This window comes from Lissotriton vulgaris, chromosome 1_1 (assembly GCF_964263255.1).
Source record: "Lissotriton vulgaris chromosome 1_1, aLisVul1.2, whole genome shotgun sequence".
In the NCBI taxonomy this organism is placed as follows: Eukaryota; Metazoa; Chordata; class Amphibia; order Caudata; family Salamandridae; genus Lissotriton; species Lissotriton vulgaris.
Genome location: NC_141685.1, coordinates 957,522,777 through 957,594,865, shown reverse-complemented (window position 1 = coordinate 957,594,865; position 72,089 = coordinate 957,522,777). Strand labels below are relative to the sequence as shown.

General features: G+C 43.4%; 1 protein-coding gene across 2 annotated transcripts; it reads left to right on the top strand.

Moving 5' to 3' along the window:
* Positions 1–52,020: 52,020 nt before the first annotated feature.
* Positions 52,021–70,400, top strand: LOC147748277 (ORM1-like protein 2). Of its 2 annotated transcripts, none has more exons than XM_086959711.1 (4): positions 52,021–52,127; positions 66,816–66,990; positions 67,610–67,761; positions 68,091–70,400. In XM_086959711.1, the coding sequence occupies exons 2-4, from the start codon at positions 66,817–66,819 to the stop codon at positions 68,224–68,226; spliced, it is 462 nt and encodes a 153-aa protein (XP_086815837.1). In that variant the 5' UTR covers positions 52,021–52,127; position 66,816; the 3' UTR covers positions 68,227–70,400. The 2 variants fall into 2 exon arrangements, with proteins under 2 accessions (XP_086815837.1, XP_086815826.1); XM_086959700.1 differs by lacking the exon at positions 52,021–52,127 and adding an exon at positions 52,132–52,232.
* Positions 70,401–72,089: the final 1,689 nt, after the last annotated feature.

The window sequence follows — 72,089 nt, the reverse complement described above, 5'->3', positions numbered from 1 at the left end:
TAAGACCCATCCTAGCGGATACTGAACGCCACGCCTCTCGGCCATGCACCTGACGCCTGCCCCACGCGGCGCAACTACCGCCACCCGCGCCTCGGCCTACCTAGGCACATGCTAACTGCCCTCCCCTCACCCCCAATTTTTCTAGTAATACGGAACACTCTGCTGCACCCGCCTCGTACCAGCTGACTCCCCCCAAAGGAACCCATACTGATCTCCGCCCCCCCCCCCTGACCTCACCTGCCTTCCCACTTACAGAGGTTTTTCTTTCCCACCGTTACATAGACATAGGGGATAGTTAGTTCACTGGTCATGTTCCCCGACCAGACCCCCTCTCTTCTTGCAGAGGAAGATAACCGATGCAACATACAGCTAGCAAGGAACGACCCCCTCACAGAACGCATGATGCTTGCCGACAGCTGAGCTGCGACAGCACCCAAGGACTGCAGTAAGATGCGGGCTCGCACCGACACCCCACCCACATTAGGCTACGACCAGGATACGCCGTACACCTACCGTCATCCCCCGCCTTTTACTTTGTGACCTCCTACTCACAACACTGGAGAGACGCATATACACTATACTACCGGATATCCTGGTCTCCATACACAATGGCTGTAAACAAGCCACGCCAAGCTTAACCGTTTGCTCCTATGCCTCAGTGAGCTATACCACTACACGCTTTGCCACACCAGTGTCGGCATTATACCCACACGTCTGAACCACCACCTATCGACAGCTCCCCCACTATTGCTTAATCACAGCGGATTCCCAGATCCTCAGTGGGGACTTGAGCGCTGAGCACAACAGTGCTAATGCTTGACTAAACCTGCAATGTTTATGTTAATAATAAAAGATAAAATGCAGACCTATCATTCATATAACTGACTACCAGAATGTTGTATATACATGTCTTTGGATATCGCCGCCGGACCCCTGGGTTACCGGCTAAATGGCTGTGTCATACAATTAAGGATCCACTTGACTGTATAAGGCCTGACCGGCCCTTGCATGCCACGAAATGTACGCTGTATGACAACAATGTTATGCACGATAAAGGTCTTCCAAAAACAAAAAAAACAAAAAAAAATAATTAACAAAATGTGAGATGGACTCCAATGGTAGGAGCGTAGGTAACCTACAAAACAAAAATGAAAATAAGTCTTTAAAATTAGATTGATGTGATTGAATGAGGTGGGAGATTACATCTTTACGTAAGGCAAGATAATATTTTCTCACATGCACACTCAGGGTAGTGCACCCTACCTCTCCCACAGAATCACCCTCAACAGGAGTCTGTAGGGCAGTGCTGCTTGTAGGCTTAGGCCTATCTTATGATATAGATGGTATTTAAAATGAGACAGAGATATGACTGAATGAGGTCAAAGATCACAAATTAACATAACTCTTGGCAAAATTGCTTATTCGCACGTGTGCCATGTGCCTCATACTTCCCACCCCTCTCATAGGCCCGCGTTGAAGAGGTGTCTGTAGGTAAGTACCTGCTGGGCCAGATCTACAGTATGGTCCAGCAGGTCTTTAAAATGATTCAGAGATGAGACAGAATTAGGTGAGAGATCATGTCATTATGAAGGACAATATTGTTTATTCGCAGCACGTTTAATTGAAGGCATTGTGTATCTAGGCCGCTCTGCTTACATTTTGGAAAGACTGTTTTCAGCAGAGCTCACAACTTGAAGTCTGCTTTGGTTCTATACTGCAGACTGTATTAAATTCAGCCTTGATTTATTAGTGTGCAGAGTGGACAGCAGCATCCATAACTTGAAAAGAGAAAGAGAAACAATGTGAGAGAGAGGGAGAGAGAGAATGAGAGAAAAAACTACATTGAAAGTGTGAGAGGCAAAAAGTAATAGATGGAGCAGGAAAGGTAGTGTTGATACTGGAGAAAATCTCCATAGCTCACCTTTTTGCCTCCGGTGTGTGTCCAAGCACGTGCCCGTTCATAGTGCACCCTCAAATTTAGTGATCTGAAAGATATTAAAGAGTACGTAATAGCAGAGTACCTACAACTGCACACGTATATTTCTGTGCTTTGCCTTTGGACACTCCCGATACTGTATTACATCAACTTCCACTGCAACGAGGTGTCTGTGCGCTCTTTTTCTCCCAGAGTACCCATGCACTCCCACAGCATAGCGGTGCGTTCTCATTACTGCGTACCCAGAATGTTGCACCCCTTTGACTCCCAGTGTCCGGAGGCGAGTGCCCTTTCTTGCACACCCAGACTGTTGCAACCTATCCACTCCCACTGCTCTGAGGTAATTGTACATTCTTACGCAGTCAACTTGCTGCACACTATCCAGTCTCTCCGCCCACAGGTGACTTCTTGTTGCTTCGGAAACAAGCTTCTTTGCCCACCTTGTGCCATAGGCGTGATTCAAACAGGGTCCACCACGTGTCGAAGCAGCCTTCTTATCCGTTGTTGAGATGGCCACGCATCATCGCAGAATCCTCAAACGTTGAGCTTTGGAGGTGTTGGGGGGACGCCAATTTGTGAAACACAACCTGTTAGATAAAAAGGAAGATAAGATTGTGCGTCATTTCTTTATCAAAGGAGAGAGAAAGTGAGAGACTGACTGAAAAGAATATTCGCAGCTCACCTTTCTGTCATCGGTGTGTCTTCCACCACGTGCAGGGACATAGTGACCCTTGAAGCTCTACATCTACAAGATAGTAAAAGAAAGATGTTATGATTGGTAATTTTTACTATCTTAATATGGAGTAGAATAACATTGCCCTTTCACACACCTTCCCTCCCGCATTAAAAATACAACTATTTGTACAGTTCCAACTTGTTTAATGGGCTTTGATTTATGAAGAATTAGTAGAGTAGTAATGTTTTCCATCTGGTTATAGAAAACAAGTGGTGCGCAGTGATCCACGTGGTTTCAATCATCATGAGCGACTGACTTTTGACCGACTATAAAAACGTTCCTGCTATAGGAAAAAAAAATACAAATGCAAGAAGATACGGTATATAGGACTGCGTACGCCTAAATCGCTGTGTCGCCTTTTTGTATCCAGTCTGCTATACCCCATCTACTCTCCCTCCGCGGCGCACCCAAGCCTCACTGCTAACCTTTTCGCAGACAGGGTACGTTCTACATCATGCAGTACCGCTCTGCCACCAAGAAGTCTCACATTTGGTGCTGAATCTTGACTATGGCAAAGGACATACTCGTGCACCTATCTTCATCGCAGGTTCCTCACCCGTTCAGTCCTTGCGGTACCCCTAACTCAGTGACCAAAGAGGCCACGCACGTGGTGGTGCGCCCCTTGTTTGATAGTCCGGGCCTACATGTGGCATCCGAACCACCAGGACGGGCCATCACAACGCTTGCGATGGGAACATCTCTAAAATGTCGTAGAGCACGTGCGCCCCATCTTTTTTATTGGTAGGGTCATGTGTGTTGTGACACATGTGCTGGATTGGTGTGGGTGTATACCAGCCATGAGGGAGTGTGTGTGTGCCATTCTGACAACTAGACCTGGAACTAAGAAATCACTACAATGGAAATCTAGGCCATGTAGCGTTGTTGTGTTTTCCTGGAAGCGTAAGCGGAGTGGGCTGGACTGACGTATGGCAGTACTGCGCGAGGCTGTGAATGATGACTCTGGAGCTATGGGCGTGGTTCCGTCGTGAGCTATATGAGAAATTAACTGATTCAGGTGTCTGTGTTGTAGTGCTGCCGTCATCGGGGTCTTACACGTAAATGTGTCATTATATCTGTAAAGTCCCACATCATAGCCAACATAGAAGGTACGGGGAATCACTAATCCTGCATTCATCTATAGTTGCACACATAAAAGATGATGGACATGACGCATTTCTGCGAATATGAATGTTTGTTGTACATTCAGTGGAATGTTGTAGCTGTAGTAATACAAGGCTATGAAAGCTTTAGGTTGCAGTTTTTGGCATATAAAGGGCAGCTAATATATATGTATGTGGTAATTCGGGTATACTGTCGAACTTGGTGCTGGGAATCTGTGTTCGAAGCTCGGAGTCGCGTCTACATCCAGTTATTGTAGAGAAATGACGTAATATATGCGTGCCTGAAAATGTATTGTAAATACGGTGCTCATGTACATTGATGATATAGTTTTGGGTCGAGTTTACACTGTATAAATATGCTAAAAAAACAGAAATCGTGCAATACAACAATCTTATAAATTTACTATCTATTTGTTTGCAGTATTGTAATGATCCAGTTTGTACGTTTGTATTTGTAGAATGAGCGAGAGAAAGTTATATAATCGAAGTTTCTGTTACTGGCAGAGGTAAGATGGTTGCATACGCTATTTACAGCACAATATAATGTGGTAGGGCGCAGGAGCAGTATTTTACAAACATAATAAATACACAGACACATATAGATAGTTGAAGTGGGTACGGGCATGTGTGCTCGACTCCATTTTATTAAGTTGCTGTTGGTAACAAGTAGAATAGTAATCATGATATCATACACAGATATTCAATCGTAAACGGTTTATGACTTCTGCTGTACAAAGGTAGGAGCACTATATTTGAAATAATACACAGAAGATTCTATCGTAAAGGGTTCATGAGTTGTGGTGCACTGAGGTAGGGGCGGTTTGTGTTGAGCCTGCGATGTTGCGTGGTTCAGGCAGACCGCACTGGTAAGAATGTCTTTTGACTACAGATCTTTGCCTTAATAAGGCCACGTGGCAATTATTTATGGTGTACTGGGTTAGTGGTACGTCTGGTGTTTAGCGTGTGCTCACCCTGCCATGATGCGTGGTCTCAACGGGCTGCACTAAAGCATTGACTGTTGCATACTGGACTGCATGAACTTTGAGGGGAAAGAAAAAAACTACCATTGATGGTTATCAATTGCTCTGCAAAATAGGTCTACTGATTGCTCCCCATAACAAAATAAACTATTGCACTTCACGCAGCGCATTCTAACTTTCTCAAAATGGAGACCTATGTCTAGTAGCGATGTTGAAGTTGATGCCCCAGAGGTACTTGGTATTGCCGGTGGTGGAGGTACATTTTGGCACAGTCTTCTACATTCTTTGTGAGCATAGTTCACAGGATGCAGGGATTGAAGGTGCTTGTACATACTAACAGTGCCACAGGAGTATTTTTTGTCTCTGCCTTAAATAAATTGAGGCTGAATGTAATGCTGTATGTAGTATAGATCCAAAGCTGAATTCAAGTTGTGAACCCTACTGTCCGCAGTGTACATGGAAGATAGTAGTTAGCAGAGTTATAGAAGAATGCTTTTTTTCACCTATTTTAACAAAATCTGAATACATACAGTATAATTGTCTCTGCATTAAGAAAATCAAGGCTGAACTCCCTACTGTCTGTAGTGTAGATGTAAAGCTGAATTCAAGTTGTAAACCCTGCTGTCCGCAGTGTAGATATTAGGCTGGACTGCATCATGTGTAATCACGATTGAAATAACAGATGAAACAAGTATGGAATACATTGTTGAAATATGTATGTTTCAGGGGCATTATAGTTCAAATTGTGAACTGTGCTGTCCGCAGTGTAGACTGTCATTAAGTGTGCCTTTGCACAGCATGAATTTTATTATTAAACTAAATCTATAAGTGATATAAAAGAAGTTTTTGAATGAAGCATACTAAAGGGATATTGTATAGGTTCGATAGGTGTTGTACTTAGTTTGGTATTGTACTCTGCAAATAACGAATCAACAGTCTATTTAATTGTGAGCTCTGATGACCACAGTGTAGGCAGGAGGCAGCGGTTAGCAAGAGCCCACGGCCACGTGGGGTTGAGTAGAGCTGCACAGTATTGGTAATTTAGCATGTGTGCAGCCAGTGATGATAAGTGGTGCACTGAGTTAGTGGCACCTGACACAACAAGGTTCTGTGGAGCCTGCAATGATGCGTGGTCCGGGCTGGCCATTCTGATAGTAATGTTTTTTGTCTTGTGAATTCTGCCTTAGTAAGGCCACGTGGCGATGATTTTTGGTGCACTGAGTTAGGAGTACCTTTGACGCTTAGCGTGTACGTACCCTGCTGTGATGCGTAGTTGGGGGAGGCACAGTAATTGGACTAATGTCTTTTGTCGATTGAATTCTGCTTGAATTCCATTTAAAAGTGATAGTATGCCTCATTGCTGACATAAAACTGATCACTTTTCTTTGCGATGATTTATGGTGAGTTAAGTTGGTAGTATCTTTGGCGCTGAGCTTGTACGTACCCTGTGATAATGCGCGGTACAGGGGGGCATCATTTGGACCAATGTCTCTTGTCTGTTGAATTCTGCATGAATACAGCCAAGTGGCGATGAATTATGGTGCACTGAGTTAGTAGTACATTTGGTACTGAGCGTGTACGTAACCTGCGATGATGCGTGGTCCGGGCAGGCCGCACTGGGAGCAATGTTTTTGCCTAGTGAATTCTGCCTTAATAAGGCCCCGGGGAGATGACTTGTGGAGCAGTGAGTTAGTGGTACCTGAAGAACTCAGCGTGAGCGCACCCTGCGATGATTCGTAGTTCGGGCGGGTCGCACTGGTACAATGTCTCTTGCCTACTGGAATGCGTCATGTGCAATCGCCATTCCACCAGAACCGTGAGCCCTCACAATGTAGATTGAAGGCAGTAGTCGGCACAGACATTGAGGAATGTTTTTTGTTGCATCCTTTAACAAAATCTGAGGACATAGAGTACAATTGTTTCTGCCTTAATTAAATCGAGACTGAATTCAATGTTGTCTGTAGTGCTGATGCGAAACTGGTATCAAGTTGTAAACTCTACTGACCACAGTGTAGATTGAAGGCAGTAGTCAGTACAGACATTGAGGAATGCTTTTTGTCGCATCCCGAGCACTTCTTTCCACGATCACTACTGTTTTTAACCAAGGGTAAATCCTCCAGGCGGAGGTTGCATAAACACTGACCCAAGGATTATGCACACACGTGTATGAAAGCGGGGAGACAACATATACCGCTACGACCATCTAAGATACATGTGTATGAGGGTCTTTTAATTTGTGAGACACCACGTACCAACCTGCATACCCTGGTTATGCAGGACAAGTGATCCTTTCCCCATGATTTACTGTTAAACAAAGGAGACTGAACGGATCAGAATTCATAAGTGAACCAGCTCACTAGAACTCCTTCCCTCCCGTGGTAGATCACCATGGCGGAAAACTTCAGACTCAGTCACACAACTGAAGAGATCAACGCAATACTTGCAGAGCCACCACTGCTCCTTGAGGGTGACCTCAATCAGACTCTGTCTGCAACAACGGAATGGGACGAACTCACTAAAGCCAAGAGGGAACAAGTCAGGACAGCCGTACACGGCATCATCATGACGGAGTACCTCAGGGTAAACGCTGCACCCAGAGGACTCTGGGTTACCAATGCTCCACGAATCTTTCTTAAAGACCTGGCCTTCAGGAAAGACTGGTCAGCGATCATTTGGAAGTGTACCTGAGACTATCTAGTCCTAATTATCAAAACAGCAACCAGACTGACAGACGAACTAACCATCAAAATCGAGATCCTAGAGACTAAACTTAATAATACTGTGAACATCACCATCTACAAAACAAGACTAGATGAAATCAACAAAGAAATAAAAGACAACCAAGAATACTTAACACAAACAAAACTACAAAAACTAGCGAAAGAATTAAAAAGGTTCTCATTAGAACGTATACATCCCTACAGCAGCAAAGATTTCAAACCTAATGACAATGCGTCAAACTATGACTCAAACAGCGCCTCATCCAATGACAGCTCTGACCAGAGTGGAGATGCATTTCTGAACCGAGGCAGAGGCAAATTCCAAAACAGGAGAGGCAATCGAAGAGGCCACAATTTCTGGCACCCCGCCTATTACCAGCATAACACACAAGGAATGCAGTTTCAACCCGTCAATCCACATTTCCAAGGCTGGCCTAACCCTTACTTCTAGATGCCCCCACAGATGACCCACCAGATGCAACAACAAGCAGGCCAAAATTACCAACAAGGGATTCTTTTTTAGGGAATGGCCAATCGCGACAACGAACGGGGAAAAGAGGAGTAACCTGGTCCGACCAGACCAGACAGGTCCAGACAAGGAGCATAACCAGAGCCAAAACAGGACCGGGACCAACAACCTCATCATAAACCTTACCGACAAAATCCTAACGGACGAGCAAGAAAAGGTACTCTTCAAAAGCCTTGGATATGTACAGACTCCAAAATTGGACATTTTCAAAACAAAGTGCGAACTTGCGGAATTCTGCAGGACACTGAAATTGAAGGCATTTTTCAAAAATCAACCTGCCCTTACAACTGAAGGTGACAACTTTGAGGAACAAATCAACCTTCTGCCCCTTAAACTCTCAAGTTCCAATTGAAATTGCCACTTTCGAACAAGCAATAATGAAGGAAGTGGATGCATTAAGTCAGCAACCACAAAAAATGTTCCACAACATAACCAGAGCAGAACAACAAGCACTATCAGATTTGAAGAACGATGGGAAAATCGTCATAAAACCGGCCGACAAAGGCGGAGGAATCGTAATCCTGACATCAACTGGTTATGATAAACAGTGCATGGACCTCCTAGCAGACACCAAATTCTACAAAATCCTCCCCACTGACCTCACAGCACGGCTACAAAGAACAATTTCAATGATGATCGAGGAAGCGGAAACCAACAGGTGGGTGTCCAAAAAGGAAGCAGAGTACTTGGCAATAAAATCACCGAGAATTCCATACTTTTATTCACTCCCTAAAACTCACAAAGAGAAAAATCCACCTCCTGGGAGACCGATAGTCTCAGGGATAGACTCGGTCCTGGAACCACTCTCCGAATTTGCGGACCAATATCTAAGACCTTTAGTCCAACAGACACCCACCTACCTGAAAGACACACGTGATCTCCTCAACAAACGACAGCACTTTGAATACTCAAAGGAAACCATGCTTCTAGTGGGCCTGGACGTCGAGAGTCTGTACACTAGTCTACCACAACAGAAGACTCTTGACACCCTCGAGACCATACTCTTCAATACTGATTGGCCACACAATACACCCAGACATTTTGTCCTGGAATGTTGTAGACTTTCTCTCACTGAAAATTACTTCCAATACAAAGACATGCTCTACCTCCAATGCCACGGTACTTCGAAGGGAAGTACGTTTGCGCCCAGCATGGCAGGGCTTTATGTCAGTACCTTTGAGAGCAGCTACATCCAAAGCGAAAACAATCCCTACCTCAGTCGAATCCTTTTTTGGAAAAGGTATATCAACGACATTCTGTTGATATGGGAAGGTGATGCTACCAGCCTAAAAGATTTTCATTTGTGGATAAATTCCTTAGATGACTGCCTAAAATTCACCTACACGGCCAACAACAAAAGTCTTGACTTCCTTGACATCAATCTATATGCAGAAAACAATACCCTACAAACCCGCACCTTCTTCAAACCCACAGCCAAGAACAGCCTACTCTCCTTCAAATGTTTTCAACCACGTCCCCTCTGTGAAAACCTCCCATACAGTCAATTTCTCAGACTAAGGAGGAATTGTAGCAAAACTTCAGCTTACAAAAAACAAGCGAATGACCTGTGTGAGAAATTGAAAGTACGAGACTACCCACAATCGGTCATCAACAAATGTAAAAAGAGAGCACGCAACCAACCAAGAGAAACCCTACTAGAAACAATACCTAAACAACCACAAGAGGATATCATCACCTGCGTAACGACATACAGCATGGTGACGAACAAATTCAAAAAAATCATCAACAAAAATTGGAGGATATTGACATCCAACACACTAACCTGGCAGAAACCAAGGTTTGCGAACAAAAGGAGTCGCAACCTAAAAGATCTTTTGGTCCACATAAGACCTCCACCGAAGAAACTGGAGGAGAGAATGGGCCTATGGGATAACCCTCCCATAACAGGTCACTTCCCCTGCGGCACATGTTCGGTATGTCACCTTACTCACCCAACCAAGGAGATACAACTACTGCCCAACTTCAAATGGACAATAAGGAGACATACTAATTGCCAAACTAGCCATGTGATCTATATGATCACATGCCCGTGCCAAATGAGATACATTGGGATGACCTGCAGGAAAGCAAAGCAAAGACTTTGCGAGCACAGGAGCAATATCCACTGCAAAAGAAGTACTACAAAAATGTCCACCCACTATCTTGAAGCAGGACATACTGTTACTGATCTACAGTGGGTTATCTTGGAAACTCTCGACACAAGAGACAGCAACGCGGCCAAAACCCTGTTCGAAAAAGAACAACGTTGGGTACACAGATTAAAAACTGACACTGAAGGGCTGAATGATAACATCCCCTGGCTCAGCCTCAATAAATAATCTGAGGTCCCACACAATCGAGACATTGAGTGCCGTTCTTCTGATTTCCTGACTTTCTATTAAGATGAGTTCTGTATATTAAGCATGCCTTCTGAATACAAAGGCGCAAACAATTGGCCCCCAAATAACTAACCATTTTCTGGGAGCTTTATATCCATTAACTATTACCACCCACGATTAATTAATCATAAGTCACGACTTTGTGAATCTGTAGTCTTTCCTCTAAACACTTGCATAGTATCTCTACCCTTTCCAAACGATAGCCTTATCTGGAACCGGGAACTTCTCACCAGCATATCCAGGTGAGGAGAGGCAGAGATAGCACAAGCTACGCAGGAGAAGTCACGCCACAGGTATTGGGAGGTATTCCATTGTTAGCTAGCGGGAATTACCAACCCCTTTCTAAGTATCAGGATTTTAATCCTTTCTCATCCTTCCTCATCTCCTGGCAGAAAGGCACCTTCTCCCATGCCCCCAACCCGAAGAAGTGCACATTCGCATTTCACCAGGTACGTGAACTTAACAACTACCGCCTTGTGCAACATCCGGGTCGTTATGAGCCCAGTTGTGCCCAAACAATCCCGCCACTCCTGATCATTAAGCGCATTTGTAATCTTAGCCTCCCGCAACCATTTAATGCTCCACTTATATATCTCAGTCATCTATCACATGAGGCCAACAATACTAATAACAACTCTCCGCCGGCATGCTACCACCTTCAACAGGCATGAGAATGAATGAGTCAACACCATCTTGGAGTGTGAACCTTCGCTAAAGTATTGCCATTTTAAAGCGGTTTAGAATCTATACAGTTTTTAACTTGTTCATTGTTTGTACGCACGTGTTGTGTCTCCCCCTTACCCTTTACCCCCGTCTTTTTTGTATGTTAATATTTTTCATTTCAGGTACAATGCGACCAAGGACTGACTGAAATCAGGTCATTCTTCCAACTTATTTTTCCCTTTCCCTATTGTTTTGCACTGGTCCTGAAGAAAGCCCACCGACCTATACAGGCAACTAGGCTGAAACATGTTGACCGTTTTAAAACACACCATAGAGTGCGCTTGAATTCCTTATTATTCCAAAGCGGCACAATATCCAATTACCCACCCTCACTTGGGCTACCCGAATCCAGACCCAATAAAGTTCTACTTCTGGCTGTCCGGGTATTTTAACTCACTTCCCGAGCATTTCTTTCCACAATCACTACTGTTTTTAACCAAGGGTAAATCCTCCAGGCGGATGTTGCATAAACACTGACCCAAGGATTATGCACACACGTGTATGAAAGCGGGGAGACAACATATACCGCTATGACCATCTAAGATACATGTGTATGAGGGTCTTTTAATTTGTGAGACACCACGTACCAACCTGCATACCCTGGTTATGCAGGACAAGTGATCCTTCCCCCATGATTTACTGTTTCTATGCGGTGCCCAGTGCTATAGAAAATAATCCATGCTATAATTCTGATCATATTTATATAACTCTGAGTATTTTAAGAAACAGCCCATGTGGGTTTTGCTTGGTATATTTCATGTAATGGATTGCGTCCCAGTTCATAATCTTCTTGAAATTTCACAAACTGGTGATGCCTGGGCTGTGGACCTCGAAATTTAATGCAAAATATAAGATATCACTAATTGCTGTAGTTGTATAGAATTACATACTTAGAATGCAATTTTTCCACTTTCACAGATAATTTGAAATACATCTATCTAGACAATGGAGGACTCACTGGAATGAGACTGGAGGAGGAAACATTACAGTACTTAATTTATTCTGCTTGCAATAAATCATCTGTAACTGTGCTTGTTGGCATAAATGTGTAAATAAGATATGTCTGGACAAATAACTTAATATTTATTTGGCAATATAATCAGTAGCCAAGGCCTAATATAACAAAGAGCATATATCCAGGATGTTTTTATGTAGTGAGTCAATGGCTAAGATTAAATAAATCCATAACTCCATAGGTAGAATTTATGAGGAAAATTGTCAAGATGAAAGACTGTAATGCAAGTGAAGCATTATTCTGGAATACTGGATTGCCTTGTTCTGCAGTTGGAGGGGTATCACAACACTGAATCTAATATTCACATTAAAGGAAATTGGTCCTGGAGAAGGGAGTAGTTGCTGTAGGACTACGATGTTTCCTGAGTAGCCATCGCGGTCTCCAGGTCAAATTTGCAGTTGATGTTCTGGGGCAAAAACATCAGGGATCTGCTCTATTAGTTTGTTTTGTCTCTCAAGACCAAATTTCTTTAAATTTTGGTATATCTCAGTGCTCTAAACTAGTGTGTCCATATTAGCAGGGTGTATGCACGGGGTGTCAGACAGGGACGCATCCTTGCTCCTTTTTTGATATCCCATATATTGGAGCATTGCCTCTTCCCATGCTCCTCTATGCAGGTGATGCAGTGCTCATTGCCAGGACTGGTAGAGCACTGCAGAGTCTCGTAGAAGTTGGATCTTCAGGTGTATGACTCGCACAAAGACCTCCGCACTCATTTCTGGTTTGTGTCCACTGTTCAACATTGAGAACTGAAAGATTGAGGGTGACAGAGACCTTTTCATACTTAGGTTTGCTTTTTTATGCCAAATTCTCTTGGCAACCGTCTGTTTCCAATAGGCCGTTATGTTTGGAAAGAAGTATGTTGACTATTTCGAACTTTATAAAAAAGAAATTGGGGTTGAAACCCATCCCTTTAGCTAAAGCTATTTCTATGGTGGATGTAGAGTTGAAGATGCTATTAGCTCTATCTGACAGTTGTTCTAATTTTATATCCCACAGTGATTTGAGCTTACCTCACATCACAGATACAAATAGGTTAGTACCAATTCTACTTTATTAATAGGTAGGACGTCATGCTTAACCAGAAATTATTACTGGATTGTTTAAACCTAGATTCTGCATTAAAGATCCCTTGGTTGCATTATGTGACGAGTACATTTCAGGCTCTGGGGTTATCCGAACTTTTTGATTCCACGTTTGTTGTTTTCCAAGGCAATTCTGTAGGAGTTATATTTTAACAATAGCATCAGCCACCAAATGTGATGTGAATAAATCCACAGATATTCCTTACTGTCTGTCTCCATCTTTTGGTTTACAGTCTTAGTTAATTTTATTCAGCATTTGCAGGACCTTTTTATCCTAACCAGATTTCATATACATTATAATTTGCTGGGCTTCCGGCAAACTATTTTTCTCTGAGGGAGCTCAGCTTATATCCATGTGATGGCTAGTCAACTCAATCAGATCTATATCATATATATATATATATATATATATATATACACACATACATACATACATATAAAAGATTGATTAGGTCTCACAATTATTATTTTATTTATTTTTTTCAGGGAAGCTCCGCAAAACAGTAAAAATGTCAGTGAGCACGCAAAAGTTCAGCGAACACGCAGAATTGCTTGTTCCGCTCATTCGCATTGCTTTTGTCCTGTGTGCGAATGCTGTTTGCGTGCTCGGGTAGAAATATCTCGCGAATATGCATTTTGAATGCGCGAACAAGCAGAAAATTCCGCAAAGCGGCAGATCGCGGAATTTTGGGCAATTGCTTGTTTTCTGTGGAACGCAAAATTACCCAAATTCCACAAGCGGAACGGAATTTACCGCCCAGGCCTAATGATTAGTAGAAAAAGTGTGTCATATTTTTCATACAGAATAGAGACATACTTTTTTTTAAAAAGAACAAACTATATGAACATTTTTAAGAAACAAAGTGGTGTTTCCTAGTAACAAAAATATTGTGTAAAGTATGTAGAAAAATGTCTTTTTGCTTTTTTATTTTACTTTCTTGAGAGAAGTTTGTTTTAAACTAATTTAAGGGTAGATTAAGTAGTATTTTAATTATAATGCTCAGAGTTTTTGGAAGTGTATTAGATTGTTAATGGTTTCAATAAATCATATAATTTTGTTTCAGTTTTCTTGGAGCATTTCTTTCCTTTAAACTATTTTTCAGGTTTTAAAGGGTTGGATCGACTTTGTTTAGTTGCAGTAGATTGTCCTCAAACAAAGTTATTTTTGTGATTCGTTCAAAGTAATAGTATTGGATTGCTGTAGTAGGTGGTGCTTGGATATACCCTGGTTTAGGGCCTGCTTTAGTAACAGATTGGTCTAGTCTGGGTAGCTTTGTTGTAATAGAGTCTAATTGTTTGTGTTCTTCCTAATGTGGAAGGCATTATTCCATTCTTCCACTACATTTTTGGGCTAGAGTCAGGGCCGGACTGACTACCGGGTAGTTTGGAATGCTGCCGAGCTGGGAACTGATTTCACTGCGGTGGAACTGATTTTGTTCATGGAGACCTGCGTGTGCTTCGAAATAATTAAAGTAAAACGAATTTCCTTCAGCACACGCAGGTCTCCATGAACGAAATCAGCCCCCTGCTCAGCAGCATTCCAAACTGCCCGGTAGCCAGTCCGGCCCTGGCTAGAGTACTGTCGTACACATTCCACCAGGGAATATGGACTGCCTTCTATGTCCTGATCTGTGTAGTCTCCCTACCTGTGTGTCTTCAAAATTCTCTAGTAAGGGAGTTAATTTTGTTTTGGTAGAAGGTACTTTCCATAAGTAGGTTGTAGTAGTTTGCTACTTTACTTGCGGGGACATAGGTTAGGGCATTTTTATTTATTTGATATGTAAGGGTGGGCGTAGTTCGCGAAGTAGCGCTACGCGAAGCTACGCGAAGTGCACTTCGCACTACGTGAACTTCACGTAGCACTACGCGAGCTGCGGAGTAGCATGTTCGCACTGTGCAAGATGTGTTTTCAATGATTGCACAGTGCGCACATGCATCCGGCACTGTGCAATCATTGAAAACGGCATCTTGCACAGTGCGAGCTGTAGTTTTCTGCTGCTCGAGTAGATTATTACTCGAGTTGCAGCTTTCTCAACGCGAACTGGTAGTTTCTCATTGAGAGCGGTCGCGAGCATGCGCAACCACTCAAAATGAGAAACCTTACCTCCTCGCGTTGAGAATCTCGCCGGGATGTCTTTTTGCTTGCTCGCGGTCGCGAACATGACGTTCAGGACCACGAACAAACAAAAAATTTGCGCTGCACTACGCTACGCTGCACTACGTGTGTTCGCACTGTGCTACGTGCAGCTCGCATAGTGCGAAGTTGCGCAAACTTCACAAACACCGCGAGCGTCGCGTAGTGCTTCGCCCAGGGTTATTGATATGCAAAGTTGCAGATTTTTGTGGGTGCCTTCATATACTCTGATTGAAGTGGTAATAGCATCCTTGTATTGCTGCATGTGGGTAAAGATTATGTTTGGGGAGAAGTAATTATGTAGTACCGTGGTTCCCAAACTGTGCGCCGCGGCACCCCAGTGCGCCGTTATGAGTAGCCAGGGGCGCCGCGCACGATTTGGGAAAGATAGCGTCAGGCCAGGCGTAAATGCAGCATGAAGTTTTTTCCAGCCGCAGCACAACATACGGGGCGTTAAAAACACCACCTGCATAATCCGGGAAAATGGTTCGGCCCAAGAGCGCACTGCCACCATACATGTGCATGTACATGCTTTCACAGACGTAGCCTCCTTATTACTGGCATACGCAGCTCTGACCATGGCTTTGAGCGTTATTGCTGCCCCAGATGTTCTGCCGTGCCTCGTGGGACCCTCTTCAGAAGTTACAAATAGGTAAGTAAGACAAGGGCTGGGAGTGTTTGTTTGTTGAACTGGCTTGGGAGGGATTCCTGTGTGGTGAGCAGTAGAATGTTGATGCCCCGGCATAAAACCAAAGGCCTTAATTATGATTTATTAACGAGCTCAGTGGAGCCCGCCTTTTTAGTGTACTGTAAATGCTGGTGATACTACTATTAATGACATGCCGATCTTCTGCCCAACTTCAGTTTTTACTAGAACTAGATTTTACACAATCTTGTCAGTATTTATGTATCAGGACTAAACCTCTCTCTGTCATACCTTTTTCTCTGAACTTTCTAACCCAGCACACCGATCGCTATTAGTAAAATTAAACTACTGGACTCACAGCACTAACTTCAAATACACCACAGAAAATTACTTCGAGTTGGAAGGCTGAGAAACCCTTTCATTCTCTTTGTGGTTCAATATGCTTACTCCCCAAAATTGAAAGCAAAGCCACTAACAGTCACAACCGCAGAACAAGAGGAAGGACTCCGCATTGAAGAACTTGTTCTTCAGCCAAACAAATAAAGAAAACTTACCCATCGACTGCCGACATGAAATCTGTTCTTTATATGTAACCAAACACTAGATTTAGTTATACAAAAAAGAGGAGCATTTTTATGAAGTAGTAGGAATATTAGATGTAGTGGTGTGGATACAAGTAATAAAATGTTCCTAAATATATATAATGACAACACACTTGTACATTCACAGAACGCCAGAAACTTCTGGAGCTACATATTCAACACATTTGCAGCTTTTGGCCACCTTTTCCAAGATACCTGCTGCAATGGAGCTGGCAGAAGCAGCAGAGACCAGGTATGGCTGGTGCAAACCCCTGCGAGCTGGTACACAAACGCGCTGCTGACCCCCATAAGAAACATGGCTCCTTCAGCCAGCAGGCCAGAACTGACCCCTGGCTGTGTGGCACATGGAGGATCAATATACCAATGAAACAAATTTATCTCCCCCTTTTTTGTTGGTAAGGTAAAGAGCGAGTGCATGAGGATATCACCATATTAGATACTACGAGAACAGCAGACAAGTGTGGTTGCGTGTGAAAGATAAGAAGGAGGCAGCTGAGGAAAGGCCACAGAATAGCACAACTCAGAGGTCAAGAAACAAACCAAAATGAAACCAGCATACACTGTAGCCCTACAGGTGATAGAATACCTCCAACAACAATGGAGAGGGACAATGCCCCAACAGCAAAAAGATAGATCAATATGGTGCCAGAGTGCAGTATGACCCACAACTTGCAGCAGCTCCTTAAGCAACCGATGCCCAGAGGCTGGCAGCCATTGAAAGCAAGATCAATTCAATCTTGGTTGAGGCAAACATCTTCAGGGTGGGCATGCACATGTGTTAACAGTACACTCCCTCTCCAAGTTGACACACCTCATGGACAATGCATTTCAAGATTCACAGGGAAGGTCATGCCAAAATATTGTGCCCTTTATTGAATTCCCTGAGCAGTCACAGGAGGAAAACGCTGAAACCACACAGACTCTCCCTGCACTACCAAGAGCCCCAACAAATGCATTTTAGATCATTATTTCATCCTAGAACAAATTAGAAAAATTGAAATCCAAAATGTTAACACAAAGACATAAAATATTTCTTACACCCGGATGGTGAAACGGAAGCAAACATGATTCAATTCCATTACACACAAAGCTGCAAGTAACACATGAAGGACTATCCTACTTCTTAAAAATTATTCCAGAGAGTATGAGACTGATTGTAGGTCACTGACAGAATTAAATCTAGAACAATGCTTAGAAAGAGCAGAGGAGTAAGAACAGAGAATTGATTATTGGGCAAGCAAGTGCCAAAGAGATACCAGCAAGTAAGAAAATCCTGAACACGTCAAGGGTATTAGTACAAGCAAGTGATAAACCCAATCTGGAACAACAAATGGACATGGGGAATGGGAGGCCTGCACAACTGCATGTAGCCCTGAGGCGGGGCGGGGGGGGGGGTGGGGGGGAGAGTGACAACGTAATGGATCAGGAGAAAAAAACAGGAACTCATGAAATTAGAGGATAGCTCAAGAGGGGAACTCATCTAGAAGTCAGATAATGACTCATGTGAGACAAGTAATGCAGCAGATGAAGAATTCTCAATGGTGGTATAACTGCCAATAAGTAGGGGCACAGAGTATAAGTATAGTCCGAGGCTATGGATTACCTGGTGAGGAACCTTTCTTTGTTGACCATTGGGGGTTCCAGCTTCAGTCTACGACAATGTGGGTCATTTAGAGGCCAGAAATTGGTAGGCCACTTGACCACATGAAGCTGAGCTAAGCTATTAAAATATGCAGTGCTTAGATTGAGCTGGTGGACGCCACTTGCACTTATTTTTCCCCATCTGATATCTACCAAGCTCAGGAGAGGAGAAAAACACACAGATCAGGAACCTGCAAAAGTAAGTTGAAGAAGCAGGGAGTGTCTGGTACTGGATTAGAGAGGTATGAGGTGAATTTGAGACTACCCGCCTTAGGTAGGCAACACTTAGTTGCACCAGCCCCTTCTCAAAGATTTCTAACAGCAACCTACTTGGTATATGGGATTGTGATTGGGCAAATGTTGTGCCTGCCAGCAGTCGGTCAGACACCAGTATATTAGTTTTCCACAATGCTTACAAGGGTGAGAGGACAGTTACACAACAAGACTGATATTGTACATAGGTGTGCATGCGCACACATACACGCACACACACATCTCCACACAATTAAATTATGTGAAAGGGTAGGGAAATCATGCTCAGTGCTGCTTCATCTCATGCCACAGCACACTAATAAACATCACAACGCTAAGTCATGTGATGCAAACAGGATGTGATCCTACTCTTGTGGCACTGGAGATCTCGAAAGCATTTAACACACTACTCTGTGATTGCAGGTTTGCGGAGTTCGAGAGTATAGAATTTGCCCCTAACTTTCAAAGTTGAATCAAACTTCTGTGCACCACACCCACAGCTGGGGTTAAATCATCAGACAGGAGTCACTAGACAAAGGTGTCTACCTTCCCTGTTGCCTTTCGCCCTGGCAACAGAGCCCTAGGTAAATCTAATACAAAAGTTGATGCATGAACAGAAAGGACATTAGGGTAAGAAAATGTGCACACTGGGTCGATGTACATGATGACACATTAACATATCTGTCACAGCCTCACTATTAGGCTCCACTCTTCCTGAAAAGGCTGGGTTTCTGACCTGCTTATTAATAGAGAAACCAGCATTACTGTTTGGGCAGGGACCTAGAGGGACTTTCAGAGATGGGCCTGAAGAGGGAGGCAGATTTTTAGATACCTCGGAGTCCAAGTGGCTCTTAAGTCTGAAGAATAATTTCATATAGAATATGGGGGACTCCAACAAATCCTCCATTCCATTCTGGAATACACTACCATTGTTGTCAGAGTAGAATTAATAAAAAATGCTGCTGCTGGAATGTTGCTTCGATGCTTTACAAAACACTCTGTGCAATTCCAAAATCTTAGTCTCCTTAGTCTGGGGAGGTAAAATAGTGTCAGACTTGACAAGAAGAACAAAAGAGGAGGCCTTCGGTTGCCATACCTACAACTTGAATAGGTGATGCACAGAAGGGAACAACCGGCAGCAGAGACTTATCAGGCGAGGGTTGATTCTGGGATCGGATTAATTGCTGGTGTGCCCGATGAGGGGGGAGGGAGTCAACTACATAAGGAATAGGGAGTCGTTTATTAAGGGGGTCGTGTTGTCCCCATTCTCATTGGTGCATACAGGCTTTCAATCAAATCATCCACTGGAGGGAGGGAGCCAAGTCACGGAGGACCTGTATCTAGGAGAAACACTCATCTGATTTGCAGACACACTGTAGACATTTGGGGTGAGGGCAGGTCATTACATCCTGTTTTAGTTGCTAAGCACATATACAGCATTCAAAAGACATGGACTCACTTTTCAGTCACAATGGAGGGCTCCAGAATGGGAGATGCATGTAGGTGACTGTAAAGAGCGGAGGGAGGCAGAATATAGGTTAAACTTGTTTATTAAGTAAGTAGCAAAAGACCCACTGGTGCTAGAGTAAAGGCATCTATTCAGTTCATCTCCAACCGCTTCTCTGACATAGAATCTAGACTCACAAACCAAAGCATTCTAAATTACATACACAGAAATCTAAGTGATGTACAAGAACTACAGAACCAAAGAATAATAGAAGGAAAACTACAATAGAAATAGAAGACATATACCACATGTACCTTTTCCAATAAAATAAAGCAGGAAAATAAAACTTAGTCTAAAACATAATCACAACATTTGTTAGGTAATTTCACATTTCTTTTAAATGAGACCGGATCAGGAACATCCTGAGCAGAAGAGCTCATAGAGCCATCATCCCCACGAACTGTGTCAGCCAAAACAGGAGAGGGCAAACATGCATTGTCAGGAACAGGATCAAAACCTTTCCCAGCATTGTCATTGTCATTAGAGTGAATAGATTCAGAAACAAAATCATAACACTTCCCAGCATTGTCATTGTCATCAGAATAAACGAAATCATTAAATGAGACACCATCTCCCATTTTCCCAAAAAAACGCTCCTGACCAGGTTTAAGAAGAATCACTGAACGTTTGCTCCACCAACCCTTGTCCTTAAGCAAAACAGTGGAGTTGGTGACCTCTTCAACCAGAAATGGTTCTGAGAACTTTGACAAACCCTTAGGTGTAAAGGATGGTTTGACAATTCTCACCCAATCACCAATTGCTATTTTTTTGTTCTTACAATGGTGAGACAAATCATGATAAGCCTTACCAGACAAACAAGCTGAAACCATTTTGTTCCTAGCTTCATTAATTGAATCCGCCAAACTGACTTTTTAGGTTTTGCCTCGCCGAAGATGCGCTCTGCGCATCTTTTCGGCGCAGGCGAAATCCTGTTGAGAACTGTAGGGTGGCTTTGTTCGGCCCTCGTCCTTGATTGGCTGGCTCCGTAAACGGAGCCTTGCCATTGGACGAGGGGCCTGTCCGTCAATGCCGGACCAGACACGGGGGCGTTCCCGACATTCTTTGGCTTTTGCCGACGTCACGGGACGCCGGGAACGCCCCCGTGTCTGGTCCGGCATTGCCGGCACTACTGCATCCTACCACTTTGCCCTCTTGCGCACTAATGAGGATTTATGGCGAGTCCACTAGTCCTTAGTATTGGGAAACCCTTTCCCCATTCTTTCAATCGCTGAAACCGCCGCCGTGGCTTCGACAGCGCGACCAGAGCCAGTGGGCTCGTCAGGAGGGCCGCGCTGCCATTGGGTGGCCCAGGGAGAGTTGCCGCGCAGCCATTGGCTGTTCCCCGGAAGCAGAGGTCCGGCCCGCCGCCTGGTTGTGGGCGGGGCCGGGAGGACGTGTTGTTCCGCTTCCCCCTGCCTGGGGGAAGCCTTTGCGGGAGTTGCCGGTCTCCCGTGCCCAGAGGGAGACCGGGGAAGAGGAGAGGTCGCGTCGCCGCTGCTGGGGGCTCCCGGCGCCCCGGAGGAGAAGTGGATCGGGAGCCTGGCGGCTCCACTCGGGAGGACGACGGCGGAAGGAGAAGGCGGTGCTTCATTATGAGGAGGAGACCCGCCGCCGAGCCGCCGCCCAGCAGAGAGGCCGCCGCCCGGAGGAGCCCGCCCAAGAGAGCCCGGTGAGTCTGAAGGGCTGGGGAGGGCTCCGTGCGGCTGCTGTTGGTCATGCCAGCGTGCATTGCGGATTTCCTGTTCTCGTGAAATAGGATACATCAAGATGGGGCTTAAGGTAAATGTAGGAAGTTATCCATTATTTAGCAGATATCATGAATTCCCTCAGTGACGCCTGCTCACCTGCGGCTCACGCGCTCCAGGAAGCGGTTGACGAGCTGCTCGTGCCGGCTGCAGATGTTGCGCTGGAAGGCGCTCTTCATGCAGTCCTCCACGTTGCACACCTTGACCCGGCTCGAGTGCCAGCGGATGTTCAGGTGCCTCAGAGCCGGCCCCAGCACGAAATTGTTCCTCTGCAGCTCCGCCGGGGAGTTGAAATTCAGCAGCGGCCACAGGGCAGGGTTCGAGAAGACGTCCAGGAGGTCCCGGCAGGTGCGCGCCAGGCTCCGCCGGCTGTCCTTGTCCAGGAAGGAGAACACGTGCAGGAGGCACTCCCGGTTCAGCTGAGTGACAAGCATGGCCCGGGAGAAGGGCCCGGAGCGGGGCCGGGCCGGGCCGAGAGAAGATGCCGGGACGAGGATGGGGCCGAGTCTCTCTCTCGAGACGGACCAGGCCTGGGTGTGAGGCGGGAATTATGAGGAGACCCGGCCTGTGGAGAACCCCCACGATGGGGAAGACCTATAATGAGATGGTTGTTGCATGATTCACATGCCACATACTCCGCCTGCTGGGCTCGTGCCCGGGAGCTCGGAGCGGGCTCGTGCCTCGGCTCTCCTGGTTCATATGTCGGCTCGTCCACCTCCTTGATGCGTCACTAGTTTGTGGCAAGCACTAGCTGGACTACAAATGGGGCGAGCCAAAACCGGGCCCACCCAGGCGCTACATTTCCACTTTTCTATTTTAGGCAGCCGGAAGGGATTACAGTTTTAATATCAAAAGTACTAGACGTATAAAGTTAAGCGCATAACATCTATAAAACATTTTGTCTGCAGCAGAGCTGAGCTTCAATGCATAATTTATGGCTGTCCTACTGATTGCAATTGCCGCTGATTGGGGTGCTGATCCGCTCACCCCATACTGCTTAGGTCGGAGTTCGGCAGTCTTATTAACATACGTGTAGTTCATGCCTTAACGTCCAAGGAAGGTTTCACATGTTATGCATCGATGGGCTCTGACTGAATACAAATGCAGTACTTAAACTGAGTAAACATAATGCACAAATGAAGGACATGAAATATGAACTCCAAGCAATGTCCTTTCACAATATGGGATGGAAGAGAAATGAATCTAGTCGCTGAAAAACAGTGTAACCCGAAACGCATTTGAAATCCCCACTTTAACACTTGACCGCGTTGTGTGATCCTAGGCAAATCGCTTCACTTTAATAAACTGAGACCACCTTAAATTCAATTATATGTAAAAACATTCTTTGTTAATTTTTTTAAAAATTATGGGCAAGAATATTGGCCACTCAGGTACTTTTGTCAGGACATTTAAAGGCAGGGAATTGAAACTGTTTTAAACCATTCCTATTGGATCATGGCCACACCAGGTACCCAGGATGGCCGAAGAGCACCTGACTATCGAGCGCTAACCGACCCAGCGCTAACGGGCTCAAGATCATGCCCACCCAGCACAGCTAGCCGGCCGGCCATGCCAGGTAAGAGTGCTACCAGGGGTCTGCATCATGTTGCTGATTTGTGTGTCTAGTGTGCATCTCGTTGTGTTGTGTCTGTATATGCTACCTCTAAATCGGATGGGTTGTCTGTGTGTGTTTTGTGCTGTTTTTTGTCTATGTCCTGTTTCCTACGTGTCACCAGGTGGTGTAATATATTGATGGTCCTGTATGTGGGTCTGTGGGGTGTGCTGTTTTTTGTGGTGTCTGTCTATGTTCTGCGAGTGTTGCACTGTCTGTGTGTTTGAGAGTCGTGTGGCCCTGTAAGTGTTGTGTATGCCTGTGCCCTGCTTGTGCTGTACGTGGGTTGTCTGAGAGACTCGTCTGTTCACGTGAGTTGTGGGTGTTTTACTCTTTAAAATATGATGCCTTTTTTATTTTATGTTGGTAGCTACTACTTTATACAGTATATTATTAAGCTATATGCCCGTGTGTGCTTGGGGATCTGCTAATTTGAGGAAAGTCTCTGTGTTGTAGGTGTATTTTGTGGTGAGAAGCTTTCAAATAGTCACTTGTTCACTGTGTATGCTGGACGTCATTGCGGGCTTTGTGGGTGTCCAGTCTTCCAGAACATGAATAAAACTACTGTGGCTTACACGCTTCCTTTTGCCTTGAGCTTTAAGCCGAGCGCGTCGAAATACATTATGTATTCGCTTTCCGTGGCCCTCAAAAGGTATGCTAGTCAAATTTAGACTGTAAGCACCACCCTCGTGCATCTTAATTTGTGTTTACTTGCTGGCTTTTTTTGGGCTTTAAAGGTTTTCTTTTTCAAACTGCTGGTGTTTTACCTGTATTTTTTTCAAACCTTTGTACCAGGCAAATTAAAAAAAAAAAATTACCCATACCCAAGTCATTCCATAGTGCGCTTCAAAGCGCTATGTGCACTCCAGTCTCATGGAAGTTGGCCCGTGGCACTTTCCGTTGCCCGAGCATTCTGGCAGTTACTTCTATTCTGACTTAATCGGTGTAGAAGTGCGCACACATGCATTTTGTTTTGCAGCAAATGCTACAAAAATCCCCAGCAACGTTCAGTTCTTCTGGGCTTCTGGGATCCTGAGCTGTGTGGCGGTTGTAAAGTAGACTGGGCCTCGCATCCAGGAGGCTGTAGTGATGAGGATAATGATTCCAGGGACTTGATGGTTGGGTAGGAGAGTGGAGAAGAGGAGGGAGGGAGAGAGACAGAGGATTGGAGAAGGAGAGAGCAGCGAGGTGGTAGGTGTTGTAGTCTGTGAGCTGTCGCAGATAATGGCTTGTAGTTGGTGGTTTCAAGCTGTATATAGACATCTCTCACAAAGCTCTTTCAAGGTTAAGTTTATATCAGGGAGGAGACGGAGCAGAGGCTGCTATAGAGAGAGGAGTTGAGTCTGGACTTGTCAGGGCGGACGTGTGTTACAAGACCATTTTTCTGGCATGGGAGATGGTGTGCCAAATGTGTGTCGGTCCGCTGCCCACACTGTGAAATACCCGCAAGCTCTTCTATATACAATGGCAAGTACCTGGAAACTGCGGCACAGATGGACAAAGGCTAGTAGCTCCTCTGTACACATGGCAAAATAACCGCAAACTCCGCTATATAGACTTATGCATACAAGCTAAGTTAGACATACAAACCTCTCCAAGCTCTGCTGCACATAACTGACCAATAACTAGAAGTTCCAGAAATCACTTGCCTCTGTTGCATATGGGGCCAAATTCACACAACCTTTGCTACATGAATGGGTAAATACCGGGGCCCCCACTATGTACAAACAAAAGTATGCTATAATGCACACGACAAATAACCACAAGCTATACTACAGACCCCAGAAACTGCTGCACTGACGGACAAATACATGCATCTCTACACGTACGGAAATGCTAAACATACAGTCAATACTTGCAAGGTCGCTGTGCACACAGATTTTCTGCCCTTCACCCCCACCCTGTGACTCCTAAGACTTTTTCCTTTATACGTGATTGTTTTTCCACCAACACAATGGATACATTGAACAACTCCTAGTGTCCTTGATTTAGGGGTGAATGAGCTTTGTCAAGAGAAGGTTAACTGCTTCTGCAGTACATGAATAACAAGCATTGGAAATGCAATAGGTCTCGGATTTATTTGAGTAAGAGCTAATGGCATTGTAAATTGCAATGTCTTTTAGCATTGTGTTATGGAGTGTATGCATGTGGTGTGTACTGGAATTATGTGGGTTGGATTGGAATTGTAGCAATCTGCGCTTTGATGAATATGTTTAAAAAGTTTTTTTTTTTTTTGGTCCTTGTCTCTGACCCTGCCTCCACAGCGCTCTGAAGCGTAGTAACCGTACTCGTGGTCGCTTTGACTGCATATACAACAACAGTTTGGTTGTGTTTGTTGTAAAATTATATATTTCTGTCAAATGGCTTCAGATTTATTAGCAAAACAAAATTTTTCGGCCAATAAATAGCGATCATAAATATAGACGCACTTTCCCCGGTTTTGTAAAGCAAGTCCAAAATCAAACTCTCGAGCAGTAAAACTGATCAGGCGTTTACTTATTTCATCTACATTAAAAATAATGAGTGAGTCAGGCCTTGGGCCTGGAATTTTTCGCATGCCGGTTGCGCCAACCTCTTTTAAGTCGGCGCATTGACCCGCTGAGCTGCCTCGCTAGCCTGCAAGCCAGGAGGTTATTATGGGTCACCAGAGCTGCAATGCTGCATTGTTTTACGCCACATCAGCCTCTTGCGGAGGCTAGCGCAGCGTACGAAGGGGGTGTTGAACGGCTCCTGTCAGGATTGGGAGGTGGGGGCTGCGTCATGCGCGCGCAGTTTATTTTTCCGGGTATCTCGCGCTCTCCAGTGACGCCGAGATTGATGGATTGAATACAGACTGCGCAGAATGATAACTAATGCACACCAGAAGGGTCTGGTATCCTCTGTGGATGAGATCTAAAGCCCTGTGACTCGCATTAAATGTAGCATACTTCTGCTCTGTGTGGGGGGGGCTCTGTGTGGGTGTATGTGTGGAGGGCGCTGTGTGGTTGTGTGGGGGGGCGCTGTGTGTGTTTGTGGGGGGGCTCTCTGTGGGTGTTTGTGTGTGGCATTTGCGAGAGATTAAGCTATTGGCATTGTAAATGACAATGCCATTTATTTATGTTAAAAAAAACATAAATAAAAATAATGTCAAGAGCAATGCCAATAGCTCTAACTTTAACAAAGGCAAAACCATTGCATTGTAAATGCTTGTTTACTCTTCTCATTGGAAATTAAAGGCATAAAGACACATCTTGGTTTCCTGCCTCTCATTAAAAAATAAGGAGAAACTCCAGTGGAAGAATTAGGAGTCAAGTGATCACTCCAAATCTTCTCCTTTAAAAACTCAAAAACATCAAGTTTGCTTTCCAAAGCGGCTTGAATGCCCTCTTTAAAAAATCTGTTTGCCCTCTCAACCTGACCATTGGAACGAGGACTGTAAAGAGGAGCTCTAACTGCAGTGACACCAAACCTATTCAGAAAAGCTTGCATCTTATTAGAGACAAATTTAACACCATTATCAGACATCAAAGAGACAGGTGCCCCCTCAATCCTAAAAATGTTGTCTAAAAAACACAAAACCTCATCGGTAGTGGGATGTTCTACAAAAGAAAAATAAATCCATTTAGAAAAATCATCGACCAAAACAATTAAAAACCTCATCTCCCTACCAAGACACTCAAAAGGTCCAGAAAAATCAATAGAAAGTCTTTGCCAAGGACCTGTAGGGCTATTACCTAAAGACAGCGGTTCAGAAGCAACTCTCCAGTGCTTATCAGAATTAATGCACACCGAACAGTTGTCAATAAAACTCTCAACAGAAGCATCTAAACCAGGCCACCAGTAATGGCACTTGTAACAATTTCTTCGTTCCAGACACACCAGGATGCCCAGAATGTGCTAAACCAATGATCCTATCTCTAAGACTAGCTGGTGGAACAAACAAATCTTGTCTTAACAAAATGTCATTCTCAATGGACAATTCCTCAGACACCTGTGCAAAGCTCCTCAATGGTAATTCCAAACTCTTCACAGAAGGCCAACCATTGGTAACATAAAATTTAACCTTCTCCAAAACACTGTCTTTGGCTAAATGATGATTCCATTCCTTCTCATCAATACCAAAACAACAAGACTCTACAGCATCAATAAAAGCTACCACACATTCGTGTAAGTCCACAACTTCATCACTGGAATCATCAACTGGGGGTAACCTGGACAAACAGTCTGCAGTGACATTTTTCCCTCCAGGAATGTGCTGAATCACAAAATTGAATTCCTGTAGTCTCGCAATTAGCCTAACCAATCTTGATGAAGCATTGCCACTTCTCACACCATCCATCATATAGACAAGTGGTTTATGATCAGTCACTAAAGTAAAAGGTCTTCCCCACAAAAAATTCTTAAACTTTTCAACAGCCCACACACAGGCTAGAGCCTCCTTCTCTATGGTACTATAGTGGATTTCCGCACCCCTAATACTTCTAGAGATGAAAGAAATAACTCGTTCTCTACCTTCAACAATCTGAGTGAACGCCGCACCCAAACCAATTGTACTAGCATCAACAGTCACAAATGAATCACCTTCCGGGTCAAAGGTATTTAAGCCCAGGTGCCTTAGCAATAAGGTTAACGACCTTTACAAAAGCAGAATCATGCACATCAGTCCAAACAAACTTTGCTCCTTTCTTTAGCAATTGTCTAAGTGGCTCCACAACCAAAGCATAACCCTTCACAAACTTAGCATAATACTCACTTAAACCAAGAAATGAGCGCAAAGTATCCTTGTCTTTAGGTTTACTACAATTCTCCAAGCTTGTAATGATGTCTTTTTTGGGGAAAATGCCTTCCGGAGTGATTTTGTGACCCAAATAGTTGATTTCACTGACCAAAAATTTACATTTATCTTTACTAACGGTCATACCCTTGTTGTTTAAGGTGCTTAAAACTTTCTCCAAAAAAGAATTATGATCCCTAATGGTCTTAGCAAATATTAGAATATCGTCCTGAAAGGACTGTACCTCTTTAAGACCATGAAATAAGCTCTCAATCAACTTTTGAAACACGCTGGCAGCTGATGCCAGGCCAAAAGGCATCCTTAGAAACCTATATAGGCCAAACGGAGAGATAAAGGCTTTCAGATCTTTTGAATCCTCTACAAGAGTTACCTGATGATAAGCGGGTTTAAGATCAATGATTGAGAAGAACTTTGCACCATTCACAGCCGCCAACATCTCTTGTATTCTAGGCAGGGGATAGATTTCAATTACAATATTTTTATTTAGTGAACGAAGGTCCACACATAGCCTGATATCCTGATTTTTTTTCAGAGCGATCACTATCGCAGAAACCCACTTAGAACTGTCAGTAGGTTCTATGATACCTTGAGCACACAGGTCATCTAAATGTAATTTGAGTTTATCTCTCACTCCCAAAGGTACCATACGAACCTTATGTTGAACAGGCAAAGCACCCTTTTTGAGCTTAATCTTGTGAGAAAATCCTTTTACCTGTCCCACAACATCCTCAAAAACTTTTTCATGCTTGTGAAGAATGGATGACAAAGAATCTTCTTCTAAAATAACGTTGTTAATAGGCATATCTCTTAACTGGATTGGGTGATCAGAACCTGGATATAAATTTACACCAAGCTTACCAAGGTCAAACCAACCCACAATATTCTTCCCATCAAATGCCACATACATTTTTGTGAAAATTTTGCGAGTTTCAAAGTTCAAATAGTCTTCGAAGAAACCCAACATTTTTATTTGAAAATTACCAAATTCTTTAGGATTTATGTCAGAAACTTTAAGCTTCACACCATTCCAATTTTCATTAAAAAATACATCTGATTAAATGGTTACTGGCGAACCAGAATCCGCCATGGCCTCAAACTCAACTTTTCCGACATAAACAGTTCCCAAAGGAGCCTTAAAGGGAAGAGTGACACTGCTAAAATAACCATTAAATGCGTCATCATAAATAGTAATGATTAAGTTTTCCATATCATTTTTAAAATTAGATACATAACTGACAGTAGTATTAGTATTCACATTTCTTTTAAGAGTCTTACAAAACGGAGTAAGATGACCATTTTTTCCACATTTACTACATTTCTTTTTGAGTGCAGGGCAATCAGAAGAATTCGCTAAATGTGATTTAGAACCACATCTAAAACAACTTAAACCAGAATCCCTGTTTGTCTTAAAATAATTCTTTCCTCGAGTTTGAACTGAACAAATCGAAGAAACATTTGCACTTTTAACAGATTCAGCTTCAATAATTTTGGAATATTCTATAGATCTTTCAATGCCTTTGGCTAGATCAATTACTTCCCCCAAAGTAGGATTGCGGCATGCCAAAAGTCTTTCTTGTACTTTTTTAGAAAAGCAATTAAATACAAATTGATCTCTGATAGAGAGATCAACAAAAGCTCCAAACTCACAATTAGCAGCCAATACCCTCAAGGCCGCTATGTAGTCTTCAACAGACTCATCACTCAATTGCTTCCTCTTGTGAAAAGCATGTCTCTCAATCATGACGTTAGGTTCATCTTCAAACTGTTTTTCAAGTCTAGCTACAGCTTCTAAAAAAACATTCCAAACATCTCCTTCTCCTCCTGGTGCCGCAATAGGTTCAAGATTCTTAAAGATTTCAATTGCAGCTGTTCCCAAATAGCTAAAGAGAATAGCTTTTTTCCTTTCCGCAGAAAACTTTGTTCCATCAATTGCAACAATATAGTTTTCGAAAGTCTCTAACCATTTCTTCCAGCGTAACTTTGGTTTACCAGGAATTTCCAGAAAAACTGAAGGTTGATTACAAATTTGAGAAGAAGCCATGGTAAACAGAAAAGAGGGTTTTAAAATTAGAATAAAAATGTAAATATGAATGACAAAAAAAACTGTAATGAAAAGAAACTGTATTAAAATGAAACGTAACTTGCACTTTAAATAATAGTGTGCAAATCACTGAGAAAGATGAAACATAACTTGCACTTTAAATAATAGTGTGCAAATCACTGAATAGAATGAAACGTAACTTGCAGTTTAACTGGGAGTGTGCAAGTCACTGTGTTTGAAGAGATAATAAGTAGAATAATATCAACTTGCTTTAAAGTGAGCGAATCACTGTGTTCGCTGTAAATGGTTAGCGCTTTAAATTGAAATAAAGTAAGCACTCTCGAAGTGATATTAAATTTGAGGATAACAATAATATGTTATAAAGTGAGCGAATCCCTGTGTTTGCTGCCGCTGGTTAGTGCTTTAAAATGATCAGTGTGTTTGCTGCCGCTGGTTAGCGCTTTAAATTGAAGAATAACGAGCGCCTCCTTCGTGAAGACCAGAAACAATACACATAAAATGGCCGCGACGTTGCGTCTCAACGTGAAGCGAAGCGTTTCAGCAGAGATAGTGCGTTCCAGCAAGGAATCAATTACGTGACAGCGTGCAGCGTCACAAAGGAACAGCTCGAGAGAAGAGACGATCAAGCTTCAAGCGCGTGAACTCAGCGCGAGCAAAGTCCAACGGCCTAGGAAGTCGGTAAGGACCGCTTTAAATCCAAAAAAAGTATTAAAATCGTAACAGTACCTTAAAATATCAGAAAGTTTCAGGGATTTGACTAAAGATGCCCAAATCTTCATCAAAAGGACTGTGGTAGCCGACACAACCACGCAGAAGGTCCGTATCGATAAACTTCTTGCAGGACGAAGTTTTTCTTTTTTAATTTTGAAGAAAAGCTACACAGTGGGTCGATAAATAATTAAATAAACCTTGTCGCCATTTGTAGAACATCCCACCCTCGTCGCCATTGTAAAGAGCGGAGGGAGGCAGCATATAGGTTAAACTTGTTTATTAAATAAGTAGCAAAAGACCCACTGGTGCTACAGTAAAGGCATCTATTCAGTTCAGGTCCAACCGCTTCTCTGACATAGAACCTAGACTCACAAACCAAAGCATTCTAAATTACATACACAGAAATCTAAGTGATGTACAAGAACTACAGAACCAAAGAATAATAGAAGGAAAACTACAATAGAAATAGAAGACATATACCACAGTGACCAAGGCTGATCTCACAGCTCTAGGGAACATTACAGACTAACCAGTAGACCTCACCCCTGAATGTTCAACCACAATGGGAAGATCATCTGGAGGAGAAAGAATAGGAGAGAGCATGTGTAGATGCAAGAGATGGCAAGTAAATCATGATTCACAGCACCAAGGCACAATGTATCCACACAACTCCTCTGCCTGCCCAGGTGTGGAAACCTGGAGTCACCTTTTTACATAGGATCTTTAGTTGTTGGACACCAGTAGGCTATTGGAGCGAGCCAGTGACGATTTTGAAAACAGTATCCAATATTAACATAGAAAACACCCTCAAACACTGCCTACTGGGAATAATAACCATACCCAAAAAGCAAACAATCTAGCAGATTCACCACTCAAACTTGGACAAGCAAAATTACATTGACTATCCCCCAGATCGCCCACGATGGAGGTATAACAAGAAGATATGATGCAGTGGACTTTGGCAGAGGAGCTGCTCACAAGGGCATTCAGGATGCAAGAGGCAGCCTTCAGGAACTGGGATGAAATTATCAATTAACTGGAGTCACCACTTAAGAGAACTCGATAAAAGTGTAAATATTCTCAAGTGGGAGGGGGGTCCAGACGAGTCATAACAACCCAGGAGTCAGGGTTAAAGACTCATCCTATATAACAAGCATACTGTCATACACATGAATGGGGAACTGTAACCACCAAATTAACCAAAAAATCTGTAGGCAGGCACAGAATGTCAGCCTAAAATTCAGATTGTTGTGACGGTGGTGATCTACTGAACACTTAAGATGCAGAAGTGCTTCAAACAGGAGCTGTAATTAACATGGGGGGGGGGTTATGCCGAAATGCCTTGCATGACTATGTTACCTTTGGGAGCATGTCAGAAAACTGATACAGTTTCTCACCTGATAGATCTTTCTGGTTGATTGAGAGGCAAAACGGAGATGACATTCGGATCAACAATTTAAAGTTTGTGTAACCCATTTGGCAACACAATAACGACTAGGAATCGGTAACTAAAGTTTTGTGAGTTTATTACAATTTAATCATTCCAGTAAATGCAAAATTCAAGAGCAGGTTATAAACGTAACGAATGACAACAAGCAAATTAAAGCTTTTAAACAAATTCCTGCTCAATAGCATAAAACATGTAATAACATTCACAACGCAATGAGTATGAGGCTGTTTCTGCTCAAAAATCTTGCATAAAGGGGAAGACACCGATCAGTATGGAAGCTAGGCATGTCCCGAGTTCCTGGAGAATTCTGGATTGATATAAGGGACAAGATGATCGAGGTAAAAATGGTCCTCAACCTGTGACAAATGAAGTGAGGAATCCAGCAGTGGTCGAAAACAGATCTGAACACAAAAGTGAGCACCATGATTCAGAGCCAGTAAAGCAGAGTGTATTGTGAAGAAAGTTGGCCAAATGCTGCAGGAAAAAGAAAACAAATGCTGAAAGGAGTGCCAAGACTTGAGGGAATTGAAGTAGTAGAAATAGAGCAAGGTGGCGGTGATGATGAGCAACCAAAAGTCAAAAGACCAAAGAGACTTAAAGTGCCTAACATAAGGTATGCAGATCCTGAATGGTCATATCTAGTTGATATCCAGCAATATAAGTAATTAGATTCAAAAGTTGTTCATCTGGCAAATTGCAAATTCGTTTTTTGAAGAGCCTTTATGTACATGAACTGATTAAAGCTGAGATTATCATTTCAGAATAATTCCTGATCAAATAATGAACTGAGATGCAAACTGAAATCTTAAAGTTAAAGTCAGTTTTGTGTGTACCTTAGGTATCCATTCGAAGATATTAGGTCTCCTTACACATCCAGCTAAAGATTTAAGGATTTCCCTTTAAAGTTTCCAGTTGAAGATAGTAGGTTTTCTTTTCTGAACTAACATTAAATATATGAATTGAAATTGTTATTTGGGCTGCGATTTTTACATGATTTTTATCTTTGGATTGTAAACTTTACTGGTTAGATTTTTGAAATTTCTGAGTATTTTTGTAGAAGAAACATTACAAACAGTAAATTTGCTTCAAAACCTTAAATTAATTTTGGTGATTATGGTATTAACACACACACAGGATTTAATAGTGGCACATAGCACTTCGGTTTGACATGCTTCGCCTAAAATAAAAACTAACTTGACTTTAGAAGATGATATAATGGAAATAGATATTAAGTTACAGCAGAGAGCCAACTGTATGGTGAAAATGTGTATTATAGTTTATTAGATGAATATTAAAAACTTGTTGAAGCACGAGATTGATATATTAGCATCTTTTTTCTGCTTCTGCCACTGAGGGGCTGACGTATTATCACAGTCCCCTCACCTACACTTTGTCATGTAATGTGTTTATACATTTTTTTCTCAACAGGATTTTCTTGAACTGTATCTGTTGAATTTTATATTCCACTGGAAACTATTTGTTTAGTTATGTATTTCTCTACTTACTGTTGAAGCAAAACGTTAGGAACTATGTATAAATACATTCCATACAGTTTGTAAATTAGCCAAACTCAACAATGGTGTTAATAAATATACATTTTATTTATGAAAAGGTGTGATGGAGTTTGCAGAAGAGCTAAATGAGCGGAAGGTGAGATATGGTGAAAAGGTTGAGGAAGAGAAAAGAGTTAAGTTAGAAAAGGAGGAAGCGGAGAATGGAAATTCGAAGGTGCATCCCAGACTTACTGTTGCTAAGACTAAGTAGAGAAAATGTATATGGTACAGGAAAGGAGACAAAATTAAACTCCAGAAGTAGTAGGTCGGAGAAAATATAAGGGAAGTCATTATGTGGCAAACAAAATGATTCTGACTGGACGAGAGCCCATTATTAAGGGGATCTATTATGTTTGTGGGAGAGCTGTCTATTTTAACCTCCCCGTGACTGGGTGGATAGCTGCTATTTAGGCTTAGTGTTTCCTCTGGTTAATCAAGCAGACTACATATATGAAAATAATAATACAATTTTGAGGAGAGAGAGAGGTAGTGCTGGCCAACTGAGTGAGGGGTATTTGGTGACATTATCCTTCATTTGTAATAACTTTTAATGATATGAAGTTTAGAAAATTGTATACATTGGTGAAAAGGTTGGCTATTAACAGAGCGGGTGCTTTAACAAGCATAGATAAGGAGCTCATGGATGTACGTACGAGCTATGGTTATTCAAAACATGTTAGCTTTAGATATATTATTAGCAAAATAGGGCAAAGACTGTCACATGGTAAAGTTAAAGGTTCAGCAGTGCTGCATGTATTTGCCTGATAATAATCAGATTAACAAATATGTTGTTGACATCAAGCGCGAGATAAACGCTCTTGGAGAAACCGGTGCTTGGAAGCAGTTGGTATAGGGTTTGGTGGAATTGGAAACATATTTTCTATTTTTTTGAATAGTTGGTAACGCAGGCTAGGACATACTAAGATGGATACAACCCCATATAATATTCATTTTACTGTGCATATTGGGTGTTAAAAGTCTTATGATGAAAGGATGGGTGAGCTGTAGATATACTAATAAGCTGTCAGCAATTAGCGGAATTAAAAAGAAAAGGGGCAACCTTGAAATGGATGGAGTTCAATCTAAGCTTTTTGATGAGATAAAAGAATTGGAAGACGCCAAATGCAAGAAGCTGAAATCAGAGAAACCTGTCATGAAAAGGAACATAAAGGATGAAGTGGCGTTGCAACGATTTTTTAAATATCAATAAAGGATGTATTGGTGCAGCTTTTTTAATGAAAAACCATACATTTATTAACAAAGTATGATTAATCTAGTGAATTCGAGCTATTTTACTGAGAGTGTTGCTCTCTTTACCCTGATGTTTTGCATGCATCACTCTCTATGATTTATGACCTGTTTACTGAACTTTATTAGACTCTAATCTGCCATTTCATGATTTGCACTTTATTCTGAGCTTCAGGCTTTTTTTGAAAGGATTAACTGACTAGATCTTTGCCATTGATTTTCCTTTACGTAATGCCTTTAAACTTTTAATAAACCTTCATGATTTCAATTTTAATTTGTGTCTGTCTTTATTGAGAAGCCTAATGTGCTTTACATTTAATTCTGTAATTTTATTTGATATTGAATTTACATGTTGACTAAGTCCAGTTGTCGAGCAACAAAATCCTAACCGTAATAACACCGCTTCATCAGTAGCACTTAAATTGGAGACCAGGGTAATAGCCCTACATTATGGGCTTGCTGGATAAGGAAATGGAGATGGCTAGGGTTATTAAATAGGAACAATGGTTTGACCCAGAGATTATTTCAGGAACCACATGCTTCCTGGGAAATGCACAATGCTCTTTATATACTGAAGGTATACACTGAATCTTGCTACAGCTTGACCAAAAACTTGTGGAACTTGCCTCTTTAGAGCATGCACAGAAGCTATGGGCAACCTGTTTGTGACGCATTATTCCAAGTTCATCCATGTAATGTTCCCTGAACCCCCAAGGAAAACGCTGCAGCCACTGTATAGTTACTTCTTCTTTATTAACTATATTCTCCCTGAAGAGCGCCGAGCCTCTGCTGCTCGTACCGGCTCTTCGCACCAATGCCTAGCGCGATGCGCGCGCAGACCAACATGGGCGCCGGCACGTCACGTCGCCGACGTGACGTGCAACTGATGGAGCAAGGACTTGCACGTGAAGCGCCTTGCCCCGTGCAAGAACCTCGCCAAATGTATAACATTACTAAAATTCATTATTGTCGTTTATTACACGTTTTTCCAAAACACACGGGTGTCCCCGGATGCTTGCCTGTATGTCTTTTCCATATTAACGAAGCTTGCGCTAAGAAAAATGGCTGCTTCGCTGAAATTCAGTCTGCGCATGCGTCGGTCATACCCATGTGATGTGACGCACTCGCATTCTGGAGGGAGTTCTGTGCACATGCGCATTGTTGCTAATATGGCCGCTTGACTCTCACCACGCTCTCTGCTATTGCTGCTGCTTCAGCCTATCTATCTTTTCGCACTAAAACCTTAACGCTATAGTCATTATAAAATAAGGGATGTTTAGAATTTCATCATGGTGTACAGTGTGATCATTTTATGTGTGATATTAATTTGTTCTCGCTTACCTTTCATGTACCGCGTCTTTGTGGGCTGGGGCATACATGAGCAACGCCATGCTGAGGCTCCTCTGAACCCCGTCACGTGACTGGGGAAATTCCTAACTGCGCAGAAGCTGAAACCAGCCAGCTGGCTCCTGAAGCCCGATGCGCCTGGGAACCCGTCCCGAAGATGCAGTCTTGCACCTTGAACTATCATACACTGTTGCTATATGCTGTACACGTGTATTGTATTATGTATTCCTATGCCTGGGAACGTGAACCCAAGGGGCGGGTGTGCAAAATTGAATATTTATGATGAGAAAGCCGAACTCTAGGAGGTGGTAATGACCGCACCACCTCTCCTGACCAATCATAATATGGGAAACTGTCACTTGCAACATTAGTGGGTGGTCTGAGGGACCCCAAAATGGTATAATTACCCTAGTTTAGCTTAGGAAAATTGTCCGACTTGTCCGAGTAGCAGACCTGTCACTGACCCTACGATCTCAATAGGTGTCCAATCTGAAAGTGCTGCGGAGCACTTTGTCCATATTTTCCACAAGCTCCTAAGGGGTGGAAATTCCTAAGTGCTGGCGAAGCACTTTGCTGGGAGATTCGAAAATCCAATCGGGGTTTCTGGCGGATTACTTGCAGAAAGGGGTAACGCAGGCGTTGCTGTCCGAAGCTGTGGGTGTTGGTCGTTTCCCTGGGAGGCCCAGTCCTTTGACCCGAACCTGAGGGGTATCCTGTCCTGATCTGTCCGTGGGTTGTACCTGTTCGCACTCTGGTGTGCCTTTCTGAGGGTCCTTGTCCCTGTCTTCCCAACTGACCCGTGGCCAGGGTTGGTCTCAAATCTGAATTAGGTAAATATTGTATGTGGGTTTGCGTATTCTTTGTATCTTGTTTTCTCTCTCTCTCTCTCTCTTTTCTCTTTCGTATGATCTATTAAAGCACTATTGCCTGTGATATTGTTCTATTGCCATTGCTGATATAGTTTGTTCCTTCTCTCTCCCCCCTTCCTTTAGGAACTCATTGACGTTATCATAAATAATAGTATGTTCCCGTTTTTCCCTTTCCTTTAGTTGATTGCAGTGAACTTAGAAAGAATAGTTTAAGGATTAAGTACATGTTTAGGTCCCAACCTTATACCTCGTGCCTTAGTTTAACGTTGCAGTGATTAGTTCTGTTCCAAATCCTACCTCTAGTTTTTCCCATATATCTTAATGGTCGTAATTTTCTTTGTGCAAAGTTACCTTTTGATGTTGATATTAATGTTTTGACATAGTGTTCTGCATATCGCTTATTGTCTTGGCATCTTCCTTTTGAATTTTCATATAAAGTGTCAAAACTTCATCAGGTGTCTGTGGTCATTTTACAGAAAGTGGATAAAATATATGGACGTAAAGAAATGTTTTAAGGTCCTGTCTACTATTTTCCCTTTTAGCTCTAGGTCCATCGAAAGTTTGTGCCTGTGGTAAGTCAGGTGCATGGTAAGCAGAGGTAATTCTGAACCATTTAATTACTCATAGGAGCGTGCCAGGATCTCACCCGGTTCACGAGAATCATTGATTGAAACGTAATGCACGCCGGGGCCCAGTGCGTGTAAGAAATTGGTGACCCGGGTGAACTGCGCGCTCTATCAGTAATTTTCTGGCAGCCAGAGGATGGTTTGGACTAGTTAGATTAGGTAGACAGGGAAAGTTAAGAAACAAACCGTGAAAAATATAATGTGCTGCTGATTTTCTACTATATTGTTTGAAATTTTGAAATGTTTAAAGGATTTATATGTAAATGTATATGATTTTTACATTGCTGCTATAAATGTTGAATTAACCCAGAATTGTTTGTGAATGTTCAGTGTAGTCCGAATCCCCGGGGAAGTATTTTAGCTAACGGTGAGCAGAATCCGGTTAGCTGTTGAAGTCACTAGGGTCTGAAACATTAGTGCAGGGTTAAATGAATAACTGGAAGCACTAATTAGGATCTTTGTTATATCTGAATAATTGATAGCTACGAGTCCGGTATAAAACTTTCATTGCGATATCACCTAGTAAGGGTCGCATACGGAAGGAGTAGTAGGGTCTCCGAGGCTTGTTTGGTAAGTAAAATAGTTCACTGGTGAAATCCCGGCTCAGTACATATCCCTGACGACAGTGGATGAGTCGGAAGAATAACGGGTTCTATATTACTCGAGTGTGAGGATAGGCAAAGAAGTCTACCCGGAGTGAATGAGAAGTAGACAGAAGTGGTTTACTTGCAGTGAGAGGAAGTCTTTCTATCTTTTTAGAACACTCAGACATAGTGGCAGACGTTGTGTGTTGGTAACTAAGTTTTTCAATCGCACTTTAGGAAAAGTTAAAAGTTTCCGTTACCTTGTAAAGGAGGGAGTCAGTCGGAGAGCTGCTCTGACGTCACTCCGTGCCGCGCTGGTATTGGTCAAGACAGCGGGCGTGTAGTGAAGCTGAATTTGTGAAGGAGGGGTGAGTGCCGCAGAGTGAGACTCTGTCTCGCGAAAAGGCCGCGCACCCATTGGCTAAGAGTTTTGTATTCTCTGACCTGATTGGGTAGTGAGAAATAGAAGTCGCGCTAGCATTGGAAGCACAAAGGTAAACAAAATTAATCAAGCCGAGTTCGAAGAGAGTCCCGAAGATTATATGTGGTATCCAGATTTTATACCAAATCCAAAGTACCTAGGATTTTATAAGGATCAGCTTATGCGAGGTAGACCACACATGATGTACGGAATAAAGAGGAAATTGTCTTTTTCTGAGAAAATAAAGAATTTTTTTAAAACCGACAAGCCCATTAGAACGAGGGAGGGTGTGCTCATTCCCCCACCAAATACCCCTGCTTCTTTCATGATGTTTGATAAAGGGTATCACACTTGTGTCTGGTTAGAAAATTGGGCAAAATATACAGTAGATGACGGAGTTCTAGCATTCCCTGTTGAAGGTACTTTTAATGGTCGGATCCTGTTTAACCTAAGGACCCGCATGAATGAATTGCACCCTAGACCTAGGTTGACCCAGTACGAAGCTCTGGAGGAATGGGAGATTGAGGCTGCAGAGCGAGATAAACCCAGGATGGATAAGGGAGTGAGTAAATGGTATCCTAAGCTTCCAACACCAACTAAAGAGCAGAAAATGAAACAGTGGAGGCAGTCTATGATAACTGAAGGGCTGTTCCCGATGATGGGGGTGGTTGAGGAAAGGAAAGGAAAATGCAAGGAAAAGACCCATCACCTAGCTCCTATGGGGGACTTGGATGATGACCACTTGGAAGATTTACTAATGAAAAATCCACCTCCCTATGATGCAGACTCAGAGCCTATGCCCTCTCGAAATCCCTTTGCAAAGTATCCCAGATGTAGGAGGGATAGTGATACAGATGGAACCGGGACAGACAGTAAAACCAGTGAAAAGGACGGGTTTTGCAGACCCAAACCTACAGTTCCGAATTATCAGCCGTTCGGAGAAGATCCTCCGCGACTGGTCACTCCGACCGCTCCGAATATTTATCCGTCCCTAGTACCCCAGGTATTACATGACAAATCTACTGGAAAGGTATTGGGAGAAAAAGAGAGAGAGGTCCTGACTAAACAGCGAGATGAATTAATTCGAACCATTACCCAAATGCAGCCCCATCCTGATTCCTTGACTATTCCAGTAACCATTGGTCCAGCTATTCCTCTGTATAAAAATGACATGACCGGTCCCCAGCCTCCTGTTTTCCCCTCGATGCTGCCTACTTCTAGCATTTTGACTTCGAAAAAAGAGATATTCATAGATGAAGATCAAGAGAGTGAGTGTGAATCGGGGAGTTTGATGGATCTGCCCATAAGGGAATCAAGGGCCAGTATAATAGGGACTAGAAGTCAACCCAGACCAAAGGAGGTGGGAATTGACAGTGCAACGGGAATTAGGAGTGCTACTTTAGTTTCCCCGGAAGAACTAGATAGATGGACAAAGGAGTTAGAGAAGGAGGCCACTCCCCAACCTAAAACATTGGAAATATATAAATTGAGAATAGAAATAGAAGAAATGATGGCTGGAAACGTAGGAGTTGAGCGCCTAAGCTCGTATAACGAAGAAGAGTTGCTGTTTATCAGTAAATATCTGACCCGGAACGCTAGGTCGCTCCATGAAAGGATAATGGATACAGCAGAAGAAATGGGAATAGATGTTAGTCGCTCCAAAATCCTTCAGAAACCTTACCGAGTGGATTTTTCAGACAAAGATTTAGAAAGCCTGAATGTAATGGGAAAACAGATCCAAGTCAAAGAATTGTTGAAACTCCTGCAGAAGTGGGGCGAGGTGGGGAAGTGGAGAACCCGGTGGGCAAAGAAAAAGGAAAGCAGCAGGGCTGGGTCAGTGACTTCGGAACTCTTATTAAAGGAAGTAACACCAGCCGAAAAATTGTGCCCCATGAGGGAGGTCCCGGGAGGAAAATATGTCCATGTCCCTTGGTCCCGACAGGATATTGTGTCATTTACAAATGACTTCCCGAAATTACGGGAGAAGCCTGTTGATTGGTACAGGCAGGTAGAGCGCTTCATAAAAGTTCAGAAATGTCTGCTGAAAGACTTGGATGGGTTTTTCGACATTGTGGTCCCTGTAGATCTGTGGACCGACTGTATAATTGAAATTGATTGGCCCAGTGAGGAATTTCCCAGAGATGAGAAAACAGGTGCGCCTGCACCTGAAGTAATGAGGAAATATGATCAAGTCATACAATATCTCAAGAAAAAGGTTCCCGCAAAAGAAACAGACTGGACCCGAATAGATAGAACCACCCAAGAACGTGATGAAACTGTTCACTCCTACTATGAAAGGTTGCTGCAAGTGTTTAAAACATACAGCGGTATCGACAATGTGGACCTGAAAGACATGACACATTTCAGTTACAGGTTTGTGCTAGGATTAAGGCCTGAAATTTCCCAATGGATTAGGGACAATAAGATCAGTTGGCAGGGAGAACCAATAGATGCTGTCCTGAAATATGCAAAATATTGTGAAGATGAAATCGAAAACAAAAGGAAGGCCCTCAAAGAAAAAGTTATGTGGGCACAGGTGAAATTAGCCGAACAGCAAGAAAAGCAGTTAAGTAGATTAACTTCTGATAATAATGCTCAGAATGCCACTGCTGGGGGAGGAGGGAAGCCCCGCACTAAAATGAGTAGAGAAGAAGCCATGAAGAAATTCCCGTGCCATGGGTGCGGCCAGATAGGGCATTGGAGAGACGAGTGTCCACACCTGCAGGCCGGTAATGCCCCTGTAAATGGTTTAAATCCACAGGTGCCGAAAGAGGGGACGAGAAAGAACCAGCAACAGGTAAAGCTACCCCCAGTGCCTCGCGCTCCTAGACAGAATTTTAAGAATCAGGGTCAACAGAATGAAAGGGCGGAAGTATGGGAAGTCGAGAGTGAAAGAAACGCAGTCATTCCACAGTATTTGCTAAATGATACATTCCTTTGTGAAGGTCAAGATTGACGGGGCCTGAGAGGGGAGGATGAGGAGTGTGTGCTTGGCGCCTCCTTACCGGTAGACCAGACTGGACCATACATTGAAGGAAAGGTTGAAGGAAAAGATGTCACCTTTCTGTTGGACACTGGTGCTACCAGATCCACTGTGAGAACAGTGGATGTTCCTAACCTACCCCTCTCGGGAGAAGCAATCCAAGTAGTGGGAGTCTCAAATCAAATAATAAGTACTCCAGTAACTGAACCCATGGAAATTTCTATAGGGAATTTCAAGGAAATGCACAGATTTGTGGTCTGTGATTCCAGTCCTGTAAACCTGCTAGGACGTGATTTGTTGTGCAAGATGCGTTGTACCATCTATTGCACACCAAATGGTGTCGAAATTCAGACCCCCGATGAAGATGGCCTATACAAACTGATGTTAGTTAGGCAAGATGCTGATATAAAGACTTTGACAATTGAAGATTTACCTGAAGAGCTCCAATTAAGAGTAGTACCAGAAGTGTGGGATTTCACAGGAAAAGATGTAGGCCTGATGGCAAATGTGGACCCAGTTAAAATAGCCATAAAAACGAATGCTATATACCCCAAAACCAGACAGTATAAGATGAGTGCAGAAGTGAAAGCAGGAGTGGCGACTGAAATTACCCGGCTGCTCGAAGCCGAAATCATAGAAGAAGTGATGAGCAGCCCCTGTAACTCGCCTATCATTGGGATCAAAAAGCCTAGTGGGAAGTACAGGGTAGTGCAAGATCTGCGCAAGGTAAACCAAATTGTCGTACCTTGCTGTCCTATTGTACCCAACCCTGCAGTCATTCTCTACCAGATTCCCTGGAATGCAGAATGGTTCACGGTCATTGATCTGTGCCACGCATTCTTTTCCATCCCATTGCATCCAGAAAGCAAATTCCTTTTCAGTTTTGAATTCGACAGCCATATCTATGTCTGGAATCGGGTCCCTCAGGGGTACACCGAGAGTCCCTCGATTTTCAACCAGATACTGAAAAAGTGCCTTGAATCCCTAGTGCTACCAAGAGAGTCTGTTCTGGTGCAGTACATAGATGACCTGTTAGTGGCATCTAAAACCCAAACTGACTGTGTCACTGACACCATTGCCTTGCTGAATCACCTAGGAAAGGGAGGACATAAAGTGTCGCCTGACAAATTGCAGTTTTGTAAAAACTCAGTGAAGTATCTGGGGCACCAGATAGAAAAAGGAATCAGGAAAGTAACTACTGAAAGAATCAAAATAATTAGAGCAATGGAACTGCCCAAAACTCAGAAAGAAGTGAGAATGTTTCTAGGAGTTGTGGGTTACTGTAGACAATGGATTGTAGGATTTGCTGCACTGGCCAGGCCCCTGATAAACATGACCAAGAAAGGAGTAGAAGACCCCGTCAGCTGGGACAGTGAAAGCATGAATGCGTGGGTAACATTGAGAAATTGCCTATGTACCGCTCCTGCATTAGGTATGCCGGACTACTCTAAATCTTTTGAACTGTTCTGTGACACCAGAGAAAATTGTGCTCTTTCAGTTCTGACTCAGGAGCACGGATTAGTTAGACGCCCAGTGGCCTATTTTTCGGCCACCCTAGATCCGGTGGCTGCTGGATTACCGGGGTGTCTGAAGGCAGTTGCTGCTACTTGTGTCAGCCTGGAACAGAGTGAGAACATTGTCATGGGACATCACGTCACTGTATATGTTCCTCATTCTGTTGTAATCCTGCTGACTAGAACCAAGACTCAGTACCTCACACCTAGTCGGCTGACTAAGTATGAAAGAATCCTGATTGGTGCTGAAAACGTCACCATCTCCCGGTGCAATGTCCTAAACCCAGCGACACTGTTACCTGTCCCCCTGGATGTAGAATCAGAAGAAGAAGGGGACCATAATTGCGTTGATCTGACTGAGTTCAGCACAAAGCCCCGTCCAGACATTCGTGAAATAGCATTGCTTGATGGGGAGGAGACAATGTTCGTGGATGGCTCATGTTTAAGACATGAGAATGGGGGCCTGAGTGCTGCCTATGCTGTGGTTACATTGACAAAGACCATAGAGGCATCATACCTAAGCGCGGTAAAATCTGCACAAGTGGCAGAGCTCATCGCGTTAACCCGAGCCTGTAAGAGGGGAAAGAACAAAAGAATAACTGTATACACCGACAGCCAGTATTGTTACGGGGTTGTTCATGACTTCGGCCAGTTGTGGTTGCAAAGAGAATTCATGACTTCCTCCGGCACCCCTATCAGAAATGGAAAAGTGGTGCATAACTTACTGGAAGCTATCCAATTGCCCAAAGAATTGGCTGTGGTCAAGTGTGCGGCTCACAGATCAGGAAATGATGATGTGACCGCCGGTAATAGATACGCTGACCAAATGGCACAGTTTTGTGCCCGACATCACATGTCTCTCCAAATTGCATTGTGGAGTGGAAACAGCTGCCAACTTATGTTGTTTGAGAATGTGTCAACGTGGGAAGAACTAAAGGAGTTGCAACAGGCTACAGACAGGCAAGAGAAAGGCCGGTGGGCAGCAAATGAATGCGAGTTGAGAGAGGATGGTGTGGTGGTAAATTCGGCTGGGGTGCCTGTACTGCCTGATAGCTTGGTGGACCCCATGGTCAGAATGATACATGAACCAACACATATGGGAAGAGACGCTATGTGTCGGGTGTTTGAACAGGTGTTCTGTAACTCAAGGTTCAGGAACCAGGCGGAAAGGTTTTGCCAGAGGTGCCTAGTGTGTCAGCAATTTAATGCAGGGAAGAAGACTGTAGTAAAACAGAGTACCATTGGGAAGGCAGTAGGTCCCTTTGTAAGAATGCAGGCAGACTTTGTAACCATGCCAAATTGCAAAGGATATAGATATATCCTAGTCATAGTTTGTCTGTTCTCCAGGTGGGTGGAGGCTTACCCAGCAAAGAAAATTGATGCCTTAACTACAGCTAAGCTATTGCTTAGGGAATTGATACCTAGGTATGGAATCCCAGAGACTATCGAAACGGACCAAGGTGGGCATTTTGCCAACGATGTGCTAGAAGAACTCTGTAAAGCGTTCAAAATGAAGAAAAGAATACATTGTGCCTACCATCCAGAGGCTTCTGGAGTAGTGGAACAAATAAACGGCACCCTGAAGTCCAGGTTGGGAAAAATGTGTGATTCCACAAAAATGAACTGGATAGAGGCTTTACCCCTTGTGCTGATGAGTTTGAGAAGTATCCCGAACCGAAAGACTGGCCTGAGTCCCCATGAAGTGTTGATGGGAAGAGTGATGCGGCAGGCATGGGTACCCGGACACAAACTGCTAAGCATTTCTGATGATATGGTGCTAGAATACTGCAAGCAGCTGGGTGACCAAGTGCGTTCTCTCTCTCAGCAGATTGGAGAGACAGAAGACGAGTGGCCAAAGACTCCAGCACACAACTTGCGACCAGGAGATTGGGTGGCGTTAAAGAAACACACCCGGAGCAGTTGCCTGAAACCCAGGTGGGGAAAGCCACGACAAGTGATCCTCGTCACTACCACTGCTGTAAAGTGTGCTGGTGTACCGAAGTGGATCCACGCCAGCCACACGAAGCGGGTAGCTGGAGAAGACGCGACTGTAGCTGAAGGCAGCTCAGCTGAGGAGGCTTCCGAAGAGGAGAGTCCAGAACTAGCTGACATCGAACTGCCGAGCACCAGTCGAGACGTTGAATGGTATCCCGCCGACGACCCGGTTCATGATCCAATACGAACCAGGAAGTATTCCTACTTAGACAGTGAGTGGGATAGTCCAGGTGAGCTAGAAATAGACGAAGCAGATCAGGTCCGCGAGAATCACATCACACCTGATCAGGAAGTAGGCCAAGTAGGGTCAGATCAAGGCATCGAGACTCCTCCTGGAACTCCGGAGTCTGGAAAGGGACAAATAGTAATTAGAGCCGACGTTCATGCAGAAGAAAACGAAGAGATCGAAGCGCATGAACAGGAACAGATAGAAATAGATCAATGTGCTCAGACATCTGAAATAAAATCAACTAAACAGAAAAAGAAAGTACGGTTTGAATCTGAGCAGGGTCAGACTAGGGACCCGGCAGAAGAGATAGATGAAAGACCTGGAACTAGCCAGTCAGGTAGGGAAACAGAAGTGCCACAACAAAAAGTAAAAAGAGTGCACGAAGAAGGGCAAGTTTCCTCAACTACTGGGAGGAAAGGAGGCAGAAGTGCACCTCGATACGTGAAAAGACTGAGGCTCAGACTAAAGACAGCCGCAGACAGCGACAAAGACCGAAAAAGGGCTCAAAGTGAAAGAAGGACAGCCCAAGGAAAATCGCTGAGAAAGAGCGACAGAATAAAGAAACAGAGCAAACAGTATCGAAGCCCTGAGTGGACTTACTATGTGTTGGAAGAAATAGACGAACCACACCACAGTGGCAACAGTGAAGACGAGTCCATTGCTGATCGGAGCTCTGACGAAGACCCTCCTTGAGAGAGCCCAGAAGTGAACCTCTGGTGCAAGGAAAACGAAGAGGGGTAGCGAAAGCCACCTGTAAGCTAAAATGTCTGATCCGAGTGTCTCTGGGAGATCCAGATGTGGGTGTCTAAAAACTTGCTGTAAAGTATGCTTATGTAGCGTAGCTGTGCTAATAGTTATATGGATAGGACTAACAATCTTCTTACCGTTTATGATAAGTAAGAATCCTAACCTTTCCCCTACTGAACCTGAGGCAGTAGATGTAGGGGCTGACCCGACTGCAGAAACACCACGAAGCTTAGAAAGACGCGACAAACTAGTAGGCTTGACACACACACGACCTAAATTAGAAGCATCAGATGAGGATGGACTACATTTTCACAAAATGAGAAACAGGACACATCTAAATGTCTTTGCTAACTTGTTAGTGCATTACGTAGAAGCTATGGAAATAGAAGATTGCTATGTCTGCATGAAGCTACCTACCTCAGTAGCTGAAGGTGTGACATATCATCACCTACCGTTAACCTATGGAATTTCCTGTAGTATTTTAGCTAGCTTGTTCTATAGAAGCACCTTGCAATATTATTATTCAAATGATGACGTAGTTTTTTCTGAACTTCCTGTTAGAAAACACTTGAACCGTGTACATACTACAAGTGACGTGACCCGTTATATGGGAGAATATTTTCTGACTATAGGTAATATAGATTTAAATGAAGCAAGAGAATCTAATCTGACCTGTTCTCTGCAAGAGCAGGAAAAGATGTTCATAAAGATGGCAGACAGAAGGAGAGAAAAGTTTCAAAAGAAAGCAAATGACGAGAAAGATAGAGTCCCTAGGTGGGCTGAACACATGGATAACACCTCGCAAGGCGAAGCTAATCCTGCCTTGTTGCTGGATTTTGAACGAAAAGGGAAACTTTGTATCCATAGGGAAAAGACAGAGTATTATAACAATGAATTCATCGGTTCCAGCGAGTGTGAACATAATTACAAGGTAATTGGAGGTTGGGGTTTCAAAAATGGGTCAGAACCTGTGTTTCCCGGAATATATTATATATGTGGGAACAAGGCGTATTTCAAATTGCCGGATCACTGGTATGGAAGCTGCTACTTTGGCATTGTTTTCCCGAAAATATACCATGTGAATAATGCAGCTGGAAGCGACGAAGAAACTAATGGCTTAGTGCGTAGTAAGCGCGAAAGTGTAGGTGAAGTTATAGGTGATATTTTCAGTGCACTGATACCTGGAATGGGGGTAGTTCTGAACACCCATAGAATCTGCAAATTGTCTACAGTAGTGGACCGGTTATCAACGGACACTGCTGCTGGATTCCTGCTGGTCAATACTGAAATGGTTGCGATCAGATCAATGGTTTTACAAAACCGTCTTGCCCTTGACACCCTATTAGCAAAAGAGGGCGGAGTCTGTAGAATGCTGAAAGCGCAACATTGTTGCACTTACATTCCAGATAAAAGTATCGAATTAAAACAATATGTGAAGAACATAACTAATTTGGAAAAGGAACTCAAACCATTGGAGGTTGACAGTGCCTGGACGAGACTGACTGGAGGTCTCTCCTCTATAGGTAGTTGGTTTGCTAACCTAGGTAGAAACCTGTTGTGGAAAATAGTGATGCCAATAGTTGTGATAGGTGTAATTATATTGATTATTTTTATCTGCTGTAAATGTCAGAAGTGCAAAAGGAAATACACAGTAAATCAGAGAGGGGTGAAAAGAAATATTGATGAACTGGAATTAGAAGAGGTGAAGAATTCCATCTATAAAAAGGCGAAAAATCACCACTCTCATAGAGAAGCTGAAAGAAAACTGAACAATAAATTTATTGAAATTGACATGAGTGATGTGGATGAATGAGAAAAAGTTGGCATCTGTTTCCATTATGTAGTGATGATAGTAAATATCATCAAAGAGGGGATTGATGGAGCAAGGACTTGCACGTGAAGCGCCTTGCCCCGTGCAAGAACCTCGCCAAATGTATAACATTACTAAAATTCATTATTGTCGTTTATTACACGTTTTTCCAAAACACACGGGTGTCCCCGGATGCTTGCCTGTATGTCTTTTCCATATTAACGAAGCTTGCGCTAAGAAAAATGGCTGCTTCGCTGAAATTCAGTCTGCGCATGCGTCGGTCATACCCATGTGATGTGACGCACTCGCATTCTGGAGGGAGTTCTGTGCACATGCGCATTGTTGCTAATATGGCCGCTTGACTCTCACCACGCTCTCTGCTATTGCTGCTGCTTCAGCCTATCTATCTTTTCGCACTAAAACCTTAACGCTATAGTCATTATAAAATAAGGGATGTTTAGAATTTCATCATGGTGTACAGTGTGATCATTTTATGTGTGATATTAATTTGTTCTCGCTTACCTTTCATGTACCGCGTCTTTGTGGGCTGGGGCATACATGAGCAACGCCATGCTGAGGCTCCTCTGAACCCCGTCACGTGACTGGGGAAATTCCTAACTGCGCAGAAGCTGAAACCAGCCAGCTGGCTCCTGAAGCCCGATGCGCCTGGGAACCCGTCCCGAAGATGCAGTCTTGCACCTTGAACTATCATACACTGTTGCTATATGCTGTACACTTGTATTGTATTATGTATTCCTATGCCTGGGAACGTGAACCCAAGGGGCGGGTGTGCAAAATTGAATATTTATGATGAGAAAGCCGAACTCTAGGAGGTGGTAATGACCGCACCACCTCTCCTGACCAATCATAATATGGGAAACTGTCACTTGCAACATTAGTGGGTGGTCTGAGGGACCCCAAAATGGTATAATTACCCTAGTTTAGCTTAGGAAAATTGTCCGACTTGTCCGAGTAGCAGACCTGTCACTGACCCTACGATCTCAATAGGTGTCCAATCTGAAAGTGCTGCGGAGCACTTTGTCCATATTTTCCACAAGCTCCTAAGGGGTGGAAATTCCTAAGTGCTGGCGAAGCACTTTGCTGGGAGATTCGAAAATCCAATCGGGGTTTCTGGCGGATTACTTGCAGAAAGGGGTAACGCAGGCGTTGCTGTCCGAAGCTGTGGGTGTTGGTCGTTTCCCTGGGAGGCCCAGTCCTTTGACCCGAACCTGAGGGGTATCCTGTCCTGATCTGTCCGTGGGTTGTACCTGTTCGCACTCTGGTGTGCCTTTCTGAGGGTCCTTGTCCCTGTCTTCCCAACTGACCCGTGGCCAGGGTTGGTCTCAAATCTGAATTAGGTAAATATTGTATGTGGGTTTGCGTATTCTTTGTATCTTGTTTTCTCTCTCTCTCTCTCTCTTTTCTCTTTCGTATGATCTATTAAAGCACTATTGCCTGTGATATTGTTCTATTGCCATTGCTGATATAGTTTGTTCCTTCTCTCTCCCCCCTTCCTTTAGGAACTCATTGACGTTATCATAAATAATAGTATGTTCCCGTTTTTCCCTTTCCTTTAGTTGATTGCAGTGAACTTAGAAAGAATAGTTTAAGGATTAAGTACATGTTTAGGTCCCAACCTTATACCTCGTGCCTTAGTTTAACGTTGCAGTGATTAGTTCTGTTCCAAATCCTACCTCTAGTTTTTCCCATATATCTTAATGGTCGTAATTTTCTTTGTGCAAAGTTACCTTTTGATGTTGATATTAATGTTTTGACATAGTGTTCTGCATATCGCTTATTGTCTTGGCATCTTCCTTTTGAATTTTCATATAAAGTGTCAAAACTTCATCAGGTGTCTGTGGTCATTTTACAGAAAGTGGATAAAATATATGGACGTAAAGAAATGTTTTAAGGTCCTGTCTACTATTTTCCCTTTTAGCTCTAGGTCCATCGAAAGTTTGTGCCTGTGGTAAGTCAGGTGCATGGTAAGCAGAGGTAATTCTGAACCATTTAATTACTCATAGGAGCGTGCCAGGATCTCACCCGGTTCACGAGAATCATTGATTGAAACGTAATGCACGCCGGGGCCCAGTGCGTGTAAGAAATTGGTGACCCGGGTGAACTGCGCGCTCTATCACAACCACTAGACTGCTTCTCTACAATCCAAACATTCACTGGAGAAGTGTGGCTCAATGGTTAGAGCGGCAGACCCTGATGCAGAGGTCTAGCCCGGTACCAGGGTTCAATTCCCTACCTCGGCTGGTCTGGGGCTCAAAATTCCACAGACCTGATAATTCTCGCCTCGGTGCCTATTCTAATCATAGAGTCCCACTCTGCAACTCTGGGCAATAGCTTGCTTAATCTCCACAACGGCCCCCACAACGCTAAGGATGCCTGGCCTTCACCCTGGGGGTGCCCAGGAGTGGATGCCTCACAGGGAAAGCCAGGACGGGTTCCACAGCGGTATTCGTACAAGCTCCTTGAGACCCTTGCGGGTGAGTAGTGCGCTATACAAGTATCAATTTACATTTTTTTTACAATGCTTGATAAAGCCCTGTCCTCATTAAAGATTATTTATCTCAAAGGTTTTTAGATGGGCTGGACATAGCAGTTCCTAGACCATCGAAAAACACAAAAGGGGCTTTTCCTAATATTTATCACATTACATGGACAGACCTGCTTTGTTCTACTTACAATGAAGAAAACGTGCAAGATTTCCCATGCCTCTTCGTGACTAGCTTCTCCAGTCCCTGTATTTTTCTCTGAATGCTGGGCAGTGTTGTCTACTCTATTATAAAACCAGGACTACAAGTCTCAGAATTCAAACAAAAACTGGATTTGAGAAGTTAGTCATAACAGATGGACGTGGGAAACTTGGGAGCTATGATGAAGTGTAACGCATATGGAACTGAAATGTCACATCGCCACACCAAAAATAGTTGTACACGTATCATAAGTTGCCAGCTATGTCTGGACAGCTAGGGAGTTTCATTTTCTACATGTGTACGGATATTATAGTTAGTGACAGATCTGCCGTACATGTCAACATTTCTAAACTGGAAAGAAGGAGATAGTGGGGAACATTAGGGGTATTTATTTTCTCCATTGACTAACATTAAACCAAAGTCAATTTTAGGTGGGAGATAGCTAAAATAAAGCCATTTTAGGGTTTAAAAATTCGGAGTACCTGCCTTAGGTCTATTGGCATGTATGATCTATGTTCTCTTTTCCTATTAACAATGTAATCTTTGGATCATGTATTTACTAACATTCTACCTCAATTTTGTATGAAAGAAATTCCAAAAATCAATTCCAACTCTATAATGCCAAGAAACTATACAATTTTGACAGTATTTTTTACTTGGTTTTCTAGTCTTTCTTCTACGATTATGTTGACTTTTAGCCTTTTATGTCTATGTTAACATACTAGGTGTGTATTGATATGGCAGCATGGGTCTGGATTCACAAGCTTAGTCTTTCTTCTGTGTCTTCCAGCATTCTACTAAGTTGCTTGAGCGTCGGATATTGTTTCTAACACTTGTTAAACATTTCAAGTGTCTCAAAGCCTCGCGGGGGACAGTAAGCGCTATATAAATGCAATTGCAATACAATCTTACTTTTAAGCGAGACCACGCCCCCAACTCACTAAATCGATAATATACTGTAACCAATCCGCGCGCGCGATTCTCGGCACATAATGTTTCCAGCCTGTGAGAGGGAAAAGGCTTTACACAGTCTGACCAATGAAGAGTGAAATGTCGGGCGGAGGGGCGGGCCTCCAAGTAAGAGCCGGAAAAGCGGCGTTTCCGGGACGGCGGCAGGTAAGGGTTGCTGTGGAAATCTGGTGTGAGGGGCGTGTCTCTCAGGAAACTCTCAGGGCGAGGGGCACGAGAGATGTTTTTGAGGGTCGAGTATGCTGTGTATGAGTATGTTGTATATGTTGAAAAAAGAACGGGGGTCTGCCGGTATCGTCGCGAGCAGTGGAAGGGAGGGGAGATGGTACAGAGGGTAGGAAGTGAGTTGTAACTGAGGAGCTGGAGTGGTCTTTAGAGAGCTGGATGAAGGGACACGTTTTTGTTGTCGAGTGTATTAAGTGAGCAGGGTGTAGTGGTAGACTGATTTCAGGGGACGGTAGAAAGAGGTATTTAGACAGAGTTAGGAAAGTATGAGAATTGTAGGGCCTAATGGTCATAGGGTTCTGTATAACACGAGGGAAGAGTTAGAGGGCGAGGGCAGCCTGGTGAGGCTTTTGCAGGCTGAGGGGGCCAAGCGAAATATTTCTACTAGCAGCCCTTTAGTGCACGGATACACTTTTGAAAACACTGCGCCAAGCAATTTATTTTCACAGCACAAACTTACAACTGTGGTAGATAAATAGCTCTAAGCTACATATGCCGTTCTATAAAAAAAAGTGTGTGTATTTCTTTATTATTCGGTGACAGCACTGAGAAGCTGAACTTCTATTCTCGAGCAAATCATACTCGTGTGCCTGCCACGGCGCTACCTCAGGTTTGTTTTCAGGACCAGAGTGGCGGATCGCACCCCAGTCCAGCCAGCCCTGAAAATGGCTACGGTGTCCCAACCTACCGGTGGTTTGCCAGTGTACTGTTAGGCACAGGGAAGGGTCTGTGGGGTACAGGTCAGGATCATTGGGGCACGAATTAAAAGTTATGCAGGAAATTGTGCTTCCAGCCAGAAGTGACGATCTTTTAGATATTTGGTTCGTAGTTGAGGTGGGACTGCCCCAGGAACAAGGGGGGTGGGGTGTGGTTACGAGTTTGTAGCACTGTTTTTAGGATAGATGATTAAGACTTTGGCAGGTGTGTAGTTGATCCAGTGGGATTTGTGGCGGAGGAGGGGGGCTAGAGGCAGTCCAGCCAAGTCCCACGCATTAGGCGTTAGACCACCGCATTTCAATATGGTGGTCCTCATCACTACATTTAAATTATATCATGTTTTTTTGGCGCCTGATCATCTGCGCGCACCAAGCCTGGGTGAAGAAAGCAGGTAGTGACAGTGGCTGTTGTAACACTGCATAGCAACGCAGCATCCTGACTCAAAAGCCGCTGCCAGCAAGAACTCTGACTTCAATGCAGTGACTGGTACTCAAGTATGGTCCTCTCTCTGGGTCTTACCGCGATTGGGACTGGGCTAAACTGACTGCCATAGCAGCAGCTGGGACCCCGTCGGCATGGCTTGCCTGAACTTTCTGAGACAGACTATCATGTGGATGGCCTTCAGAACTCTATGCTTATCTGAGGGTTGGCACTCAAGTGTTGCTGTTTTCTGGCAACTTGAACTGGCGCCACCCCTAGTCAGTGACTGCTTTACTTTTGCGGCTTGGGATTTGGCCCTCTGGCACTCACTTGTTGGTCCCCGGGTCGCATCAGGACCCTCGTGGACACACTGTGTTGGGGAGGAGCCATGTCTGGTCGATGCATGCTGTGGCAAGATGTTCTATTTACTGGCCGGCAACTGGGCACCCAGGAATTCATTGTTGTTTTTGCTGCTTGCCCTTCATGGCCCCCTTGTGAAACAGGAAGAAGCCAGTGTTCTATAATGGACCATCTGCTCATCTCCTCCTGACCTCCACCTGTGCTGTTGCTGTGCCCTGCCCAGGTAGTCAGAACCCAACTCACAGTGAGAGCAGGTGGCAAAACCGGAGGCAGTCCAGCACGGCTCACTCTCTGAAGAGGAGATAGGTTAGCAACCTCCGTAGTGCCATACCAGCAGTTCTTCTCATAGTGTTGTATCAGATCACTGTGACTCTCAGAGACTCAAGTAAGTAACGCATTAATCTACTAACACACTGCTGACATTTAAAATGTTTGTTTGGAGAATGGGCAGGGTTGCTCAAGCAGGGCATAGCACCATGCAAATGGGTACACCTTTGCTTCATGCACTAGCAAAGTAAGACTAGGTCCTCCAGGGAAATGCCGCCACACCATCCAGCGGTACAAAAAGGGGTGGGATGGCTGCAATGCCAGAAACCGGTCCTAGGAAGCTTGTTTCCGGTCCAGGTAAGGCATGGCTTGGCAGTTCTGGCTGGACTGTTCCCATGAGGCACAGGGTCAGACTGATTTGCATATGGCCATGTCTGAACTGGGGTGGCAGAGTGGGCTAAAGAACGGTGATCGATTAAACCCAGATCTGTTGGCTGGGTGTGAGTGTTTGATTGGTTCAGATGCTCCGTCCATCACCACCCATTTTTGTACCACTTTGTTCGCCATAAGTTGGCAGGGTATGCTCAGACGTGAGTCCCTTGCTCACTTTGCCACTGGATTTAAGCAAGCCTGGCTGAAGACGGCTGCAATGCCAGAAACCGGTCCTAGGAAGCTTGTTTCCAGTCCAGGGAAGGCATGGCTTGGCAGTTCGGGCTGGACTGTTCCCATGAGGCACAGGGTCAGACTGAATTGCATATGGCCATGTCTTAACTGGGGTGGCAGAGTGGGCTAAAGAACGGTGATGGATTAAACCCAGATCTGTTGACTGGGTGTGAGTGTTTGATTGGTTCAGATGCTCCGTCCATCACCACCCCTTTTTGTACCGCAACACCATCCAGTGCATGGTCCTGATCAGACTGTACTGAGTCAGTGTGCTTGGATCAAACCGGGAGTGCAGCATTCATTACAGGCTTGTGTTTAAGACAGAGGGAACAGATATATAAATGCATGGAAGGTAGTTGGAGTAGTGCTGCATAGATCAGTCAAACTCTGAGCAAGACTGCATATAGTGTACATTATTGCAATTCAGGTTTGTTGTTGGGTTGGAGGTCACCTCAGGGGTGGCTTTGCCTAAAAATAAATACAAACTAAACCTCTTTACATTTGGGGTTTATTTTCCAAATGCTCCAGTCCAGTCCTGGTGATTTAAAACGGCCCTGTAATTCTTTGGAGAAGTTTCTCTATTATAGACTGGTGAGCTCCATGAGAATCTACATATCCAGCGGCACCTGACAATATCAGCGTCCAGCATTATGCCAATATTGCAAATGGAACATCTGTGTTCCATCGAAATTAAACACATTTAAAATTAAGGCGGAAAGGAAACATCAAAACAATTACGTTACATTATAGTGCCAAACAGTGAATTTATTTGTAGAGTTATATTTAAAAAGATTAGTTATAGAAAGGAGTTCCCAGCAATATGTTTTTCCACAAAAATCAAAATCATGTTACTATGTCCACTTAGATGTGAATGGGATTATGGGTTTAAATCTAAAGGAGCTCGAAAATTTAAATGTATCCAGACGTGAGACTACAGGGGAAAAATCAGACCTTCAAACATTTTGCTTTACTTTAATTTTAAAGAAAGGGTTTACGCTTTGAAATGATTGTATACTTAACACATCATTGGAATATATTCTCTTCTCTGTGTAGATGACCTTCAACTGTATGTGTTCTCCAATTCAGTTAAATTGTAGACCTGTTTGAAGTGATTACAAAAAAAATGGAATCAAATAGTAATCCATTTTACAAGCAATTATGATGGGCATGACACGATCAATAAAGATGAACTGCAAAAGTATTTTGTCTGAAATAGATCTTGCTACCTTTAACATAAAAAGATTGTGGCAAGACTAATATGCCTTGCAATGAGACCTGGATGGGAGAGTTAGATCAGAATGCAATAATGAAATAATCTACTTTAACTGTTGAAGAATTACATTTTTCACCTTTTGGGACAACTTTGCAGATAAGCATGTTATGTGTAATTCTTTATTAAATGATTGAATATCTTTGTTTGCTTGTATAACCAAATCACATAAAACTTTATTTCATGCATTGGAACTCCCAGGATGTCCACATAAAGCACAGAGTTATAAAATGCACAGGTAAAATGACTGGCAATAAAATCTGAAATGCGCCTTAGAACAGTAATTATTACATTCAATATAAAGGCAAAAAACATTTTAAAAAGTTAAAAACATAAGTACAAAACATTTTATTTGGCAGGTTAACTAGTAAATACATAGCCTCTATAGTGGTGCGAGCAGAAATTCTTAGAAAGAGGGGTCTTAACCACTTACGACGATATTAAAAGCAAAGCTGGGCATATAAATAGAAGATGTTTCAAATCCTGGTTTCCGTTTTTGAAAAAGTGACATGGGCTTGAGGTGCCACCCCATTTAGATCTTACAACTTTTAATGGAACAATACATTAGTGCCCAGAGGCGTCTTATCCCATGGGCCATATTCCATGGCACAGAATGATGTGATTTGTTCAAAGCATAGAAATTCATTACGGAATCAAAATTTACATTATTCTTTTAAGAATCGAAATCAAAACGGAAACTTAACTTGCGAGAAACTTGCTTAAGAAAAGCTTTTAAGCTGAGACAGCGACCTAGAAGAGGCCAAGCGTCTATCAAGATTAAATTGCTCGAAAATATACTGCAAATTCCTAAAAAATATTGTTTTGTCTCTTTTCAGTTCAAACATTTCTTTAAACATAAGGTGTCCTAAGGAGTTACACTCATTGTTCATAATGCGAGGACCCCAACGAACCACCTCCGCCAACCCCTGCACCCAAAAACTTTTTAGACCATGTTCTAATCTTTTTTTTTTTTTTGAGTTCAAATCTTTTTTATTGAACAAAAATGATAACGGCCATAAGGCATCAGTAGAATTACATTCGTATTGGAGTGACGCCGTAATCAAGCATGAATCAGTGTATATAAAACAATACATACATACATACAGTAACGGAAAATAAAGAAGGTAACATCAGTCCGGACCTGTAAATGAGATGAGATGAATGAACAAATAAATGGATAAACAAATACATAAATAAACAAGGTAAACAATAAAATATGCCATCATTGCAATCTTACGGTTGTACACGGTTCCGTAGAGCTCTCCATCCAGATCTAGTCAGATAATACCAGGTATACTTTGTCGTCCCTGCACAATGTGTCTAAGTCTGGTAAGCCCATGTGGACAGGATATAACCAGTACAATTCATGCAGCGGCACCCCCGCATTTACTAAGTATTGACCTCATTGGTGGTGCTTCATGGTGGATCGAAGGTAAAGGAGGCCTGGTCTAAGGAAGACCATAGTTTTTGTTGGTAACCTGCCATGGTGATGAGTGAAGAGCGGGATTGTCTGTGCCCCTAATGCAGGATAGCCATTCCCTCCAGGCATTAAAAGAGACCTCAGATGCTGATTTCCAATTGCATAGGACTACCTTGCATGCTAGTGTTAGCAAGAGATCCAGGAGCTGGCGGTCATGATCCCCCTTTAGTAGTGGGTCTAAAGCCCCCAGGATAATGTAGATGAATTCCCTTGCAGGGTGTATGTCAAACGTGTGCCCAATGTAGTCAAAGATTTTAGTCCAATATGTGTGAAGCATGGGGCAATTAAAGAACATGTGTGGAAGGTCACCAATACCCGAGGAGCAGTTCCAGCAAGTCGGTGTGTCTCGTAGGCCAACCTTAAATAATCGTTGTGGGGTCCAGAAAGCCCTATTAAGAATCATATACTTGGTCTGTGATAGTATCGGCGAGACCTTATGTGTGAGTGCTGATGCATGTATCCTGACCCAGTCTATGCTTATGCCAGTGTTATTTGGTTCTGATTCCCATTTGGCTTCGTTACGCCTCATCGATTTGTTGGGTGTTGGTGCAAGAAGTTTATATATTTTTGAGACAAAATGTCCAGAGGATTGAAAGTGAGGGAGCATAGATTTTAGCCAAGGCGTCGCTAGCTTGAACGTTTTGCTGGATAGGGCTGACTTTAGCTTCAGGAACGAGTAAAAGTCAATCGGTAGTAGGGAGTGTCTAGCCTGCAGAGTCGAGAATGGCAGTGGCATGTTATTTTCTTGTAGATCTGCAATCACATTAACACCTTTATCAGACCAGTGGTCCCATATTATGGGCGATCCGCCAATTTTGATTGACGGGTTACGCCAGAAAGAAGCAGATGATGAATTATGGATTTGTAGACCAGTTTTGTGAGCGCGATCTATCCGCAAGAGAGCTCTCTTGGTATTAAGTATGATGTATTTAGAATTCGTAAGGTGTGAGAGATCCATTGTGAGCACAGCAGAGAGCGGGGCCTTGCCGATAATGGATTTCTCAATGTCAATCCATAAGGGCGTATAAGTAGGGTCTTCGGTAAACCAGGAAGCTCCTTGTCTGCAGAGAAAGGCGGTTTGGTAGTTTCTGAAATTTGGTAGACCTAAGCCCCCTTTAAGCTTTGGCAATTGCAGTTTCTTCATGGCAATTCTCGGTTTCTTCCCTTTCCACAGGAAGTCCGTTAACGACTTCTCAACTTTATGTAGAAAATCCTCCGAGAAGGTCATGGGGAGCATACATGCCATATAGTTTACCAAGGGACTGATCATCATTTTTAATGTTTCCGCCCTACCCCACCATGAGAGGAACTTTGGGGACCAGCCATCTAAGAGTTTTTGTATTTTTTGTAGAGTATCTCCTCATTAATTTTTAGGGTGGTTACCAAATCCCTTTCAAATTCCAAACCTAAGTATTTAAAACTCTTCGGCTGCCAGGTTAGCCCGGATTCGCCCAGGATGTTTTTATCACACAGATTATTTAATGACTTCACCTCAGTTTTATCCTTGTTCAGGGAGTACCCAGATACACTTGAGAAGTCTTCGATTGTGGAGAGTAACGCCGGTATAGCCTTATCAGCTTTTTCACTCATGACCAATACGTCATCAGCATAGGCCGTGAGTTTGATTGTACAGCCTGCGAACTGAACTCCTGCAATTTCAGGGTTTTCCCTAATATAGTACAAAAAGGGTTCAATTGCCAGGAGGAATAAGGACGGGGACAATGGGCAACCCTGCCTAGTGCCTTGTTCTAGACTAAAGGGGGAGAAAAAGGCGCCACCAGCCCGTACTCTAGCAGAGGGACAGGCATAGAGGGACATGACTAACTTAGTGAATAGGGGACCCAGGTCAAACTTGTGTAATACGGCATTTAAATAAGTCCAGTCTACTTTGTCGAACGCTTTTTCAGCGTCTAGTGTGATTGCCACGGTGGGCGTGGATAAGAATTTCGATTTTTCAATAACGTGAGCCAGAATTCTCGTGTTATCGCTCGAAAGCCTGTTCTTCAGGAAACCCGCTTGCGAGGGATGTATTCGGGTCGGCAGGACCTTCTGGATGCGTTTTGCTAAAATCGATGCCAGGAGCTTACAATCTAAATTTATCAGTGAGATAGGCCTGTAATTTTTGGGGAGTTTATGATCTTTGCCTTCCTTGGGTATTACAGCAATTACGGCTTCAGCCATAGTTCCCTTGACCTCTCCTGTGGTGCTAATTTCTTGAAAAACTTCCAATAGAGGAGTCGCAAGAATATGGGCAAAAGTCTTATAAAATGGTGCTGTATAGCCATCGGGGCCAGGGGCTTTCCCTTTTTTAAGGGATTTGAACGCGCTAACAACCTCCGATTCAGAGATCGGTTCATTCAAAGATTCCCTTTCTGCGGTCGTAGGTGTTGGGAGTGTGCAGTTTGAGAGATACTTCTTCATTTTTTCACTGTCAACGTGTACGTTCCTAGCATAGAGTTTCTCATAAAAGTCTTTGAAAATGTTCGCAATCTTCGTGGGATCAGAATTAGGAGTACCATTTCCATCGATTAAGGAAGTAATGGTGTTCTTCTGAATTTTAAATTTAAGATAAGCCGCTAGCCCCTTCCCTGCTTTGTTCGAGTCGCAGATTTTAAAACGCTTCTTCCTGTCCAGCCAAATTCCTGCCTTCTCACTGATAAGTTTATTATAGGTGTATTTTTGATTGGACAGTTCATTTAGGACTGCAGGGTTTCTACTCATCAGGTATTTGTGCTGAAGTTTTGAAATGTCCTCTTCTAACTTCAACAAGGCCGCAGTGCGGTTTTTATTAATTGCAGAGGATATTTTTATAATAAGTCCCCTTATAGTGGATTTCAATGCCTCCCAACGGATGGTGTCTGAAGTGTCCCCTCTCTTATTGGACAATAAAAAGTCTCTAATGGCGGTATCAAGGGTTTCTTTGTGTTTCGTGTCATTAAGAATAGTATCATTGAATCGCCACATAGATTGACGGGTGAATGGTTTAAGATTAGATAGTGTAAGGGAGACGCATGAATGATCAGAGACTAATCTAGGGGCAATGTCCGCGTCCTCAACTCTTGCCACTGCGTTTTTAGATATGAGTATATAATCAATTCTAGAAAACGAGTCATGTGGCGGGGAGTAGAAGGAGTAGTCTCTACCATCAGGATACATTAAGCGCCACATGTCCACCATATGGAATCTATTGCATAATTTCATAAATGCCTTATGGACTTTGCCTGGGCGAAAGACGCATTTAGAGTCTCTATCTAATATTGGGTCATATGGGAGATTGAAATCGCCTGCCAGAATATGGACTGCTGTGTCAGGAATGGAGATGATCTGCTTCGTGAGGCCTACCCAGAAGGACGGATCATGTGTATTTGGGGCATAAACAGTTGTGATAAAGAACTCAGTGTCATCTTTGAGTAGTTTCGCCGAAATCCATCTCCCTTTCGTGTCTGTTGTAGTAGAGACTACGTCCACATTCTTGGCCACTAGCATCACCACCCCATTCTTTTTTTATATTGCTTCAGAGCCTATCACTTCGGTGTAATATTTGTTACGCAATGTGTGAAATAGGTTCGCCTCTAGTTTTGTCTCCTGCCGCAAGGCTATATCTCCACGCTGCCTACGTAGATAATCAAGTACCTTTTGACGTTTAACTGGCTGGTTGAGACCTTTCACGTTTAATGATAATATTCGAAGATTAGCTATAGTTGTTGTCCCTATTGGAGTGTCCATAACAGGAGCCATCAATTATACAATAAGTGATACCGTCTCATGACCCATGCATATGCGCAAAGGTTGGATCGAGAAGAGGGTCTCATACCTTTGTCAAAACCAGCAGAGTCATATCTCGCATTGAATACAGGGCTAGTACCATATGTAGGGAATCGGCGGACAGAGTTTAAGCTCCGGAACACAATGTGGTGCAATGTACGCAAGCTAGGATGCAAGATGGACAAAACAATATACAAAATGCAAAAACAATCCTCCCCTTCACTCCCACCAACCTCCCTCCACCTCCTCCCTCAACCACAGCCCACCCCTCCCTCCCCAATAGTAGAAACAACAGAACATGGCGACTCGGGAATGATGACCACGAGGCGGCCTCCAAGCAGCTTGCTCATAACTATTAATCTTTTGGGGCTGCAATCCCAATCTAGTGAAGAAATAAGCCTTGAGTACAGGAAGGTCAATGCTTTGACTTCAGTATCATAAACCAGGCACAACAGCAACTGTAGAAGAATTATTGTGGGTGCACCTGACACCAAGGGGAGTGCTATAAAACACACCACAGCACAGTACTTCTTTGAGGTCCAAGAGGGACACGAGCCGTATCGTGGTAGCACAGATATAATCATTGTGAATCAATTTCAAATCAAGGATTCAAGAGATCGTTCTGATACAGATCCGGGTTCCAAAGGATACGCTGGCAGAGGGCCCAAAGGGAACATAGACCATTAACGTGACAGACAAAACAGGCCAGACCAGGCCCCATGTGGGCGTGCCCTTATTGGATTTCGTTCAAATACAGTCGTGGTTGTCAACCCTTTAGCAATACCAAACAAGAGACCCTCATATCAGTTTCAGATCAGACAGTCACTTCTATGTGGATTCAGGAACATGAGAATAACAGTACCAAAGGTCCAAGCCTAAACTCATCCTAAGCCAGGTGAAGAGGCTCCTTGTTGAGCTGAAGGGGAGACCTCCATGGTGCCATCGCCGTGGTCGAACAGGAGTTGTCGCAGCTTTCTCGGGTCACAGTACACATGTGTCACACCTTGTATGGTTACTCTAAATTTCGTCGGACCAATAAAGCCATACATTTGACCAAGTGATTTTAATTGGGGCCTCATTGCGAGGAAGGCCTTCCTGATTTCCATAGTCTCCTTACTGAAGTCCTGTGAGATGAAGATTTTGTGACCTTTCCATAGCACATGGTTATGCTTGCGGGCGAAGGTAAGTATCTGCTCTGTGTGCTGATATCTTAGCGGTTTACACACGATCGCTCTTGGGCCCTTCTGATCCTTAGAAATTCGTCCTGGTACCCTATGTGTTCTATCAAACTCCAGTGGCTGAGTGAAGGTTAGATTTGTGGCCTGCGTGAACCACTCCTCGAGGAAGGGTATGCATGAGTCATGTGATTCCTCTGCTTTTTCCGGCATGCCAAAAATTCTTAGGTTCCCCCTTCTGTTTCTATCTTCCAATTCCGCAACTTTTTTCACAAGGTGGTCTGAGCATAAGGAGAGTTTCTTGATAGCTCCACACGTTTTATTCTCAAAGTCTTCCAGTTTGCTTATCCTGGTCTCGGACTCCGTAATTCTTGAGTTGATGTCTTTGATATCCTGGCGGATAGCTACAACCTCTTCCTTGGTGGATTTGGCCAAGTCCCTAACCTGCTCAAAATTGTTGCCATGGCATCCGTCATTTCTTTATTTCCTTTGACTGGCGTCGGTGGGTTAGATTTCAGGCGTTTAGAAGTTACACCGTTTTCTTTGTCCCCCATCTTTTAGTTGTAGTTGTGCCTAGCGATTTGACCTGATGCTGTTTTGTTCTGATTCCCACCAACTCACGGCGCTGATACTGAACTGCGTTGCGTTGCGTCGTGAATTGCGTTGAGTCGTGAATAGTGAAAGACGATTTTTACTGAAGAGAGATCATAGGTGCACATTCATCAGCAGGAGCCGTCGGTTGCAAAATGTTCGTGTTGCTCCTTGTAAATATCATTTAAATCATTAAATGTCATTTGTACTCTTGTAAATATCACTGGCAATAGTTGCTGCAGAGGTTCAACACAGTGTCACAGACTCAGTCCACATACATGCCACCAGCTTCTTAGAGTTTCCGCAGAACTATTCAGTGTCTTGATAACAGCTGCGACAGAAATTCAATCTAGGCTCTGTGGATGGTTGCAATGGTTGTTTTTATATGTGCTTGCAGCATTATTTCCAAAGAGCGTGGTTGATTTGTTCTAGTAACCTACTTACAGTTCCTCATAGCACACCAGAGGCCACAGCACACATCATGGTATTCCGGCGCAGGGTTGCACAAACACGATGTTAGCTTAGCAAGGGACCGCCATTTTAAACAGCCATTTCAAACATTCATGTAGTGTTAAAGATCCTGCTTGCAGCGTTATTTCAGAAAAGCTGTATCTGAACGTTTGGTCTGATCTTTTTATACCACATCGGTTTTCTCAGAGGCATATGCAGTCATCTGCAGTATCGCAGTCTTGGTGCAGGGTGATCGAGTCACGGAGACAGGCTCTCCGGGTGGCCGCCATTACGAGTCGTCAGTGCGGTATTCTACACTAGCGCGCATTCAGCCGCCACACTGTCAGCCTCGTTTCTTACTCACTGCGTTTGATGCCATGTGGGTTCATGGTCCTGCACTGCCCAGGGAGAGCCTTAACAGCTCGTAGTGTGCAGCGTGGCCGACTCTCCGGGAGACCGGGGGACCACGTGGTTGTGTCCGTGCTCGGGCTCCGCCACGGAGTGCAGCTTCCTTCGGTTTTAGTCAGGATTGGAGGCGGATTGCAGCTTCCCACAGCATATTCGTTCCAGCCGCTCGGAGGAGGACAGAACTACGCCGCCATTTTCTCCGGCGTCCAAGCCACGCCCCCGACCATGTTCTAATCTTAATGCAGCAGTTGAGGGCTCACATATTGAGAAATAGCAATCTCCTTAGTATTTCCCCTTAAGATTTATCTAAAAAAAAACTCCACTTTGTCTCATCAATTAGTGCGATGGCGTAGAAAAGACTAGGCGGAATTTTGGCCCATTACACTGACAGAAGATGGGAAGAGTGTCCTTGTCTCACCGCTTGATAGAAAGAACAGAGCCCCCTAGCCTCTGCATGGGCTTTACACAAACTATTGCATATGTGTTTCTGAGTCATTTAGTGTACTGGACATTATTTTACCTAAAAAGTTGCGGGAATGAACTATTTCCAATTTGAGTAGGAGCGCATTCCGTTTCCCTGAAAGCACAACACCTTGCTTTTTGTGGAGTTAATTTTCCAAAAATGTGCTCCGGGGTGCTGTTGTAGGGCACCTAGTTAACGGTCTAAACCTTTAGGGGTTAAGTCCAGTGTCACAATGTTGTCCGCATAAAGTAGGCAGATCACTAGACACCCCCTGATACTGGAAGGGAAACCTAAGCTTTAAGATAAAAAACTGGAGAAATGTGATCTATAGAGGAAGAGTAGCAGAAGGGCAAACAGACACCCTTGCTTCGGAACATATTTTTTAGGGATAACTGTAGACAGCCCCAGATCCTCACCTAACAGTATTTGGCACCAGGTTGAAGAGTGGAGAGCAATATTCAAGTGCAATAGAATACTACGCATCCCAAGATTATCTATCTAGTTTTTTTCCCCACAGGGTTGGATGATCGACCTTATCAAACGTTGTGGAAAAATCTATAAAGGTAGCATAGACAGGGCACTTCCTCAAGACCATAATGTGTTGCAAAGCTGTGATGTTATTTAAAGTGCTGTGCTTTTTTCCTGAAATCTGATTGTTCTAGTGGAATAATTGTGTTCTCCTCAACCCAGGAATTAAGATGCTCCTAACAGACATCTAGTAAAAACTTTGCCCACTGCGTCTAGTATTGCAGGTTGTCAATAATGGGTACATTACGATCACCCTACTTAAATAGAGGAACAATAATACTTCTGTGGTTATAACAGTAATCGAAGACAGGAATCAAAGCCTGAGCCGACAGTTTTATTTTCCTTTTTATGACCGATTTTAAGACTTCGGGTCCATTGCACCAGAAGCCCTCATTGCCCTAATTGAAGACTCAATCTCACTCATAGAGGGTGTACCATAGCTAATTTGCATCATCTCAGAGTCAGTGGGTAGATCTTCAACACAGAATTCGACACCAGGATTGTCCGCATATAATTCGCTAGTAAAACTGTCCCATCATCCTCACTAATGAAGATGGGGCGGGATCTCACTCTTGTCCCACTGCAGTCGGCAATGAGATCCCACAACAAGCACACATTTATTCCCAATGCAGCTTCTAAATTAAGCCAGTCTCAGTTCTGTTTTCTTAACCACATCGGTGCGGTACGATTTACCGCCGGGTGCTGACCCCTAATGGAAACGGGCGAGGTCATGACGGAACGGTTCCGTCATGAGCACTGCTCAACCGATGCTCATGACGGAACCGTTCCCTCATGAGCATCGAAGGGGTTAAACTAATCTTTAGGCGCTGCCTTCAACATTTAAGCAGAGATATTAACCAGTCTCTTGCTTTTGAAAAGGAGACCAATTGAGTTTCAACGATTTTGCTTGTATAACCATATTTGTGGAATAGAAATAAAAAGGACATTCATGGATTTGGTCTCCACATTGGTACATATGCAAGAAAACCGCATGAGTTAAAAGTGCTGGAACAAGTTAAAACTTTACCTACCACTGCTCTGTTAAAAACAAAGTGATAGACTATTCTCTCATGTCTGTACTGGAGCACCTGAGCTAAGGAACAGAATCGCATAGTAACGTTGCTTAGGAGCGCCTGCATAATTTCTCTTTGATACATGGACAATTTTTAAGATTTGTGTAGTTTCAAAATGCCTTTAGCCAAAACCACGTTTTTTGTAAATAAAAATACATGCCAAACCAAGCTCTTCCCATATATATTAATGCATATATCCAACACAGTCTACAAGAATACTTTAAAAATGTGCCTATCCTTAAGGACCATCACAGATTTAAAAATTGCTTGGTACCAGCCTGCCTTAAAATTAAATGGTTGACAAATTTCAAAGCCACATAGGAGAAACTCTCAATAGAGTACGTTTAAGTGGAGGGACGAAAAGCAACTTGTGAGAATATACCAGAGGAGAAACTGCTTGAGCTTCAATCTGGTCTGTGGATAGCTTAGATATTTTGCATCTTCCACGCTCATCATGCTCGGCAAAGAATTTGATCTCTCTGGGCTCCAGTGCCCCGCCAGAGCTTTTCTGAGCTGGAGAAGCTCACTGCCTTCAGAATGAAGCAGAGCATTAAATAAAGCTGACCACTCTGAGCCTTCGAATGTTTGGCTCTTCGGTCTACCCTCCATTGTATTGTACTGGCATTTATTCAGCTTCCCCCTCCTCTTGCAATGCCAAAAAATTCATACCTTATCCAACATTGGCAGTATTGGCTCTAGGGTGTGGGCCTATCGACATACACCAGAAGAGAAAGCAGCATGTGTTTGTAGTGCAAATGGGATATAAATGCTTGCTGTTTTAACACTAGGAAATACGTTAAAATTATGAATATCACAGGGCATGCTTTTTTGCCTGGAATGCCTTGAGTAAATATCCAAAGTCAAGAGCGTTCAGCGAACCCGTTTTTCTATAACTAAAATGTATAATTCCTTACTTGATTTTATACGGTAAAAATCAACTTCCTATTTTAACCATGTCTATTTCTTGGTTTCTGTTTCAGGATGAATGTGGGGGTCGCGCACAGCGAGGTGAACCCCAACACACGGGTGCTGAACAGCCGCGGGATATGGGTGGCGTACATCATCCTAGTGGTCCTGTTGCATGTCATCCTGCTGAGCATTCCCTTTTTCAGCGTCCCATTGGTTTGGACCCTCACCAATGTAATCCATAACATGGTTAGTAATTAAAGAGGCATGTAACACGCATTAAGAAGGGCATCTATTTTCCACATCTGAAGGCTACATTTCTAAAGTTGTGCATGATGCACACTCCCCTTTCAATTCTCACACAGCATCATACCCACTGTGCAATCTCACACTGCCAAGGATCCTTTAACATAGCGGACAGCTGCTGGATAAACATGCATCAGCGCATCACTCTCAGACAAACTGCCACAAAACATTTTTACTTTTATTGCTGTGACTTACCCCTGAGAAGCAGGTCAGCATTTGGTTACATTGAGTAAGTGGGCACAAAAAAGAATTATAGCATGAGACAGATTTTCAGATTTCCTCTCTGGTGTATAGAGAATTCCTTTATTACATTCTGCTCCAACTGGTTCTTTCAAATCTGCACCCCTTGCTATTCACTTCCAAGGAAGGAGTGAGTTGATGCGCCTGCTTATTCTTGGCTGATACAGAGAGCACCTCCTACAGATGTTGAAAAGATGATCTTTGCAATGCAGAAGATCAGAGTCTTTGGTTTTCTTCAGAAGGGCTGTATGTCTCAGAAGTTTGTGTGGCTTAGTTACACTTATCAACAATCTTTCATTTTCCTCCTCTGCTTTCTCCCTAGGTGATGTACTTGTTCTTGCACACAGTGAAAGGCACGCCGTTTGAAACGCCAGACCAGGGAAAGGCTCGTCTTCTGACGCATTGGGAACAAATAGACTATGGTGTCCAGTTCACCTCTTCTCGCAAGTTCCTGACCATCTCTCCCATCATCTTGTGAGTTCTGATCCAATGTCCCACATTCTTTTAGTCTAATCTGTTTTTCACATAGCATAGATTGGACATGTGTAGCTTACAGATCACACAATTCATTGTCTAATGCAGTGACCTAAATTGGTCTTTGTTTGACGCTCCCCATCCTGAAAAATACATCAGATTTGTCCCGACTTCCGAAAGTTGATGCCACCTCCAGGTCCCACTCCGTTTTGGACACTGAAGCTTTTATGTTCTAAGCATGACTAGAATTTGTGTAAAATCCTTGGATAGCTAACAATATGCAGTATTCTTAATTTTTTCTTTCCCATCTTCCTTTTTCTGTTTCACAGGTACATCCTCACCAGCTTCTACACCAAATATGATGCAGTACACTTCCTGGTGAACACAGTCTCGCTACTCAGTGTCGTCCTACCCAAACTCCCCCAGTTCCATGGGGTGCGTGTTTTTGGCATCAACAAATACTGATTGGGATATTCCTACTACACCACAAGGCTTCATTTTCAGTGAGCCTGCAGCTTCTGTACAGGCAATGGAAATTCACACAAATACATTGTCAGTTTTCACCAGTTATCTGCTGATGGGACTGTCAGATTTCTCATTTGACACCATGAGGGTATGACATTAAATAAAGGAGGATGAAGGACATTGTCAGTAGGAAGAGAGGGGGGGGGGAAGAGTGTTAGTTGGAGCTCCATTTCATTCTCATGTATGTAGATTACACAACTAAGTAGTTTTATTCCTGGGGCCCTGATGAATCCTCACCTTCTCAACAAGTGCCTTTAAAATTGTAGATTCAGCTCTGTGCCATATAACGTGTAACTGACAGCATCACTGTAATCTGCACTTCGTACAGACATGGCTAGGGCACATATACTGTGTGCACACCCAGATAGACAAGGCCACAGCCATGTAACGAGAGGTGTCCATCTTAGGGTTCTTCAAAATATCATTGCATAATTTTTGTTCTATCGGACTGGTGATCTAAGCTGTCCCCATATGAACATTGACGAAGAAGTGAAGTACTACCGGACCTCACTGCATGCTCTAAAGTAGCCCCTGCCCTATCCACACTCTTTGAACGCCTATTTCAACATGATGTTGCAAGTAAAAACACTAATGTTGTGATATGGCTAATGAGTGGTGCTCCATTCCATTGCAGTAGCGCTGAAAATTAAACCCTATATTCTCTTGTGACAATGTTTGTTGATTGCAAGATGCTCCTGCCTTTTTGTGAGGCTTTTCTTTGAGAAAGTAAATCTTTCTCACCTTTGCGTGAAACTGGTCTGTGAGAACAAGACTCATGTGCCCTTATATAAACCTGCGAAGACGAGATCTTTGATTCCCTAAGTGAGGCAGCTCCAAGGTAACAAAATAACTGCTTTCCTTTTGGTTCCCCGTGTAGGATGATGCTTTGTGGGAACGAACCCTTAGTTCTGTGTTTGAAGCTGTAATGTAAGAACGAGACTCTTGGTTGCCTGTGCACAAGGCTGCTCTGCAAGAGAGAACCATTGGTTCTGTGTATGAAACTGTGCTGTGAGAACAAGAATAAGTGTTCCCTTTGTATGAGACTGCTCTATGAAAATTAACCCTTTTCTTTTCATCTGTGAATGTGTGCTGGTTTCCCGTGTGTTGGGCGCAGTGGCGGCTGCTATGGAATGGGAGTGGGGGAGCAGGATAACAAAAATAAAAAAATGCCACTCACCTGATTATGGCCGCAGATTCCCTTCCATCCTCTTCTCTTGCTGGCTCCCGGCAGCACACAGGCTCCCCTAAGCCAATCACGACGCTGCTGTCACCAGCATTACAGCAGCATTGGGATTGGTCTGAGCGGCCTGTTTAGCTGCTCAGACAGTGCCTTGGAACCTTGGAACTGTTCTCCACCTGAATGTACAACACAGCCAGGAAAAGAAATGCTAAGTGCGCATGACTGGCTTAACCAAGACGACCGGCCAAACTGTCACGCGCACTTAAGGTACACCAACCACTCCTCCTCCCTGTGACCCCCAGACCTGCCCTAACCTGGCCCCAGAGCCCGTACTAAAAATAAAGTGATAATAACGTTATAATTTTATTTTTCCTTTTTCCACTGCTCTGAGAGCAGTGGGTGATGCTCCTCTGCCTTAGCGGAGGAGTCGCAGCTGGTGGGCTTTTCTATGCAAACAAGACGGGCTCTCTGTGCAGAAGCTGCTAGGTGACAGCACACATCTCTACTCCCTATAAGAAACGAGTCTGCTTGTCCCAGTGGTTTCAGAAGACTGATTTGCTGTTTAAGATGTTTGCTGGCTAGAGTAGACACCTGCCTGCTTAAAGTTGTATGAATAAACACATTGCAGTGCAATATGTATGCTCAGGGACTTACCTATTACATTAACTGCACACATTTTTCTGAACTGCTTTGTAATGTCTCTTGAAAACCACCCATGTTTTTACATATCATATGTACTTTGGGGAAAATCGAGGTTTGAACAAACCTTGTTTATACATTTTAGCGTGTGGAAAAATTCACTGTAACTTAACAGAAAAAAATGTGCCTATACTTATTTTCTCCAGTAACCTCTATATTTTTATGTATATCTGATTTTGAAAACAATGTTGAGCTGGTCTTCTATAATAAAATACTGTTATGAATTGTAACATTACCCATTTGCTGTGGCAAAAGTCTCATGTTCCTTCTATGTGCCCCCTTATTGGAGATGTAATTACATTGTTATTACTTAGTCTGTCCTGGGGTTCATCACCCTCTTCTGTAATGACTTGGGCATCAAATTGATCATTCCCACTGTTTGACTACACAGACTCCTCCTTCGCAGTTCGGTCAGGTCTTCATGTGCCCACCCAATCCCAATAAAACGGCATCTGGTAACTACCTGTTTTGTGGCAACAGTAGATTCTGCCACAAGCCTCTGAGCACTGTCCACCCAGCCAAACTTTGACTGGTCTCATGTAGTCTGGCTTTGAATACCAGATGTATGCCAATACGTGCAGGAGTCTTTTAAATCTCCCTTGCTGTCAGAGACCAAGACATTCTTTAAAGTTTCGCAGTAGTTCATTTCAAACACCTTGGAATTTATAGCATTCCTAGTATCCACCTTTGTGACACTAAACAGGATTGTAAATTAAAAAAAATTCATGTTCACCGCGGTTCGGGTAAGAAATCCGTTTCCCGATAGGCCATTTACAGATTAGTGTTCTTAACCTTCTTTGAAAAGATGTTATGCTGTATGTTTTGCACCCTTATCCCTTCATATCCCCGATCCCGCCAGGAAAGACATGCTGTAAAAAAGGGCTGTTCACAGTTTGGCCTCGACCCCATTCCTTGTCACTAGAGACCGCGGACGCAGCTCACAGGTTACTGGCTTGCCGTCCCTGATATACGGTTCAGAACATAGGGTGCTACAAGGGACTTATTTCAAAAATGTTTTCTCTTTGTAAATGAGTGGTAACACAATATCACACTCTTCAGTATCCAGAGGATATCAAGTTTGTTGAACATAACATGAATTCATGGAAGGTTAAAAACAGAGCAACAGAGGGGAAGTTTGTTTTGAATCAAGTCTTTACTTAGAAAAAGTAACAGGGGATGTATGTACACAAATTAATTGACGCAAGGAAGGTCATGAACAAAGAAAGACAGTATTTTTTCTATGGTTCATAACATTAAGTATCAACTCCGGCCAATTCAAACAAACAACCCAATTTGTACAGTAAAAAGTGGTTGTAGGTTGGCGTCTAAGGACAGCATTAAATGAGATGATAACAAGATGTCGACGTTTCGGTCTTTGTTGTATTCATCGATAAGACCATCATCAGGACGATGTATTGTTTCAATGCTGTAAACAACTCCCTTATAATATTTCGAGAGGAACCGTGACAGATGCTGCAAACGGTCCGAATAAATGTCTCACACAGAATGACAGGTGTGGGACAACGTTTTCGGTATCGGGGAAGGCTGGCTGAATAGTCCAGTCGAAGAAATATTCTGTCTTATTCAGAAAAGGTCGAGCGTCACGGAAAATATCGCCAAGGGTTCGTCTGGACAATACAACAAAGACCGAAACGTCGACATCTTGTTATCATCTCCTTTAATGCTGTCCTTAGACGCCAACCTACAACCACTTTTTACTGTACAAATTGGGTTGTTTGTTTGAATTGGCCGGAGTTGATACTTAATGTTATGAACCATAGAAAAAATACTGTCTTTCTTTGTTCATGACCTTCCTTGCGTCAATTAATTTGTGTACATACATCCCCTGTTACTTTTTATAAGTAAAGACTTGATTCAAAACAAACTTCCCCTCTGTTGCTCTGTTTTTAACCTTCCATGAATT

What these genes read in the sequence shown, in the direction of transcription:
- LOC147748277 (XM_086959700.1), top strand. Translation starts at nt 52,201, where the DNA reads ATGTTTTTGAGGGTCGAGTATGCTGTGTATGA. An exon ending in GTCGAGTATGCTGTGTATGA is followed by an intron (nt 52,233 to 66,815) that starts GTATGTTGTATA and finishes TTTCTGTTTCAG; the next exon opens with GATGAATGTGGGGGTCGCGC. An exon ending in CCAATGTAATCCATAACATG is followed by an intron (nt 66,991 to 67,609) that starts GTTAGTAATTAA and finishes CTTTCTCCCTAG; the next exon opens with GTGATGTACTTGTTCTTGCA.